Source organism: Pteropus medius, unplaced genomic scaffold (genome assembly GCF_902729225.1).
Source record: "Pteropus medius unplaced genomic scaffold, Ma_sr-lr_union100, whole genome shotgun sequence".
NCBI lineage: Eukaryota > Metazoa > Chordata > Mammalia > Chiroptera > Pteropodidae > Pteropus > Pteropus medius.
Window position 1 is genome coordinate 11,251,842 of NW_024347791.1, and position 72,089 is coordinate 11,323,930.

The 72,089-nt window shown below is 37.6% G+C and overlaps 1 protein-coding gene and 1 pseudogene across 4 annotated transcripts; one reads left to right on the forward strand and one right to left on the reverse strand.

Annotated features, from left to right (window-relative positions):
* Window positions 1-16,521: 16,521 nt before the first annotated feature.
* Window positions 16,522-36,520, forward strand: ASNS (asparagine synthetase (glutamine-hydrolyzing)). Of its 4 annotated transcripts, XM_039878032.1 has the most exons (14): window positions 16,550-16,678; window positions 22,047-22,132; window positions 22,300-22,570; window positions 26,054-26,291; window positions 27,635-27,705; window positions 29,876-29,990; window positions 30,247-30,348; window positions 30,772-30,899; window positions 32,039-32,165; window positions 33,441-33,547; window positions 34,028-34,128; window positions 35,320-35,401; window positions 35,490-35,645; window positions 36,163-36,520. In XM_039878032.1, the coding sequence occupies exons 3-14, from the start codon at window positions 22,322-22,324 to the stop codon at window positions 36,370-36,372; spliced, it is 1,686 nt and encodes a 561-aa protein (XP_039733966.1). In that variant the 5' UTR covers window positions 16,550-16,678; window positions 22,047-22,132; window positions 22,300-22,321; the 3' UTR covers window positions 36,373-36,520. The 4 variants fall into 4 exon arrangements, with proteins under 4 accessions (XP_039733964.1, XP_039733967.1, XP_039733966.1 ...); XM_039878030.1 differs by lacking the exon at window positions 22,047-22,132 and having other exon boundaries at window positions 16,522-16,678; XM_039878031.1 differs by lacking the exon at window positions 22,047-22,132 and having other exon boundaries at window positions 16,553-16,792.
* Window positions 28,276-28,393, reverse strand: LOC120615159 (uncharacterized; annotated as a pseudogene).
* Window positions 36,521-72,089: the final 35,569 nt, after the last annotated feature.

Consider the following 72,089-nt stretch of genomic DNA (forward strand, 5'->3'; position numbering starts at 1 on the left):
TTTATATAGCAACTATATCAACATTTGAAAAAATCTTAATGATTATAACCAGAACCCTCTGGGCCAAGATAGGATATGTTTATTTAGGCCTAGGGTATACATATACTAAACAGTAGATCTGAGACATGACTCTCCCTGGTCTTCACTAGGAAGGGGAAGATTTTATTATGAATCTTGTGTGGCTCGGTTAAAAGACTGATACAATCTTCTAGTTAACTGCAGTCTTCAGTCTGCAGATCAAAAAGAAGGCTTTGGGAAACCTGTTGAAGTAGATTCCAGCTTATATTACCCATCATTAATGCAACAAATGTATCTGGAGCAAAATGTCTCTGCCAGGTATTGTGTTTGAAACATCTGAGAAAAAAGAAATGAGTCAAACAATTTACAATTAAGGGATGGGGGGAATAAGACTGAAAATCAAATAATAACAAGAATTTGTAATTCCTCCCCAAAGAGTCATAAACAAATGCAGAAACTTCCTGCTTTATAGGGCAGTAAACCAGGCAAACTCCAAGTAGCAGGCAAGACAGGTCTTTGGAAATAAGATCCAGATCATCCCTGGATTTTTATTATTCTGATTTGCTTTGCATTTGTGTTCTAACTGTTTGGCTCAAAGGTACAACTACAGGCTTTTCTCCTCTTTCTTTATCCTTCCTCAACTCTTGCTTCCTTCCCCAGGCCCCTTTTCTTCTCATCCTATAGTTCAGGGTAGAGTTGGCCTGACAGCTGCATCAGAGTCCCCCCACCCCCTCCCATTGGGAGATCTAGTTCAGCCTTGCAGAAATGAGGTAATGTCCCCAACATCAATTAAATGTCAAGACATGTGGGAGTGGGAGGAACAGAGGGAAGGCTGAGAGCAGCTGAGGGTAGATGGAGCCCTGTTCTTTCTCCCTTTCCTCTATACTTCACAGTAACCTAGTGAACTGCCATATCTCAGAAAATTGTTATAGGTTTACACATATAACTTTGTACAAATGTGTATAAATCTATGATTGTGATGTGACAAGAACCCTTTAATGTACCTCCTCAACTCACCCAACTAACTGAGACTACTTAAACTTCTACCCTTCCATATTCTTCCCATCCACCAATCTGCTTACAATTCATTTTCTTTCCTTTCTAGCTTAAGTCTATGGTTTATTACAACATGTACAACTGTAAGTGGAAATCCTGGTCCTTGTCCTACAACTGGGTTTTGTGATATGGGGGCAAGGGGTAGAGGGAGGATTGGTGGAGGGCAGAGCTTGGGGTCTCAAGTGGACAAACTTGAAGGGGGCTATTTAAAGGGAACTATCTACAATTGAAAGAAGTTATGATATTTATCCAATAAAATACTTAAGATTTAAAAATAATTCACATTATTTGTCCAGGAGAGTAAAATGTAAACACTTTACGAAGGAGTCATAGTGTTTGTTCCTTAGCAGTAGACTAAGGAAACCTTGAGATTTTACCTTTTATGACAAGAAGTTCCGTTTATTATTGAAGCTTCTTTTCTTCCTTATCAACTTCCCTTCTTTGTTCATTGTAAGCCACTCTTGTGTGCCTGTATATTTGTGACTCTGTATAGGAGGTGATAACTAACTGTAACTTCCAGAGACACTTGACAGAAACACTTGACATTAGAAGCAGAGAATGAGGCTTCTTCCATAGAGTTATTGGCTTGGTGGTTTACTGGTACATACCCAAATCCTGATGATATTTGTCCTGAGTCTCCATGAGGAACTTAGAAGTTTCTTTGAGGTCTTCACTCGGTCTGATGGGGATGCCACAAGGTATATTGTCTCTGCCCTCCAGGCTAAAGATGCCATGTTTTTCATTTGGGGGGGGGCGCGGTGCGGGGAAGGAGAGTGGTAGAGGAAATATGGCTCTAGGAGCCATGAAAGGGAAATATTTTCTTGTATTTTCACATAATCCCCAGTATTACAACTCTACTTTTTTGGTAGCAGCATTATTGAAATATAATTCATATGTCATAAAATTCACTCAAAGTATACAATTCAATAGTTTTTAATATATTCATAGGGTTATACAACCATCACGATATTCAACTTTAGAATATTTTTATCACCTCAGGAAGAAATGCCATACCCTTTAGGCACCACCTCCTAATCATCACTTGTCCCTGTCTGCTATCCCCATCACCACCAGCCTTATGGATCCACTAATCTCCATACTGTCTCTTTTTGTAGATGTTATAGCGCCATTAAAATTCTATAGACCAACAATTCTTAAACATCTTCTTCTTTTTGTTTTGTAAATCTTAGGACTCCTTTAAAAAAAAAAATCTTTGAGGACCCCAGAGAGCTTTTGTATATGTGGGTTATATCTATCAATATTTATAAGAAATTAGAACTGAGAAAAATTTTTAAATATTTATTCATTGCTTTATTTTATCTATTTATTTTTTATTTTTTAAATACTACCCTCCACCCCCCGTTCCCACCACTGACCTATGGATGTTGCCATTTCCCCTCTCACCCAGGACCTGGGCTATGGCTCCACTGGGGCTTGAACCCAGGACCTTCTGTGTGTAAAGCAGATGTGCTAACCACTACTCTATGGAACCACTTTCATTGATTTATTTTAAAATAACAATAAACCTTTTACATATTGACATAGATAATAATTTTTTATGAGAAATAATCATGATTTTCCCTAAAAAGTTAGTGAAGAGTGATATTATTTACATGTTTTCAAGATTTCTTTCATTTCTGGCTTAGAAGATAGCTAGATTCTCATATCTGCTTCTCTTATCAATGTGTTATGATATGTTGTTTCGAATAAGCATATGAAGAGAATCCATACTCATGCAATTGGAAAAGGAAGGAGTATTTTAGTAATTGTGGATTTTCTTCTTTGATACTATACCAAACTTGACAAGCAGTAGTTTCTTAAAATTTGCTTGTAATGTGGAATCAAAAACAATATCAATGAATTTTTTTATATTCTGTACACTCATGAAAAAATGAGTGAGTCAGAAGACTTCTTAGTATTATTATGAAAATAATTTTGACCTCACAGAACTACTAAAAGAATCTCTTTGAAGACTATATTTTGAGAACTGCTGCTACAAATAGACCAAGGATAATTATGATTTAACATATACCTAGCAGGGGTGGGATACCCTTCTTAAATCTTGGACTGAGGATAACTAATAGAAAATTGAGCTAGATAAAACATCAATAAGTCATCCATTTTTAAGAGATCACATAAGAAAGATGTGAGAAGCAGGAAGCTTAACTAGACAGACAGATTCAGTTTATAATTCTCAAAAAAAGTCTTTTTGAACAGAAAACTCGAGGATAGAGCTTATCCATGACATTGCTGAGAGGCATGCAGAGGGGACTTCAGGAAGAGCCTAACGTGAAGCATCAAGGCTCACACAGTCTCGGCTCTGTACTTCACTTCTTCTCAAAATCTGTTGTTTCTCATCCCAACACAACTACACCAAACTGTTGTGTAAGATGAGGCTCAGACTCAGGATTTACGATAGGATTTTGTTGCTTATCAAAACTGCAGCACAGAAAAGGAGTTCATATCATTCAAAGGCTGAAGATCACCCTGAAGAACTGTCTCTGGTCAATTCTTGACAGATAATTGTAGTTGCTGAAAAAGCTTGAGCTCGGTTATAATGAGAGCTATCCCTCGGTCACATTCTGCCATGTGTACAAGAAGGCATAAAATTGTGTATTTAGCCTTTTAATATATTCATAGGGTTATACAACCATCACTTGATGAAACCCATGCTCTCTGTCTCTTTAAGTTCTTGGACCACCATCTTGCATGAACAGTCCACTTGACACAAAAGCAACAATATTTCAAAGGTAAGATATGATGGCCCTCAAAGAAGACATCAACCAGAAACTAAAACCAACGGATGTTAATAAGACTATTTAAAGATCAACCACAGGTGCCATTTCTAAGGGTACAGGCAAGAGGGCTCACTAAATTTACAAGTCTATTGAAATTGTTTAGTCCCCAATGAATTCCTAATTTTCTAGTCTAATGATACAATTTTAGTTTTAGTCTTCCTTATTCCCTATGTTGATGCTATGGATGAATCCCATGACTATTGAAACAGTTTCCTCCATTGCTTCTGGTTCACCAACCTGCATGGATCTTCTCTGTCCTCTTGCCTATACCTTCATGGTGTATTTGATCATTCTCTCCTTTCTCCTAAAATGTTGGCATTTCCAAGGCCTGGCCTTCAATTCTGACCTCTTTTGCTCTTTCAGTATGATTGACTCCATTCTCCAAATACTCATAACTTTCAAAATCTATCATTTTTGGAACAATTATTATGTGCTGGGAACTGTGTTTATCTCTTTACATATTTTATCTTATTTAATTTTTAAAACAATTTTGAAAGGGTATTATTAATATTCCTGTGTTCCATTAGAATCAGAAAAGTTGCATGCCCTGTCCAAAGCACAGTTTGAGAGATCTAACTGCAAAACTATTGTTTTAAACTTACCACGTGGCTACCCAAAATATTGCCAACCCCAGTTTCTGCCTTGAACCTGAGACCAGGGCTTCACATCTTTGGGACACTTTAAAAACATTAGTAAAACTTAGGTTAAATAGAGGTGCCTTTGTCCCTCTTCGTTCTTACTGAGTAAAAGTCTTCGTAGATGGTTTGGATGCATGCTATTGATACATAACAGGAAATGAGAACTTGATCCTTATATCAGCTTTCTACTGGGTCATCCCCTAGATGCTTCCCAGAAACTTTGACTTTAACATGAACAAATCTCCTACGTTCTTTCAAATCCTCCTTCTTGTATTTCTTATATTATTAATATATCACCATCCGCACAAAGATAGAGATTTGGGAGTTATTCTGCAATCCTTCTGCTCCCTTACTCTCCTTATCCTTTTGACTCCAAGTTCTATAGAATCACCCCCAGAGATGTCTGGACATCCTTACTATTACTGCCATCATCTGCCACCTCCTAACTAGTTTCCTTTCTTTTAGTCTCTCCATATTCTGATTCCATCCTACATCTTACTGATATCTTAATTTTTCTAAGAAGTGTTTTATGGGGACCATGTTAATAGTACTTCTATTGTTTTGCACAAAGGGAAATTAGGTTTAATATCTGGTCAAAATATCACAAAGCAAAACATCATGCAGTTTAATGATGTACTAGTTATTGTCGAATTTTACCTTCTGCTCTTTAACCTTTTGAACTATATTTAGGATGTGAGCAGATGCAGGTGGTACCTCTAGGAAATCATGAGAGAAGACCTATGAGGGCTGGAAAGCTAAACACGAGGATTTTTGTTTTTCTCATTCTGAATTTCAGAATGAGAGCTTGAGAAAAGAATTCCTATAAATAATGTATTAAATGAAGAGAAACAAGAAATCAGTCATCTAGGCTAAGTGTCAACCATATAAGATTTAAATAGTGGGCTCTGCCTTGAAAACATAAATATTTGAATATGCATATAAATTAATTGGTAATCTAATATGGATTCCTAGATAGTTTGGGAATTATATACAAGGAATTAGTGAATCTGGATGCCACTGTCTCACTGTCTCTAGATTGAAAATAATGTAATAATATATCTATAAAAATGATTTTCAAATGAATGTAATGATGAAATGTAAACCTAAAGTGTGACTAAAGTCATAGTAGGTGGTTTCACTATAAAATTTGCTATCAATGGATACCTAGTTACAGCTACTCTCATGTGAATGGTTTAACTATTTGATGTTAGGAAAGGCTTCCACATACTTGAAAGGGTTAGCAAGCATTGATTTAGTTGATATGTATTTCAAAAATTTATAGTTTTTAAAAGAATTTCAAGTGGAAATATTGAAACAAAGATGAATATGTTACCAAGCAAAGGTCTGCTGTCCAGTGCACATGGGAGCCAGTACTGTGGCGACTTTTGAGAAAAGAAAAAGCTTTTATTGCTAAGTCGACCCACAAAGAAACAGGAGGCAAGGCTCAAATCTGTGTCTCTGATCTGGAGTCTGGACAAGTTTTAAAGGTTAGGGAGAACAGGTTGGTATGTGGTAGTGCTGGTGGGGCGAGTTTTGATTGGAGAGTTTAGAACTTGGCCACTCATGGTACAGGGTTGAGGGACAAGAGAAGGCACAAAGAAATTCCCATCTGGGAGAGTTTGGTCAGTCCTATATTTGTCCATGTTTGGTCTAAGCACTAAATAGTCCTTATTAAAGGCCTTCTCACTTCATAAAGGGTTCAGGTGGCCATAGTTCTGTTACTTGAGTTCTGTACACTAAGATTCTTGGTTCCAGGGTCATCCTGAGGACAGGGGTGGCACATGCACAGTTCTGTCTCTGTAAGATAACTCAAGGATGGCGTTAATCACCAGTCTTCTTTAAGAGAGCAGGGTCAGTTTTAAGCTGGTCAATATATTTGTGTGTTGTTTCAGATATAGTATTCTGGAATTTCTGGAAAGAATCAGGCTTAAGATATAAAGTTGGAAGTCATCAACATGTAAAATTTTTTTAAGTTATGATATTGGATTCGATTGCTGAGTGAGTGATGAGTATAGATTTATAAAATAATAATGAAGTCTAGGGACTGAGCTGTAGGAATCTCTAATATTAAGAGATCAAGATGATGAAAAGGAACTAGCAAAGGGGATAGAGTGGCTAGCGAAAAGGAGGAAAATCGAGAGAATATGTGTCCTGAAAGCCAAGGGTTTAAAGGGAAGACAGTGATTAATTGTATAAAATGTCGCTGATAAGACAACTAAGATGAGGACTGAGAAATGACTTTTGGGTTTTGCAAGGTGAGGGTTACTGGTAATTTTTGTGGAATGTGAGACCAAAATCCTTTTGGAGTGAATTTAGGAGAGAATAAAAGAAAATTGGAAATGGAGAGTAACCATTGGAAGAGTTTTACCGTTGAAGGTAAAGAGGGATATGGAGCAGAAGATGAAAAAAGAAGTAAAGTCATAGAGTCAATAATTTGTTTTGTTAAGATGGGAGAAATAATAGCAAGATCACACACTAAGGAGACAGTTCCTAGAGAAATCTGCTTCAGCTATGTTAATGCTTTTAATTATCCCCATCCTGTTTTGAAGCTAGATTAAACTCTCTCAGAATTATATATCCACTTTTATTAATTAAACTTTCATACTAGGAAAGCTGAATGCTGTCTCTATGTGCTTCTATCCTTTCTTCAAAGTATTTTCTGTTTAGGTTGAGACATCTTCATTAACAGATCTGATGTTTAATTTTCTGCTCCATAACTGCTTAATGCATTGATTCTGATCCATCCTCTTACTTGTTACCAACTTTTTCATTGGCGTCCAGGCTACCACCCTCTCTTGATTTTTCTTTTCCCTTCTACTTTCTCATTCTGTTTTGCCCATTCCTGGTGTGCCTGCCCCTCCAGAGTTGGCATCACCAAGGTCCCACCTATAATTATCACATGCTTCCAGGGTTTATCAGCTCTAATCCTTTAGCTTCAGTTTCTACCTGTATTCATGGTTCAATTACCTGTGTAATAGTAATGGCATATAACATTTACTGAGTAATTACTATTAAGTGCTAGGCACTTTGTAACTGATATAACCATCTTGTCTTATTCAGTCCACACCAAACACTCATCTGAATTTTACTGTCCTCATTTTCAAATACATAAGTTTATGCTCAGTAAGGCTCCAAATCCTATCTAGTCCCACAGAGTTAGCAAATGGCAGAGCTTTGAATCAACCCATTGTCCACTTGACTCTAAAGCTGTTATTATTATTACTGTGTTTTATCATCTTATAAAACTCTAACTCAGGTCTCCTTAGTTTTAGATTGGTAAACCCATCCAACTGCCTAATTGTTGTGCTCAGGCATTTCTACCTTAATAGATATTAAACCAAACTCAGTATTATTTACCTCTCATTCCAACCCCTTCCCTATCCCGCAAATGTCTTTTTCAATATCTCCTCCTCTGATATTCCTTACTTCTTATCATGGTTTCTCCTTTATCCCATTCCCCAAGTCTAGAACATTCTGGATTTTTCCTCTTCCTCACCCTATGTCCATTGGTCTCTAAATCCCTGCAGAGATGCCTCTGCATCCCAGTGCTGCTGACATTCTTCTCTGCTGAGGGGCTCCCCACTGCAGCTGGTTCTCACCAACGTCAATCTGATTATTTTACTCCACTTGAAAACCTCCGTGGCTCCTGTCACTTCCACCATCATTTCCGTTCTCCTTATGATATCATTCTGTAATTGGCCTTGCCCACTTTCCCTGTGAGAGTATGTGAAGAATTATATTTCCAGATATATGTGGATGCTGTTATGCTGAAGAAAACAAAATGAGTTTCAGAATCTTTACTAGATTTTAAGTGGCTTATCAGTTATTTTTCTTAATGGGAAACTACATGTACAACTGTTGTTACATGATACTACTCATTTTTTGACATTAAAAAAAGACATTCTTATTTATAACTATGTACCAGCTAGATTATTTTCATGTGAAAGCTCTTGTTTTAATTAATATTCTCAGCCGGAGCTGTTTGCTGGCTGTGGATCCTGCAGCTAGGGCTTATTAATTTTACATAATAAACCTTGGTAACACATGAGTGACAGAGAGATAGGTAAGTGAAGATGGGGGAAGATGGGGATACTGACACCAGGGTCTTTTTTTATTAGATTTATTGGGGTGATGTTGGTTAATAAAATTATATAGGTTTCAAGTGTAAAATTCTGTAATACATCATCTGTATGTTGCATTGTGTGTTCACCGCCCAAAGTCAATTTTAATATACGTGCTGCCAAAGTGAGCACTTGCCACCCAAAGTCAAATCTCCTTCCATCACCATATATTTGACCTACTTTACCCTTTTCTGTCCCCCTCCCTCCTTTCCCTCTGGTAACCACTAAACTGTTGTCTGAGTCTATGAGTTTTTGTTTGTTTATCTTGTTCATTTGTTGTTTCAGTTTTATGTCTCACATGTGAGCGAAATCATATGGTTCTCGACTTTTTCTATTTCACTTAGCATGATATTCTCAAAATTCATCCATGTTGTCACAAATGGCAGTATTTCATCTTTTCTTATGGCTGAGTAATATTCCATGGTATATATGTACCACATCTTTTTTATACAATCATCTATAGAAGGATACTTCAGTTATTTTCATGTCTTGGCCACTGTGAATAATGCTGCAATGAACATCGGGGTGCATGTGTCTTTATAGATAAATGTTTTCAAATTTTGAGCATTGATACCCAGTAGAGGGATTGCTGGGTCATATGGTAATTGTATTCTTAATTTTTTGAGGACCCTCCATACCGTTTTCCATAATGACTGTACTAATTTACATTCCCATCAGCAGTGTATGAGGGTTCCTTTTCCTTCACAACCTCTCCAGTACTTATTATTATTTGTCTTATTGATAATAGCCATTCTAACAGGTATGAGATGGTATCTCATTGTGGTTTTGATTTCCCTAATAGCTAGTGAAGTTGAACACCTTTTCATATATCTGTTGGCTATTTGTATGTCTTCTTGGGAATAGAGTCTGTTCAGGTCCTCTGCCCATTTTTCAATTAGATCGTTTGATTTTTGTTGTTGTTGAGTTGTATGAGTTCTTTATATATTTTAGATGCTTTATATATTTTAGATATATTTCTTCTCTCATTCAGTTAGTTGCCTCTTTGCTTTATTGATGGTTTCTTTTGATGTACAGAAGTTTTTTAGTTTGATATAGTTCCATTTATTTTTTTGCTTTTACTTCCCTTGCCTTCGAGGTCAGATTCATAAAATCCTCTCTGAGACCGAGGTCCATAAGTTTAGTACCTATGTTTTCTTCTCTGCATTTTATTTTTTCAGGTCTTATATCTAGGTCTTTCATTTGTTTTGAGATAATTTTCGTGCATGGTGACAAATAGTCTAGTTTCATTCTTTTGCATGTGGCTTTCTAATTTTCCCAGCACTATTTACTAAAAAGGCTTTCTTTTCTCCATTGTATGTTTTTGGCTCCTTTGTTGAAAATTATTTGTGAATTCTCAATTTCTGCATTCTCAATTCTGTTCCATTGGTCTGTGTGTCTGTTTTTTCTGCTAATATTATGCTGTTCTGATTATTGTCACTTTGTAGTATAATTTGAAGTAAGAAATGTGATACCTCCAGCTTTACTCTTTTTGTCTCAGTATTTCTTTGGCTATTCAGGGTCTTTTGTGGTTCCATATAAATCTGATGATTTTTTGTTCTATTTTTTAAAAAAATGCCATTGGGATTTTGATGGGGATTGCATCAAATCTATATATTGCTTTGAGTAATAAGGTTATTTTAACTATGTTGATTCTTCCAATCTATGAACATGAAATATCTTTCCATGTATTTGTGTCTTCTTCAACTTCTTTTAATAGAGTCTTATAGTTTTCATCGCATAAGCCCTTCACATGCTTCATTAAGTTTATTCCTAAGTATTATATTGTTTTTATTGCAATTGCAAAAGGAATTTTTTCCTTTTTCTGAAATTTCTTTGTTAGTGTATAGGAATGCCATGGATTTTTGTATGTTGATTTTGTATCCTGCAACTTTATTTATTCATTGTTTCTAATAGTTTTTTGATGGAGTCTTTAGTATTTTCTATATAGAGTCACGTCCTCTGCAAAAAGTAACTATTGGACTTCTTCATTTTCAATTTGACTTTTATTTTTCTCTTACCTGATTGCTCTAATATTATGTTGAATAGCAATGGTAAGAGGGGTCATCTTTGTCTTGTTCCCAATCTTAGAGGAAAAGCTTTCAGTTGTTCGCCATTAAATATATTAGCTGAGGGTTTGTCATATATGGCCTTTATTATGTTGAGGTACTTTGCTTTTATATCCATTTTATTAAGTGTTATAATCATAAATGGATGCTGTATTTTGTCAGATGCTCTTTTTGCATCTATTGATATGATCTTATGATTTTTATTCTTTATTTTATGTGGCATATCACATTAATTAATTTGCATATGTTGAACCATCTTTGTGCCCCTGGAATGAACCCCACCTGATTGTGATGTATAGTTTTTTAAATGTATTGTTGTATTTGATTTCCTTGTATTTTGTTTAGGATTTTCACATCTATATTCATCAGAGATATTGGTTTATAGTTCTTATTTTTTGTGTGTTTTCCTTGCTGGGTTTTGGTATCAGGGTAATGTTGGCCTCATAAAATGAGTTAGGAAGTATTGCCTCTTCTTTAGTTTTTGGGAGAGTTTAGCTTGGAAGTGAATTCTGTTTGAGGAGGACCTTTGTTTACTTAATGCCTATTGTGTTCAGGGACCTGGGATAGATAATTTTACATTCAATGTTTTATTTAATGCTTTAAAATTATATATTCATCTCCTGTGAAAATATCCAATCTAAATACTTCTTCTATTCTCATACTTCTCTAGCCTATATCCATGCCTCTAATCCTTCAGCTCCTGTTAGTCTTTCAATAAATAAACTCATTTCTGGCTTTGTTTCTTCCTAATCCAACTTAAAATATTTAAGCTCTATTAGTCAGCTTAGATTACATTTGTAATTGTAGATATGCTACAATTACAAATGACCCCGAATCTCAGATACATGCAACCAGAAAGCTATATGTTGGTCATGGGTAGGTTGCGGCTCCTCTCCACATATATTTCATTCTGGGTCCTGGGTTGGCAGCATTGCCCCTCTCTGGAACACTGCCAGAGCCATGGCAGAAGGAAATATTGATGTGGCAAACCATACGATGGCTCTTAAAATTTCTGCTCCTAAGTAACACCTTTCACTTCCACTCACATTTCATTGGTGATACCAAGTCACAGGGCTAAGCCTGATGTCAATAGGCTAGATATAGTATAATCCTCCCCAGGGAGGGATGCTGAATATTTTTGAGCATTAATAGAGTCCACTACAAGTGCTGTCCCTGTCCAGGGACACTTGATGCATATTATTTTTGTTTTACACCTGCTCTGCCAAACCCAAAGCCTAGATCCATTTGATCTCTGTACTTTCTCCAGCTGTCCATAGGGATACACAGGACCTCCCATGTATCACTGCCTTTCTTGGAAAGGTCCCCTCTACCTGGTCTGCCTGCTGAGCAACTTCTAGGGAAGACATGGGAGCTCTCAAGTCACCATGCTGGGTTAGAGGCCCTTAGCTTAGCCACTTAATAGCCCTCTGGTGTTGGATATATTAGCTTATATTTTTGAACCACTTCTTCAACTGTCAAAAGAGAATAATTATTTTTTCCCATGTTTGCTATACAGAGTGGAAAAATTTTATACAATAGGCATTGCAGCTAGGAGGTAATTAATATTATTTATTTTGTTTATGTGGTATATCACATTAATTGATTTGCCTATGTTGAACCATCCTTGAGGTACTTTATTGTCCTAAATGTCACTCTCTGCTCAGATATCATCTGCTCTGTAGGGTCTACTCTGAATTATTGTTGTTTTCTATACTCTATTTTTACATTCTTTAAAACAATTGTTATTCTAATTCTAGTTAGTAGTCCTTCCATGTAAGTTTTTAATCTTTAGAGCAGAGACTCTGTTTTTTTCAGTGTTACCAGTGTTTTCTTATTCCTTTTTTATCCACTAGTCTCTTGTATTTGAGACTACTGGAACATTTTATTGAAAAAGTAGATGGTTCCCAGTTTTGGAAATCTGTGGTTCTATGGATTCACACAATAATGTACACAACCCATGTTAATATTTCCCTTTTTTGTCTTACCGAGACTAATTAACATCCTAGAGTGACAAATTGAATAATGTTATGATAGACTAATTTTTTGGAATTTGGAACTTTTGGAATTTTTTATATTATTGTTTAACCTACTGATTTAAATGTAGGCATTGCAGGGAATTTCTATAAAATTAAAAGAGACATAGGGTACATAGAACTAAAGATCATAAGTCCTATTTCAAATTGCATTTCAACATCTGATAAAAAAAGCATCATTAAAAATTTGATCCAACAGCAGAGAAACAGAATCATAGGCTGAGAAGGCCTGTGGCTAACATTTGCGGGACAAGCCAACAGTTCAAATGGAGGCTCCAGCTCCATTTTGTCCTGCTCTGATTCTACTCTGTAGCTTGAAAGCGCACACGTGCAGGTGGCATCCTGAATTTCACCCTGAATGGGCATATTCATGGCCACTGGAAAGGTCAAGTGTGGGGCCCAGGTCAATGGCTCTGGTTATTATAATTCGAAGGTGGCTCTATTGCTGAAAACCCACCTAGTGTTTAGGGAAATGCTAACCATGTGGCCTGCTCTAGAAGCATTTTCTACTTGGGGGAATGAGATGAGGTGGACTTATAAACTAGTCAGAACTCTAATTCAGTGTTATCTAACATGTGGTTCATGAGGTACTGGTAGCTTTGGAGTTATTGAGAGAGGTTGGCAAGTCTGAATAGTTTTATAGGATTTTCTGTAGACTTAATAAGTGTCTGACTCATCAACAAATATTAATTTTACAGAGGTATATTCGGTTGAATAAAATGCAACTTTAAGTTGTTGTTAACACCAATTTTTTTATTACGTACACTTTTTTAGTCAATGAATATCAAAGGATAGCTACTGTCATGTTGGTATGGTCGAATTACTATATATTTTTTAACTCTAGAAAGTGGATCTATCTACCAAAAAAAAAAAAAAAAAGAAAGAAGGGGAGAGGGTGCGGGGAGAGAGAGAGAGACCAATAACTGATATTCAAAGAACTTTAAAGCTATTTTATTTAACTTCATTTTAATTAATGCTCTCAGGGCTGAACAAGTGCAATCTTGTGTTGTCTATTACAAGATGGCCTAAAGGTTTTACTTGGCAGAGGAGGATTTTATTCTGACTGCTCAGTGACTCAGTTCAAAGAATTTTAAATGTTCCAAGGCTGCTTTTAGAGTGAGGTTTTAATATGAGGATAGGATAAGATGTGGGAAAATAGGCCAACATAATTTTTCTTTTGTGTCTAACAATAAAGAGAGGATGTGAATCATCTTCTACTGTAGTTAAATCCACTGCATCCACAGTTATAGTTCAGATCAATGTATCAGGTAGGGTTCTGGTAGGAAGCAGATGGCACATTCCAGTAGGAACTAATTACAGAAGAGTGGGAAGAATTTAGGAAAAGCAAGAGAATTCAGTACCCAAGGGCTAGGACTGAAGGGGAGAGGAGAGGGCTGTTCCTGGAATTTGAAGAGAAGAAGGTATGGAGAGGCCCAGGTGCCAGGAGCTATGTACTTTAGGAGAGGAATTTTGTGGTAAGGGAGTCAAGAGAAGAAATATCCTGATGACTCTCTCTCTACCCTCCGTATCTCCTTAAGTGTCTTGCTTTGGACATTTCCACTAAAAGAGGAGGGCAAGGGAGTCAAGGCACAAAGTGAAATGGAGGAGGATGGAGAGTGTTTCTGGATGGACAAGGGGAAAATACTCAGTGCAACCAACCATGGTAGGTAACATATCAAGTATCTGTTTTCCACTATATAGACAGGGTGGTAAGGGAAATGGGCTCGAGATTGATACAGATTATGATTCGATTCTTTATGATTTAATTCAAACTGTGTGTGTTGGGCTATGTCCCTCAACTTCTCTGAGTCTTATTTTTACATTTGTAAAATGTGGGTAAAAGACCTATTTTTCCAGGTTGTTCTCAGGTTTAAAAGATATTATGTGAGTGAGGATATAGCAAAGTCTGTTTGATGCTGAAAACTTTAGGGCAATAAGGAACCTTACAATGTAGTCATCTATCATCTTTGTTCTTGCCTGTCAACTACTAAGTGTCCACTGCATGCTCTCTGCTTTGGGAATTTATATTCTTGGCAATTTTTGAACTAGTTGGGAATGTATTGTATGGGGATAGCAAACCTATATATGTTACAAGCATTGACTATAGTCTGATCTTAGTATGTCTTGCACATGTTATTTTACTATTTCTTAGTTTATTTTGATGCTGATATGACTAATATATAAATTTATACAAGAGTGTTATGAAGATCACAGTACCTTTTTTTAAATCATGGCGGTATATTTCTCGATTAAAGGGACACTAAAAGCACACTATCTTCTTATGGGGTCAGATCAAGAAAACCTTTTTTTGCTATTTTATAAGGAATCTTTGTACTTACAATGTTTAGGGAGCACTGATCTATTTTGGCTTCATGCATCAACTTGATTTAGATTTTATAAAGAAAATTTAGGCCTTAAACATGTTTTTGGTAACAGATCTTTCCCTGTACTTCACGATAAATTTGAGGGCTGTACTGGTACCAGTTCAACAGTGCCATTAAAATGGAGAGTGTCCCCTTTCAAACTGTCAGTGCAGATAATAAATAGGAGAAAAGTATAATGTTATGGTACTGCCTCAATACAGGAATGGGGATGAAATCTGGAAAATATATTTAATCTTGAATAGAAATTATTCATGTTTAGTAAAATAAAGAGAAGCTATATCAGCCCCTTGCTCTTCTGTTGGTTCTCCAGTACCATTCAGCTTCCCCCTCCCCGCCACCCCATTTTATTGCATAGGCAGAATGTGATGAAAAAGGAATGGCCTGGCCTGTAGATACGGACAACCCCGATTTCACATCCTGGATCTACGAAGTCTCAGGTGTGTAAATTTAGATAATTCACTTCTAACTTAGGGCCTAGTGCAAAAATATCAAGATTGCGAGGTTATTTTGAGTTTCAATGAGATAAATTGCATTGTGAGGATGAAAAAAATTTTCCTCCTTGGATGCTCTGGCTCTACAGAACTCTCACCACTTTAGTTCTTAGAATTTCAGGGCTGGAGGAACACCTGTAGTCTCTAATTTCCTTATTTAAAAGGTGGAAACCTAAAGAGGTTATAGGACATACCTATGGTCATATAAATAGCGGTAAAATTCAGACTGGAACTCGGTCTTTTCCTGAAAATGAAATTTGTCAACAACCAAATGTAATGGGGAATCGAATTGAATACATGTTTGACAATGTATAGTGGTATCCACTGAGCTGATCCTGGAACTCAAAAGGCGATGAAGTCGATAAAACCAAGGAGGTGACCATCTGGTGATCCAACACAAAATAGAAACACACTGAGCTGTATATATACATCCAGAGGAAGGAGAAATGTAACTCTGCCTGAGGCAGAATGTAATGAAATCTTGTTTGTATTTAATAAAAAGAGGATACCCTTCCAGCTATTCCCATCTGCTTCACTATTTATTAATTTAGCAAATATTTGAGTATTCACATCTATGTATCAGACGCTCTCTTAGGAATAGGGAGGAACTACAGTACTCCTAATGGCTTTGCAATTAAGGAGATGAGGGAGATCCGATGCAGAAGGGATACTGCAATCAATTTGGTGATGATTTCACAAGGAACAAAAAAAGTACATAAGACCTGCCAATTGTCAGAACAGCAGGTAAGGTAACCCTAGATCTCAGTGGGGCACCTGGCCAAACTTCTGAGGCTATACTTCAGCAAGTCATTAACATATTAATGAGCTGGAAACAGATCAGTTCCTCTCTGCTCCTCCTTCTGCCTTGCTCCCCGCCCTATCCCGCTGGGCCACGCCCACACCCCTGCTCAAGCTGGTTGGTCCTCGCAGGCATGATGAAACTTCCCGCACACATTACAGGAGCTAGGCGGGTATAAAGTGAGAAGACATCTGCGTGCTGCCCCGCCTGTCCGCAGCCTGCAGTCCCGGTTCCGCGCCACCCACTCACCTGCACCCGACCTGCTTGTGCCCAGGTAAATCGAGCCCGAGCCCTTCTGTGTGTGCCTCGCGGCTGCCCTGGGAGGGGAAGGAGGATGCGCTGCAGCCTGGCCCCGCAGAAGGGAGGGCAGACGCGGATCCCCGCTCCGGTAGGTGCGGCGGCTCCAGCCTATAAAGGGGGCGGGGCCGATTGTTGCGCATTTGGGAGCAAGCGTGAGGCGAAAGACCTCTGTCGCGGTGCGGGAGGGAGGGATCGCAGGGACGGAAGAGGGGAGGCCAACCGCTTCTGAGAGAAGGCGGTGATGGCGGCCTACATTGGCCCCTGTAAATTTCATTATTTTTTTGTTATATTGCGTCGAGGCTTGTGGAAATTTTCGCTGTCTGGGGGCCTTGCGGCGGATGGGCCGGAGGGTGCACGTGGCTGGGGTGCAGTCGGGAGTCGCGGGGTGACTCGATAGCTTGGTCCTGGTCTAGGAGGGACGGTCTCCAGGGTTGTTGGTGTGAGTGTCGTCCTTGGGATCAGTTCTTAGCCCTTCACCTCCAGCTTCCTCACTTTAACTAGCCTCTTCCTCCCTCGCCCCCGTCTTTGTAGACTGCAAGACGAGTGACTTGTCGAGCAAACCCTGTCGAAAGAGATCTGTTGAGGGTGACAGGCAGTGTGGTACAGAAAAAGGCAAAAGAACCGGCGTACCCTTTCTCAATGGTTATCTGTTCCGTAAGGCTGGCTTCAGATTAATGTTACTATTTTGAATAAAGGACTAGATTTCTTTGCAGCCGAGGGCCCACATTATTTCGTTACTGTCTCTTGCCCTAGGTGCTTGACTAATAATTTAGAAGCACCGAGAACTCTTTTTTCATTGATTGATCGCATTGCTGTAAAAGAAATTAGAGATAACTTGTCTTGAACCTGACCAGTAGTTGGTTGCTGAGATCTTAATGCAAAAAAGTGACGTGAGGTTTAAATAGTTGGTAAGTAGAATAGAAGCTAAAAGCATTGAAACTGTTTAATTTGGTAGCGGCTTACCACATGTGACTGAGAACTTGAAATGCTGGCTAGTCCGAACTGAGATGTGCTGTAAGTGTAAAATACACCAGATGTTGACGATTTAATCGAGAAAAGCAGTGTGAAATATCTCGTCAGTAATTTTTTATACTGATTACATGCTAAAATGATAACTGTTTTGGGTACATTGTGTTAAAATATACTTAAAATTTATTTCAACTTTTTCTCTTTTTTAATAGGGCTACTCATATATATAAAATTACACATGTGGCTCACATGTCTGTTGGACAACACTGCTTTAGAAGTTTATGAGAAAATACAGGATTTTTTTAAGTTGGGGAGCTTTATTTTAAAATACATGAGCCTGGGCTCTGTCCATAAAGTCTATTTCTTAAGGTCCTGAGGACAGTGGCTGGGCAAGAGTGTGTGTGCGCACTGCAAAAAATATATATATACTATATATTTTTTAGCATTTTATTTTATTATTAGTTTCAAGTATACAGTACATTAGGTAGACATTTATATAGACATTTATAGTTTATGAAATGATCTCCCCGATTACTCTATCACCCTCTGGCTATACACAGAGCCATTACATTACTGCTGACTACATTCCCTATGCCAGGCTCCCCATCCCCGTGACTCTATCAGCTACTAATTTTTTTCTTCTTTAATCCTTCACCCCTTTCTTTCAGCCCTCTAACGCCCTCCCTTCTGGCTGTCATGAGATTGTCCTGTATATTTGTGAGTCTGTTTCCGATTAGTTTGTTCTTTTTGTTTCTTAGATTCTGCAAATAAGTGAAATCATAACGTATTTGTCTTTCTTTGTGACTTATTTCACTTAGCCAAATAACCTCTAGGTTCATCTATGTCATTGCGAATGGTATGATTTCATTTTTTTACTGGCTGAGTAATAGTCCATTGTATATATGAACCATAACTTCTTTATCCACTTGTCTATTGATGGGCATTTAGGTTGCTTCCATATCTTGACTATTGTAAATTGTGCTGCCATGAATATTGTAGCGCATAGATCTTTACGAATTATTATTTTGGTTTTCTTTGGATAAATACCCAGAAGTGCAATTGCTGGGTCAAAAGGTAGATCTGTTTTTTAATTTTTTGAGGAACCTCTAGACTATTTTCCAGAGTGGCTATAATTTGCAATCCCACCAACAGTGTATGAGAGTGCCCTTTTCTCCGCACCCTCGTCAACACTTATTGTTTTTGGTTTATCGATGATAGCCATCCTGACAGGTGTCAGGTGATATCTCACTGTGGTTTTAATTTGCATTTCTCTGATGATTAGTGACCTTGAGCATCTTTTCATGTGTCTATAGGCCATCTGTATTTCCTCTTCAGAGAAATATCTGTTTAGGTATTAACGCCCATTTTTAATTGGATTGTTTTTTTGTTGTTGAGTTTTATGAGTTCTTTATATATTTTAGATATTAACTCCTTAGATGTATCATAAGCGAATACTTTCTTCCATTCAGTAGGTTGTCTTTTTGTTTTGTTGATGTTTTCCTTTACTGTGCAAAACCTTTTTAGTTTGATGTAGTTCCATTTGTTTATTTTTTTGTTTATTTCCCTTGCCCAAGGAGACATAGCTGAAAAGAAATTACTAGTAGCAACTTCAGAGTGTTTACTGCCTATGTTTTCTTCTAGAAGTTTTATGGTTTTAGGTCTTACATTAAGTTTTTTGAGTCTATTCTTGTATGTGGTGTAAGAAGGTGGTCCAGTTTCATATTTCTGCAAGTATCTGTCCAATTTTCCCAGCACCATTTTTTTGAACAGACTGTCTTTACCCTATTGTATACTCTTGCCTCCTTTGTCATATATTAAATGAGCATATAGACATGGATTTATTTCTGGGTTCTCTATTCTGTCTCATTGATCAGAATATCTGTTTTTATGCCAGTACGATGCTGTTTTGATTGCTGTAGACTCGTCGTATAGTTTGATATCAGGTAGAGTGATGCCTCCAACTTTGTTGTTCTTTCTCAAGATTGCAGTGGCTATTCTGGATCTTTTATGATTCCATATAATTTTAGGATTATTTGTTCTAGTTCTCTGAAAAATTCCATTGATAAGGATTACATTGAATCTATAGATTGCTTTGGGTAGTATGGCCATTTTAATGACGTTGATTCTTCCTATCCAGGAGCACGATATATGCTTCAATTTATTTGTAGCTTCTTCAATTTCTTTTTTCAATGACATATAATTTTCTGAGAACAGGTCTTTTACCTCCTTAGTTAATTTGATTCCAAGGTATTTTATTGTTTTTGATGCAATTGTAAATGGGATTGTTTTCTTAATTTCTCTTTCTGTATAAAAATGCAGCTGATTTCTGAATATTAATTTTGTATCCTGAAACTTTAATGAATTCATTGATCAGTTCTAACAGTTTTGGGTGGAATCTTTAGGATTCTTTATATATAGTATCATGTCATCTGCAAATAATGACTGTTTTACTTCTTCCTTTCCAATTTGGATACCTTTTATTTCTTTCTTGTCTGATTGCTGTAGCTAGGACTTCCAATACAATGTTGAACAGAAGTGGTGAAAAGCGGGCATCCTTGTCTTGTTCCTGATCTTAAGGAAAGTACTTTTATCCTTTCCCCATTGAATATGATGGTAGCTGTAGGTTTATCATCTATGTCCTTTATTATGTTGAGGTATGTTTCCTCTATTCCCACTTTGCTGAGAGTTTTCATCATAAATGGATGCTGGATTTTGTCAAACACGTTTTCTGCATCTATTGATATGATCATCTGATTTTTATCTTTCAATTTGTTAATGTGGTGTATAACATTAATTGCTTTGTGGATATTGTACCAACCTTGTATCCGAGGAGTAAATACAACTTGATCATGGTGTGTGATATTCTTAATGTGCTGCTGAATTTGATTTGCTAATATTTTGTTGAGGATTTTTGAATCAGTGTTCATAAGGGATATCGGCTTATAGTTTTCTTTTTTTGTAATGTCTTTGTCTGGTTTTGGAATCAGGGTAATTGTGGCTTCATAAAGAGAGTTAGGGAGCTTTCTCTCCTTGAATTTTTTTGTAATAGTTTGAGAAGAATAGGTGTTAATTCTTTTTTGAATGTTCGGTAAAATTCACTCATGAAGCCATCTGATCCAGGACTTCTGTTTTTGGGGAGTTATTTGATTACTGATTCAATTTTGTTAGTGGTAATTGGTTGGTTCAGATTTTCTGCTGCTTCTTGACTCAGTTTTGGGAGATAGTATATTTCTATGAATGTATCCATTTCTTCCAGGTTGATTTGTTGGTGTACAATTGCTAGTAGTATTTTATTTTGATTTTTTTGTATTTCTGTGGAGTCTGTAGTTACTTCTCTTTTGTTTCTGATTTTATTTATTTGGGTCAGCTCTTTTTTTTCTTGATGAGTCTGGTTAAGGGTTTATCAATTTTGTTTAAACTTTCAAAGAACGAGCTCTTGGTTTCATTAATCTTTTGTGTTGTTTTTCTAGACTATTTTCTTTATTTCTGCTCTGATCTTTATTATTTCTTTCCTTCTACTCACTTTGGACTTTGTTTTGGGCTTTGTTCTTTTTCTAGTTCTTTTAAGTTTAAGGTTAGATTGTTTATTTGAGCTTTTTCTTGTTTCTTGAAGTAGGCCTATATTGCTATGAATTTCCCTCTTAGGATTGCTTTCACTGTCTGTGTTCCATAGATTTTGAGTTGTTGTGTTTTCATTTTCATTTATCTAGGTATCCTGATTTCTTCCTTGATCTTTGTTAACCCATTCAGTTTTGTAGCATGTTGTTTAACCTTCCTGTGTTTATGTATTTTCCAGTTTTTTCTTGTAGTTGATTTCTAGTTTCATACCATTATGATTGGAGAAGATGGTTGATATGATTTCAGACTTAAATTTATTGAGACTTGTTTTGTGGCCTAACATGTGATCTATACTACTTTGCTTTCTTACTGGCCAAGGGAGCTTTGAGACAAAAATACTTGAGAACACATTTTATATCTCTGTCAATGTAATTGTTTATTGTTATGAAGCTAGGATATCAGATATCAGGTAATACTGCTTTTTCTCTTCAGAATTTTTTTTTATCACAACGAAGAAATCACTTAGAGGTAAGCTAGAAATTGTGAAACGTTTAGAAGAGTTGTATATGTTAATATTATACTTTGGCAGTATGTATAATCTTTTATTATACTCACTATATTCTATGTGCATTTAGTTCCAGTAATGAGAGTATATTTAATTGTCAAGAAGACATGAGAAGAAAATATGGTAATCTGGAGAGTCTTTTGGATTTTTTGAGGGATTTTGAGATGCTGGGCTGCAGAGAGTGGGGCTCTAATCTCTGGCATGGTTGGAACCAACTACATATGTATCTGTTTCTTGGGAGTAAATTTAGGATGCGGAAGAACAGAATGTGACCTGAACACCACTAGCTGCTAGAGCTTGCTGGATGTGAAGGTCATCCATCTTTTCCAAATGCTTGTAAGTAAATTAAGTGATTCTCTGCTCTTGTGTGCCTGCCAACCTAATGGAAAACTGCTGTAGATATTTTATATTTCAGTCTTCGAAGTAGTTTGTGCAAGTTTTTAGAATCGAGATTTAATACAGACTTGGACTGGATACTGCATGTTTTATTGGTCTCTCCATAGATCGCTGGTAGCTCATTGCACCATGTGTGGCATTTGGGCTCTCTTTGGCAGCGATGACTGCCTTTCTGTTCAGTGTCTGAGTGCTATGAAGATTGCACACAGGGGTCCAGATGCATTTCGTTTTGAGAATGTCAATGGATACACCAACTGCTGCTTTGGATTTCACCGGTTGGCAGTGGTCGACCCCCTGTTTGGAATGCAGCCAATTCGACTGAAGAAATATCCTTATTTATGGCTCTGTTACAATGGTGAAATCTACAACCACCAGAAGGTAAAAAAGATGAAGCCGGAAGATAACTGATGTGATTAAACCTCACAGCTCGTTGGTTATAATAATTCTATATATTTTGTATAATACTTTTTACTTTCCAAAGCACTTTCCATGTTCATTACCTCATTGGTTCCAATTATATAGATATAGCACTGATGCTCAAAGAGGTGAAGTGAGTTGGTCCAAAAGATAAATAGGGATTACAATTCAATTCTTTAACTCAGAGTCTTTTTTTTTTTCCCTATTATGAATTTGATTATTAATTAGAGCCTGTGCTAGGCTCTGTGTTAGATGCTAGGGATACATTAGTAAATAGGAGAGGTAGGTCTGTGCTCTAAAGGAGCTTATTCTATTAGAGGGTAACCAAAAACATCACTGTACACAAAAGAAGCATTCTGAAAACACGAATATAGACCTGATGGATCTGGGAGATCCAGTTTTAAGAAAGATGGTCAGAGAAGGTCTCTTGAGAAATTGACACTTGAACTGAGATGCAATGAAGAAGGGTCAGCTAGCAAGACTGGGAAGAGCAGTTCATGTAGAGGGAATAGCATGCGTAGAAGCCCTGAGGCAGGAAGCCGACCTGGGACTGTCCTAAGAGAACAAGTTTGGGGAGGTAGGCAGGAGCAGATCAAGCAGGAGTTCATACAGTAAGGAGTTTGGAATGTCATTCTAAGAGCAGGAGGATTTGAGGATTTTAAGGCAGGGACAGAATTTAATAGTTTGGAGGTCATTTTATCTGTAGCTTTTCTATACTGCTGCCCTTAAGATATTTATTGCTATTTCATATTTCCACTTAATCAAGAGCCATAGGATAAGAAGGCGGGTAGATGCAATGGAGTGCAAGAAATAAGACTTTTAGTAGCTAAAATTGGAACAGCTTTCTATCTGGTGAAAGTTTACTTTTATATGAGAGTGGGCGAGTGGATGGAAATTCTGACCCAAGGAAGCCAAATTTGCTAAGAACCTTCCAATCCGAAATTATTTAGCTAGTGTTTCATAAGAAATTTTTTTATCTAAATTTTCAAATTGTTTTTTGTTTGTCACCCTCGTTTCCAACTTTTAATTTTGAAAAGTTTACACAAAGAGTAACAGAACAATGAGAACCTGTATTGAATAATAGTTAACATTTTGCCGTATTTGTTTTATCTCCCTCTCTGTATTTATACATTCACATTTATTTTTTGTCTGTATTTTGAGTATATTGCATATATTATGACACCTCTAAATATGTAAGTATTTATCTCTTAAAAGTCAGAACATTCTTCAACCTAACACCAATACTAAGAACCAAAAATATCATCTAATATCTCATTCATATTAAAATTCCCCAAGCGTCCTGAGAATGTATTTATAACTGGGGTTTTTATTTGTTTTGAGCTAGATTTCATTCAGGGTTTTTACCTTTGGTTGTGATGTCTCTCGATATTCTTTGAGCCTTCTTGATATATACCTATCATTTACGGATAGGGTTTTATATTCTAGCTACCCTTCGGTCACTTTTCTCCAAACGATAGCTCTTGCCATGTTTGTTGTCTGCTTATAGGAACACTCTCAATATAGGCTTTTCATTTGAAAAGTTTTTTTGTTATTCATCAAACCCAGGCACAATTTTTCTGGGTGCTTGGAGATGAAATGGTGAACAGGAAAGGTAAGAATGGAGTGTCACGTTAATGGGAGTACAGGAGGAGAGTAGTTAAAACTTCTTTCTTACTAAGCCAAATTAGTACCACATACGTGAGAATGTTAAGTTATATTATGGCAATATTAGCCTTTCACCTAAATAAGATAGGAAATTCCTTGTTTTACTTGAACAGCATTGCTGCTTTTGTGTGTTTTGTATCGAAAATATACAAATAGCCAAATATGTTGTATTTTCAAAAGCAGAGAAGTTCCAGCTATCTATGGTAATGGAATTTGAGCAGCTGAAAATCTGTCTGAAGAGTAGAATGGACATTTTAGGCTTATATAAAGTATTCTGCAACATAAACTCCAGAGCCCTCCTTTTTATTTGATCAAAATAAAATTTATTACAACTACTAAAATACAGCCAGAGGTGTATCAGGAATGGAGGGAGAACAGGTCAAGGAAAGGAGGAATCTGAGCAAAGCCTGGGGCAAAGAGGAGGTCTTCTTCCTGCAGGGAACGTCAGGGCCTTACAGGTGACAAGTCCAGCAACAATATGATTTCCGGATGGTGTCAAGATATGAGGCTTTTGTTTCAGGAGGGTAGAAAATGGTACATGTGACTCATTAACCAATAAATTACCTGCAAAGTTTAGGCCAAAGAGCAATGATGACCTGCTAGTGGTGGAGGATAGATGTGGGAAGCTATCACTTCTAATATCATCGAATGCTTTATGGTTATTTATCCTCAAATACTTAAGCCAAGAAGGGTCAGCAGAAGGCTGTTTCCAAATCCCTCCTGCTAGAGACAGATCATCTCTGAAAGTCAGAGCAGGGGGAGCAGGAGGTAGGTGGCTTTGTAGTCACAGGAGGTAGCCACAGCCCATTTTTGGACAGTTCTGTGAGTGCTTCTAGACAAAAGGTTCACAGATTTATACAGCAAATGAGATTGTAGAGCATGTTTTATAGGTCATACATATACATATACAAACACAGAGACTTTTTGAAATTTAAAAACGTATTTTAAATGTTTAAACTTATCTAGGATTTCCACCTGATATTGTTTGTCAGCCAGAAATCATGAGGAAGTGCAGAGAGAGAAACACATCGAAGACTTTCCACCGTCACAGTTTGCCAGTGGTGGTGGAGAGCCAGAGTTCGGGCATAACTTGATCAGACCCTCTTAGTGTGCAGGCTGTGATAGTGATGGTGTCTTTGCTGTTTCTCTGGGGCATGTAGACCAATAACCTTCACTATCATTTTGTCTGTCAGTAAGAAGTAGCTTTAATTCCACTGCAGTGGTGGAAGAACCAGATGCTGTAATCCTCCCTTAGGAACCAACAGCTTTGTTTTGGACCACGTGTCAGTTATAGTGATGGAATCATTTATTCTTAGGGAAAAGTGCTAAATATGTTTGTCCTTTTCCTTTCTGTTTTCATAGGTAGATATTGGGAATACTATATTCCCAAACCAAAATTTTACAGTAGTGGGAGACATATTTTTAGTGTCATGGCAACTGGGCAACCTATTTGCTTAACTTACATATATATGTACATATATTCGTATTACACAGTATGTATATAACATGCATTTCCATCCTGCACATTGATTGGTACATTGTCTTTGCATTCTCTTTATCGGAATGCAAGTAAAATTTTTACAGGTTTAGCTTTTTGTTATAAAGAATTTGTAGAATTGTGAGTTCAAACAAACTATATTTTTATAATGCCATGATTCTACTAAATCACTAAAATGCATGAAATTATTGAGCATGGAAATATTGACTCAACTTTGCAATAACAAATGTAGTGAGTGCACAAGGATGCTAACATTTTAATTTTGCTATTGCTTCCTTAAGCTGCAACGCCATTTTGAATTTGAATATCAGACCAAAGTGGATGGCGAGATAATCCTTCATCTTTATGACAAAGGAGGAATTGAACAAACGATTTGTATGTTGGATGGGGTATTTGCATTTATTTTACTGGATACAGCCAATAAGAAAGTGTTCCTGGGCAGAGACACCTATGGAGTCAGACCTTTGTTTAAAGCAATGACAGAAGATGGATTTTTGGCCGTGTGTTCAGAAGCTAAAGGTAATGATAGTATTTTTCTATAGATTTTCATTATTGTCCTGATTTTGTGTTTTCTTTTAGATCATTTTGCAAATCCTGTAAGGGACCGTCCACAGTTTTACGATTGACTAAATAAGCTATGAACCTTCTGAGCTTTGTGTTTTTTTAAACCAAGGAGTTAGACTTCTTTTAGCACTTAAATGATGTAATCTTTGAAGGATAAATCTATAGTAAAGTCATTTAATTTTTGTTGTGCTGATACGCTTTGCATCTGGTTTGATCCCCTATGTATTGGTCAGTGTTCCTATGTCATATTGTAACATTAGGGTTAGCCCTGCAATTGTTGCACTGTGGTACCATGCCAAAGCTATAGCTATTATTTAGCATTTTGAAAACACCTTTATTGCTGTATAATTTACATACCATATAATTGCCTATTTAAAGTATACAATTCAGTGTTTTTTAGTATATTCAGATATCTGCAACCAAAACTCATGTCAATTTTAGAAATTTTTAATCACCTCAGAGAGAAACCCCATACCCTTTAGCCATCACTCCCATCCCTCTATATCCATCAACCATTAAACCTCTCTATGGATTTTCCTATTTAGGACATTGCATGTAAATGTAATCATATCATATGTACGTGGTCTTTTGTGACTGGCTTATTTCACCTATCCCAATGCTGTCAAGATTTGTCTGTCTTGTGGCATGTATTAGTCATTAGTTTTTTTTCTTTTCTTTTTTATTTTTATTTTTTATGGCCAGAAGATATTCCATTACATGGATATATTATATTTTGTTTATCCATTTGTCAGTTGATGGACATTGGGTTGTTTCTGCTTTTTGGCTATTTAGAGTAGTGCTGCTATAAATATTTGTGTGCACGTTTTTGTGTGGACGTATGTTCTCATTGTTCTTGGATATATAGATAGAGATGGACTTGCTGGTTCACACGGCAACTCTCTGTTTAATTGTTTTAAGGTACTGCCAGCCTATTTTCCAAAGTAGCTGCATCATTTTATATTTCTACCAGCAGTGTATAAGGGTTTTGGTTTCTCCACATCCTCGCAAACACTTTTTAATCTGACTTTTTTTTGTTCTAGTCATGCTCGTATGTGTGAAGTAGTATTTCATTGTAGTTTTGATTTACATTTCCCTGTTGATAATGATCTCAGGCATCTTTATGTGTGTGCCATTTGTACATTCCTTGAAGAAATGTTTTTAGGTATTTCTAGTGTGGTCAAACAAGTGTGGCACTTTTTTGTGGGGAAAATAAATAGGAATTTAAAGAGTAGTGACTAATCATGAAGGCTCCTGTGAAGTGTTCTAATCTGAATAAAGTTATCTGTTTGCATTCGTAGGTCTTGTTAACTTAAAGCACTCCACAGCTCCTTTTTTAAAAGTGGAGCCGTTTCTTCCTGGGCACTATGAAGTCTTGGATTTAAAGCCAAGAATAAATATATATGTTAGGTACTATTAGAAAAACCCAGCAAAGAAAACAGAAAGGAAAAGCAGACTCCTTATTTCTACTGTGTCTCCTTTAGACCCAATAGCTCGATATAGAATTATAATCTTAACATTCAGTTGACCATTTGAAATTTCTTGACTTATTTTTTATACCCTTCATAACACTGCCCTTTTCCAGACTAAATGATTTATCTAGAGTATTGCAACAGTTTTTTTTTTTCTTAAGAAAAAATTTGAGATGTAATTCACACCATACAGTCACCCTTTTAAAGTAAACACGTCAGTGGATTTTGGTATATTCACAAAGTTGTGCAACCATCACCACTTTCCATTTTCAGAACATTTCCATCACCCCCAAAAGAAATCCCTTGCCTGTCACTCCCCATTTCAGCCCCTAGCAACTGCTAATTTCTCTTTTGTCTCTCTGGATTTTTCTATGCTGGACATTTCAAGTTTATTTTCAAGCTGATCCATATTGGAGCATGTATCAATAATTCTTTTCTTTCTTTCTTTTTTTTTTTTGTTTTGTTTTTTACGCCTACAGCACCCAGTCTTCCTAGGTGGTCTCCCATCTAAGTACTAACCAGGCCCCACCCTGCTTAGCTTCAGAGATCAGAGGGATCGGGTGTGTTCAGGGTAGCATGGCCATAGACTGTATCAACAATTCTTCATCTCTTCTTATAACTGGATAATATTATTTTATATTATATAGATATACCCTATTTTGTTTATCCTTTCATCAGTTGATGAACATTTGGGTTCTTTCCACTTTTTGGCTGTTAACATATAATGCTACTGTGAACATTCATGTGCAAGCTTTATAAGAAATATATGCTTTCAACTTTCTTACAATTATACCAGAAGTAGAATTGCTGGGTTCTATGGTTACTGTGTGACTTTTGGGGAATTCTCAAACTGCTTTCCACAGTGGCCACACCATTTTACCTTCCTACCAGCAATTTAAGAAGGTTCCAATTTCTCTATATCCTCATCAGCACTTGTTATTTTCTTACTTAAAAATTTTTTTTTTTTAATTTTGGCTATCCTAGTGGATATGAAGCGGTATCTCATTATGGTTGTGATTTGCATTTCCTGCAACAGTTTTTTTTTTATTTCTTATTGCTTTTAGAATAACTGATCAAACACTTATCTGATCATGATACGTAAAACTTTTTAATTACTCCTTATCCCCTACAGGGCTTATGTGGCTCTCTTAAGATCTGCTAGCTAGCGATGGGAACTGGGACTCATCTAGTCTTTGAATTCTGCTGTGCTACACAGTAGATCACTAGGTTGACAAACTCAAATTATAAATCACGATGAGTATTCTGTGTAGGGAGGCTATTTCTATTTACAATAAAACATTTGTATCACAGATCGTGGTGATGGCAGGTTGGCTACTCCCTGTGAGAATTTATTGAAGAAATTTAGATTATACTGTTTAACTCACACATCATGTATAATTACTAGTTAAGGGATAAATGCCTCATTTCTTAATATCTGACTTTAAAGTATCTAATAGAGATCATTTTGCTTGTTAAAGGACTAGGAACAGTGGCTGTTTCTTAAAATACCTTAGTGTGGTGACAAAGGGACAACTGCCAAGAGATCATAAAATTCACATTTCAAGTCCATCTCTTTGGTTAATAAACGTATCTTATTTTCCTTCCTTCCTTCCTTCCTTCCTTCCTTCCTTTCCTTCCTTTCCTTCCTCCCTCCCTCCCTCCTTCCTTTCTTCCTTCCTCTTACTTTATTTTAGAAAACTTTATTTTAGAAAATAATTTTCTTGATCAGAAATTCCAGCTAGGAAGAAGAATTTGAACATTGGAAATTTTCCTATTGCTTTGAATGACTAGTGTAATTTTGCTGTGTACCTGTTACCACTGTTATCTCCCTAGTAAGTAGATGGTAGGGTTTAAGTGATTAATTTTTCCCCGTTTTGTTTATATAATGCACATGTATTAAAAAGGGGAAAATAAATAGGAATTTAAAGAGTAGTGACTAATCATGAAGGCTCCTGTGAAGTGTTCTAATCTGAATGAAGTTATCTGTTTGCATTCGTAGGTCTTGTTAACTTAAAGCACTCCACAGCTCCTTTTTTAAAAGTGGAGCCGTTTCTTCCTGGGCACTATGAAGTCTTGGATTTAAAGCCAAACGGCAAAGTTGCGTCGGTGGAAATGGTTAAATACCATCACTGCAGAGATGAGCCCCTGCATGCCCTCTATGACAGTGTGGAGAAACTGTTTCCTGGTAATAAAGCACATACCTGCCCTCCCATCCCCCATCTCCAGTCTCCCAAAGGAAAGTTATACTTTCAGGTCATTGGAATGAGTTACATTTGAAAATTTATTCTTATTTAATTTGGAGGTGACACAGTGTGATCTGGCAGACTACACTGTTGGGCAATTGCCAGTGTGATAGATTTAGATGATCGTGTACCTCATTTCAATAATTAACGCAGCTCAAGCTTTTCTGGAGCTGTTTCACTTACTTTATGTGTTAATAGGTTTTGAGATAGAAACTGTGAAGAGCAACCTCCGGATCCTTTTTGACAATGCTGTTAAGAAACGTTTGATGACGGACAGAAGGATTGGCTGCCTTTTATCAGGTGAAGTCTGTTCAAAAACCTAATTCTTTTTAGTGCATATTTGTTTAAGTTAAATGATTTATAGCCAAAACCTCTGAGGTTTTGACTATAAAGGATTTACTCTGTGATTTAATCTTTTCTCCATTATTGGATGACAAAGTTTTCTGTAAGCTGCATTTAATATTTATAGTAATATAGCAATTTGAAGCTATATTATTGTTATGAGTAAGTTCGTAAACCTTCTTTAGAATTATGTGTAGAGAATTTTAACCAGTTCAAATACTGCTATCATTATCACAGGTTATATGTTAGATTTCTCAGTTTATAAAACTTGGGGATTTTAAATGGTGAAACTCTAATCTTGGCACTGAATAGGGATGTGAGTCATCTGTCCTCTCTTATGCAAGGCGCATGACCAGTACACTTAAGCTGTCTTGCTCATAGGGGGCTTGGATTCCAGTTTGGTTGCTGCCACCCTGTTGAAGCAGCTCAAAGCGGCCCAAGTACAGTACCCCCTGCAGACATTTGCGATTGGCATGGAAGACAGTCCTGATTTACTGGCTGCTAGAAAGGTGAGACACTATCTCTCCCTGTTATGTAGTTAAGACAGACTTGCTATTGCAATGAAAATCAAATCAATAATTGATGATTCTATCTTTCTGCTGCTGTGTTGACTCAGGAAATTGTTTTAAATTAAATATATTAATGTAGAATAAAAAACCTGTTGAATATCAAGTATGTTGTACACTGTATTCTGAGTATTTTTATCTACCATGGCCCCTGCAATTTTCTCAAAAACCCAGTGATAATAATTCTGTCCTTTTGTAGGTAAGGGCCTAGTATAGTGTCAAGTCTACAGGCTTTGGAGCCTCACTACTTCTTTCAAATCGTACCTCTGCCACACAATTCCTCACTTATGTAATGGGAGTAATAGTATCTACTATGAGGTAGTTTTGAGGTGAAAATTATGTAATTCATATCAGTGCATAGGGTAGAACCTATCATGTAATAAGTATTTAGTGAATGGAAGTTGTTTTTTTTTTTAAATAAAACATGTTTAGGACTGTGGACAAGGGGGCCCGGTACACATTCAGTGTGCAAGAGACCTCGTTCTTACTCCAGAAAAACTTACATAGAATGGATGAGAAAGAGCTAGAGAGCAGTCCTAAAGCAAGTTAATTGATGCTGAAAAAAAAAAACAGAAATAGCCAAAGAAAGTAGAATGAAGAGAGAGGTCATTTCATTCAGGAAGAACATCCTGGGTATAAAATTAGGCATTGCAGGAGGGCTGAAAGGAGGCCAAGGTTAGGGTGGGACCATGTTGGACTAGAGAGAGATGAGGTGGGTCGGGTGAAAGACGTGTGCGTTTAGGGGATGGGGCTGGCATGCTAATCGGAAGCCTCCTGACTGTTAGGTTGAAGTCTTGGAGTGGAAGGGCTAGATGGGATAGCTGCCTCTTGGTGATTGAATGGAGGGGAGAGACCAGGGGGTGGGGGGCAAGGGACTCTCACTATGTGGGCCTTATACGTGGTTGACTGGAGAATCATTTCCCCATATCGTGGTGGCTTTCAGAACCATTTCCCCTTATTTTGCCTCATTTGTTTTCCACAGCTGTTGATTCATAATGTTTGTGAACTACTGTCATGTTTCATTTTCAAGGGCAGTTCTTTCTTGAAATAGCAACTACGCGGGTATCTCTTTATATCATCAGGTGGCAAATCATATTGGGAGTGAACATCACGAAGTCCTCTTCAACTCAGAGGAAGGTATTCAGGTCCTGGACGAAGTCATATTTTCCTTGGAAACTTATGACATTACAACAGTGCGTGCTTCAGTCGGTAAGGTATTTTATGGCATTAAAAAGATTTTTAATACCGAAAAGGTATAAGCTTTAAAAATTATTATTTCAAGCAACTGTTTAAAAAACAATACTCAAGAGTGAATGCAAAGAAAATCCCTCTGTCAGCACTTGTTCAAGACAAGATCATTTAAGAATTCCCCAAATCTCTTGTGGAGTGAGAGGAACAATAAATACATGGTTAAACCTCCATATTTATGCTATCGTTCTTTGTATTTCGCCAAAGAGTAGGTATGTATTTTTTGCACCCCTTCCCCTGATTTATCTATTTAAAGTTTTGGGGCTATATAGGGAAATAGGTCTACATTGCAACTAATTTTCTGTAAAGAATACTCATTTTAGATATATCTTGGTAAATATTTCATTGTACATCTTATCAGTCAGTAACGATTATTGCTCAGCAAGCAATATTAGTTTTACCCTGTGGATACATACCGAGTTCAGAAGTGTACTCCAGGTCATACTGATCTAGTATTGTGGAGCCTCTGATATGCTACTGGCTTAGATATGCCTTTCGTAAGAGACCCAGAATCAGATAGGACTCTATTGCAGGAGTGATGTCGCCTCCAAGGGATCAAAAATTGGTTCTTGAGGGGCAAAAAAATCTTAGGTAGTACAGTGGTTTGCACACTTCAGAAGGGCCATAATACGTAAACAGATATATAGTATACCTGGTATTTCATTTGGAGGGCAATTATGGAAAATGTCTGAAAAGTCTCCCTAGGGAGGCAGTAATGAAAAAGCAGTTAAGAACAAATACTGGTTTGTTCCACATCTCAAGGATGTAGAATAGGAACCAATGGGCATCTTTTAATAACTTATGTAGTCTCCTTCCTTAACTATATGTGAAATTTAGTGGATGGGGAGTATTAGAAAAAAACAATTAAAACTATCAAACCCCCAACTCTCATCATTTTTGTATAGTGATACTAGTACGAAAGGTGTGATATTTTTGAGTTATTGTTCAGTTTAACAGAGTTCTAAGGTGGACATTCTTGATCTAAAAGCACTAAATTTTTTAAATGTCTATATAAAATTGTGGAATGGTTTTAGATTATTTTATTACAAAAGTATGACTTTTAGGTTAAATATACATATAAATGGCTTGTAGATAAAAGATTATTATTTGGGAAACTACTTTATATTAATAGTCTAATTTAGAGCAATATTTGCATTTGTTTCCAAAAGCCAAACAAAAGCATTTTGGGTAGAGAGTTATGTTGACCTTAACAATAATTTCTGTCCCTTTTTTAAGGTATGTACTTAATTTCTAAGTACATTCGAAAGAATACAGATAGCGTGGTCATCTTCTCTGGAGAAGGTTCAGATGAACTCACTCAGGGTTACATATATTTTCACAAGGTAGGCATTAAATGGAAAGAGATTGGTGCTAGGTTAAGAAAAGTATGAATTATTTAACTATTTTCTGTCATCTTTTCAGTACAGCAGTAACATTTTTGTGTATCTTGTGAGGTATATGAAGAAATCTGATAATATCTGCTTCGTGTTTCTTTTGGGGAGAAAGAAGTCTTAGTAGTGTTAGATTAGATCACCTCTATTCTTTAAAACTCGTTAAGCATGAGAATCACGTTTCTGATGGTCCCTGCGCTGTTATGATTATTGCCAGTGTGTCCGTTTTATTTGTTCTAACACAGTTTGGATGTGAGAGAAGGCCTGTTTTATACAGCACTTACTCCCTTCCCTAAACTGTGTTTTAGCTTTTTGTCTTTCCCACCTTTAGGGTTGGAGTATGTGTAAGACTAAGAAATAAGAACTGTTTCATGTGCCCAAAGCAAATCTGTTGGTGTATTTGTAACTTTTGGCTATTTGTTTGGAAAATAGGCCCCTTCTCCTGAAAAAGCCGAGGAGGAGAGTGAGAGGCTTCTGAAGGAACTCTATTTGTTTGATGTTCTCCGTGCAGATCGAACTACCGCTGCCCATGGGTAACTAACTCATTATTTTAAAAAGCGATCATAAAAATAACCTCAAAAAAAATAGACATTTAGGCATTAAATGGAGAGAGAAAAAAAAATCAATGGCTGATTTTTTTTTTCTTTCCAATTTGCTATGTGTTGCAAGATGTGATTTTTATAGGGAAAATGAAGCTTGTCGCTGAACTTAGTCCCAAAGGAATTAGGCTACATTCAAAGTGCTGCTGTGGGAATGGTGAGAGGGCTGGCACAGGGTGGTTCAGACCAAGTTTCCAGCTTTAAAGTGTAACAGCATCTTGCTTACATCTGAACAACCGAGAGGGAAGGCAGTTGCAGCTCTTTTTAATAAGTCTTTTTAAGAGAAGTAAAGATTATACACCTCTGTGTAGCAGGTGTTGACTGCTGGCCATGCCTTTCTGATGCTGTGTGAAGATATTGCAGTGAAAATGCAGGAGGCTTGAAGAGATTATAAAACCCTATTTCTTTGGTATCATTTCTGGTTGGCTAAAGTTTTTGTTTTTTAGCTGGCCATGTTGTAGAATTGAAGACCTTTATTGTATAAGATAAACAACCCACATATTTTTTAGTTGTTTCTACCAAATCACACTTAGATTGGGAAATAATAAAATAAGAGATTGGGAATGAACTGAATCTGTGGTTATGATCTTATCTGCTTGTCCTAATCAAAGCTACCAGGATTTGGGAAGCAGATGAAGTAGCCTTTGATGAAACACTGTGGAACATTGGTTTATGCTGATTCTTGTATGTAAATTATTAATCAGTCGAGTAAAATTTTTGGAATTTTTCTTATAGCTTTTAATAGGATGAGAGATGGTCTCACCTAAAAAAAAAAAACTTGGAGTCAGAAAGGTCAAGGCTAAAGACACCTTAATGATCAGGTCACTCATGATTCTTTTTTTGCTCCTTGAGATAGGCATTTAATTGTATAAAGAAAGGAAAGTAAAAGTAATTGTTCTCAAACAATTTGTTTCACTTCCTAGATGAGATAATACATATCATATTGAATGAAAGTTTTTGTATTCATGCATTAGTATAGGGCAATCAGGAAGATTGTAAAAATGACATTATAATCTTAACATTATTTAGAGGCTGCTTGAATTGCTAGGAAACTATATCAGAATCTAAACTGACATGCACTAAATAATCCATTTTGACTTAGATTTTCTTCTCTTCCCCTTTAAGCCTTGAATTGAGAGTCCCATTCCTGGATCATCGGTTTTGTTCCTATTACTTGTCTCTGCCACCAGATATGAGAATTCCCAAGGCAAGTGAATCAATTCAAGATCAAAACTGTCCACTGGTATTGATTATATTTGCAACTTTTACTGATACTCCTTTTGTTTTCATGTCAGAATGGGATAGAAAAACATCTCCTGAGAGAGACATTTGAAGACTCTAATCTGCTACCTAAAGAGATTCTCTGGCGACCGAAAGAAGCCTTCAGTGATGGCATAACCTCAGTCAAGAATTCCTGGTTTAGGATTTTACAGGAATATATTGAACATCAGGTATAATGTCTTTAAAAATATTTTCTGAAATAGGACAATTTGGATGCGGATGTTAGATATAATTACTATTCATTCTGTACTTAGCTTAAACGTTTTGTGTCTATAGGAGAGATTTCTTCTTTCAATTCTAAGAATTTTCTAAGAATTAAGTAGCATGCAGGGTTATCAAGTAGCATCTAGTGTTAAAAAGAGAAGAAACTTACCAGTCATCACTGACCTTCATTTAACACATTTTCGGGCACCTGCTGAGTGGTTAGCGTTATTAGGCATAAATGAATAAAACACTCAGAGCCCCCGTGGATTAGAAATGTGCATGTGAATGTTCTTTAAAAGTCATCGCAGCTATGCATATTATGGTATTTTAGCATTTTCTAAGTGATGGGTGAGTCAGAGAGTCTCTGGCACAATTTACAGTCAAGACTTTCCGTATCTTTTTTTGTTTTGTTTTGGGAAGCCAGATGAAATACAAGTGTTTCCACGCTGTTTAAAAGACCATTTTGCTCCTCTGCTCTTACAGGTCGATGATGCAACGATGGCAGCTGCAGCCCAAAAATTTCCCTTCAATACTCCTAAAACTAAAGAAGGCTATTACTACCGTCAGATCTTTGAACGCCATTACCCAGGCCGGGCTGACTGGCTGACCCATTACTGGATGCCCAGGTGGATCAATGCCACTGACCCTTCTGCCCGCACTCTGACCCATTACAAGTCAGCCGCCAAAGCTTAGGCCCTCTCTAAGCAATGGAGTGAAAGTAAATGTTTCTTCTTCTTATGAGGGGTAGGGGACTTGGGGTCAGGCAGGGGAACGAAGAACATCAATCAGGCAGGCTTGCTTGGGGGTGAAAAAAATAAAAGTCTTAAATCTGAAACACCGATATAGTTGTTTATATTCATGCAGCCCCTTCATTATAGGTAACTAAAAAACTGAGCAGCTTTTACTATGTCATAGTAAAGTAGAAATTGAGCTGGGAAAGGGGGAAATAGTCTAATTGCAAGAACTCATGAGTACTCTCCTGGCTGGGCTGCTGTAGAAGACTTGGGTCTCGTGCCAGCATGGGTTCCTTTAAGTCCTTGCATCATCAAAGTGTGGTCATCTCATGACTTCCCTCTCTCAATTCTTCCCTCTCTCAATTTCTTTCTAGACAGACTCTGGAGAAGTTAGCCCTTTGTAAGAGTTCATGACAGTTCTATTTTATAAGATAGTAACTCACATTTTGTTGAGCCAGTGTGTCTTTGGGAATGACTGTTCTAGATCAGGGTAAGCAGACTTCTTCTGACCACACAGTAAATGGCCAGTAAATTTTTTGTGACTGGACAGTGGATGGCCAGAGAATACATATTTTCGGCTTTGCAGACCTTTGTTGGAATGTCCCTCTCTGCCATTATGGTGCAAAAGCAGCCACAGACAGTATGCAAACAAATGGGCAGGGTTACATTCTATTAAAACTTTATAAAAACAGGCAATGGGCTGGATCTGGCCCATGGTCCATAGTTTGCCCAGTTCTGTTCTAGGGGAACAACCCAAGCCAAGCATTTCTGATAAAAAGAAAAAGCCTTCTGAACCTAGTTGGGGAAGGAGTAAATATACCAGGGAGACATTTGTTGGGGAGGAAGAATTATCCTCTACCCTTCATGTTCTTCTGGCTGGACTGATAATCAAATTAACACAAGACAGGTTAGCAGAAGAAAAACAAAATTTATTGAAGTTTAATAGTATGTATACCTCCTGTATATATGGAGAGTCCCAGGAAAACTGAGTAACTTGCCAAAATGATGGAAGCCATCACATTAAATACCATCCTCAGCTAAAGAAGATGTTGGGGGTGGAGAGTCAGTTTTGGTTGAGAACCAGGAGAAGCATAGCAAACCAGAGTAAGTCTGTCACGCGTATTTAAGTCCTGGCCTTCTGCAGCGATAATGAAGGCAGGCTGGCACTGTGAGGGAGACACCCCTACGGGTGGAGAGTTCCCTGACAAATGTAAATGTCCTTTTACCAGGGGTAACTTGGGTTTTCAGAGCTTTTCCCATCTGCCGTTGCTTAAAATTAATCAGCCTAAAATAATATCTCTAAAGAATCATATTTTGGGGTGGCAAACTCTGCTCCCCTTCACATCCGTCAACATAAGAAACACCCAAACCTGTAGAGAATTTTAATGAATTTATTTGAGCCAAACTGATGGCAATTGCCAGGAAGCAAAATCTCACAGATTAAGAAAATGCTCCAGAGAATGGAAGTTTTGCTATTTATTTTATACTTTAGAATTGAGGAGACCTAAGGAAGTTTATATGAAATCATTGGTGATTGATTAAGGGAGTGGGAGAAAACAAAGCAGGAAAATCTCTGGAATTGGATAAAAAATAAAACAAAAGGACACATAACTTCTTTTACATTGGTGGGTACGGAAGAGTTAACTTTTACAGCACGTAGAGATGGTATCTGGGGAACAAGATAACCATGGAGGGTTCTGTGGTCTCCTGCTCTGCTGTGGAGGGCTGTGCCCTGAGGGGTCTAGAAAAAGGATTACTCTGACATTCCCTGGGTATGTTGTCATAAGATGCAAAAAGCTAATGGACAATCTTAGGATAAAGATTGACCTTTGTCAAGAAAGCTACAGGCCCGGATGTGCCTGCCTGCCGTGACCTGCTTTAGTTAGGAATTTTTATGTTAAGACCATAATAGGTGGTTAATTTTAGTCTATGAGTTTGTAGGGTCCTCCGTGCTGGCCTCCCCGAGCTTGGCAGGTTTAGTATGTGGCCCCTTTTTTGTCCACCTTCAAAGAACAGGTAGATTTTCATTTGAATGCTCATCGGTTGTTTAGGGACAATATTTTAAAATATGTTATAAAAGATGAATTTGGATACTAGAAAGTTTTGAGGAGATAACAGCTTGATGAGAACAGTAAGTAGGCCAGTAATTTAGCAGGTAAATTGGAAAATAGGGACTGTTTGAGGTGTCAACATAAAAAATGTCCAGACCTGTAGAGAATTTTAATGAGTTTATTTGAGCCAAACTGACGACAATTGCCAGGAAGCAAAATCTCAATGGATTAAGAAAATGCACCAGAGAATAGCAGTTTTGCAGCTTATTTTCTATATTAGAATCAAAAAAGGAAGTGTAAAGAAGGTTACATGAAATCCATTGGTGTTAGATTAAGGGAATGGGAGAAAGCAAAGCCCAGACATCTCTTGAGATTGGGTAAAGAGTGAAAGGGAGGGACACATACTTCTTTTATATTGGTGGGTATACAGTAGTTAATTAACATTTATAGCACATAGAGACGGTATGCGGTATGCGGTATGCCGGTGGCGGTGTGTGGGTGGCCAGGAGCAAGATAATGGGGGCCTCCGGTCTTAGGCTCTGGTTCAGCGGATTGTGCCCTGAGGGGTCTGGAGAAAAAGGGATTTCTCTGACATTCCTAGAGTATGTTATCTCAGATGCAAAGAGACAACAGACAGGCTTACTTAAGGTAAAAATTGATCTTTGTCAAGAAAACTGCAGGCCCAGGATGTGACTGCCTGCCAAGACCTACTTTTAATTAGGAATTTTTATGTTCAGACCATTCTGTGTGATTAATTTTGGTCTCTGAGTTTGTAGGGACTACCATGCTGGCCCATCTGAACATATCAAGTTTACTGTGTGGTCCTCTTTTCATCCACAGAGGCTAGCTACAGGCCTTCACTTATTTTAAAATGTCTCTAGAAAGCTGAAGAAATGTCATTAATATTGGATGACAATGACAATCTTGTATATTTGCAGGTTCTTGAGTTGCTTAAACCTAGCATGATTTGGTTTCAGGCATATCTGTTCATGGTACAACCTCACCCAGCCAAGCTAAATGGCACCAACAATGCTTGGCAAACTTGGCTAATAGTGATTACACAGTGTACAGTTGACCCTTGAACAACGTGGGGTTTAGGGGTGCCCTGTGCAGTCAAAAAATCCTTGTATAACTTTTGACTCCCCAAAACTTAAGTATTAATACCAGAAGCCTTACTGATAACATCAACGATTAATACATATTTTGTATTTTATATGTATCATATACTCTATTCTTACAATAAAGTAGAGAAGAGAAAACATTAGGAAAACCATAAGAAAGAAAATACATGTACGGGCTTTATTGAAAAGAATCTGTAGAAGTGGACTCTCACAGTTGAAACCCGTGTTCCAGAGTCATATATTATTGCAAGATTAAGGTATGCTATAAACCACAAACTGCCAGATTTTGAGGGTGCGAGTTTGGCTCCAGATTTTTAACTTTAATGACTATGAAATCTGACATTTAGATACCACCCAAAAGTTTGATACTAGAGATACTCAGTTCAGCCAGTTTCGTAGTGGTGAACTCAGGCCTGCAGGCTAACAATAACTGCAGCAACTCACTGGACTTCAGGCTGTACGTGAGATCTACATAAAGCTTTTGGCACATGGTATAAAGTTAGCCTTTTCTTCTGCAACTAAAATAGAAGATTTAAAAAACAGTAGCCACTGGGGCATGTACAGACGACTCAACAGCTTTGTACTGGCCAAACCTGTTTTCCTGAACCATTCTGATATGGGTGGCTCGGTGCTAAAGAGGTGTGTGGTTTCTAATCCATACAACACCCCTAACAACAGATAAATCCAGTCCCCTCAACATAAACTAAAAGATTGTTAGCTAATATTGATGCAGGACAGGGCGAATCTTCCTGATTTAGGGATTCAAGCTCTGTGCCTGCCAAGAGATGGTCCTTGACTCCACGCAGGAAAGAATTCAAGCATGAGCCAAAGTTAGAGACAAAACGGAAGTTTGTTAGAGAAGGAATAATGCTCCACAGATGGAGATGTGGTCTCCTCTCAACGCCAGAGAATGAGCCTCAGTGTTACAGGAATTCAGTGTTATATCTGTTTTTCCTATCCAGGTGTGAGTATGCAGCGTTAAAGGCATAGGGGAAGTAGCTATTAGTAATCTCAACAGGAATCTTCTGGTAGGTTCCCTGTGATCTGGCCATATGCTCATCAGCCAGGTTCCCATGCCAGCAGCAAGTAAGTAGCAGGCTCTGAATACAACCTGCTGTAATATTTAGTCAGTTGGTATAGTTCTTGTGCCTCTTTTTTATATTAATATCACCCTGCCTTTTTAGTCTCGTCCCAGCACCCTAGTGAATGGTATGACCCTTAAGAGGTTTATTTCACTTTGCCTTAACAGTGACACTAAAAAAAGTACTTTATAGTTTTTGACAGAATGATATACTTCCAACAGCATAGAGATTCCTCAAAAAATAAAAACAGGTACCATATGATCCAGCAGTTCTACTTCTGGGTATTTATCTGAAGAAAACAAAAACACTAATCTGAAAAGGTATTTACACTTCTATGTTTATTGCAGCATTACTAGTAATAGCCAAGATATGGAAGCAACCTAGATGTCCATTGATAGATGAATGGATAAAGAAGATATGGTACATATATATACATATATATGCATACACATACACAAACAATATTCAGTGATAAAAAAGAATGAAATCTTACCATTTGTAAAAACATGGATAGACATAGAGGGTATTATGCTCAGTGAAATAAGACAGAAAAGACAAATGTACGATCTCACTTCTATGTAGAATCTAAAAAAACAAAGTAAACGTATTAGACTCAGATACAGAGAACAAGCTAATGGTTGTCAAAGGGGAGAGGAGTAGGGGAGTGGGAATTTTAAAAATACTCAGGGAGTTTGTTGAAAAAATAAAAAATCAAAAAAACAAAACAAAACACCTAAATCCTACCATTGCTTTAAAGAGTGAATGTTTTCTTGCAGATCTCTTACTAAGAAGGCACAAAATACAAGTGTATGATCTCAGTTAAGGCCTCAAAGCTTCTTAAACTCTTTCCTAGGAAAGTATAAAAAAGAAGCAACCCTGAGCCTCCTGGTGTGAGACCACTGCACGAGTATCTTGTTGAGGTCCGCAGTAAGAGCATGCTCCTTAAGTCCTGTCTGGTCCAGAGTCTGAGACAATAGAGCCTTGGGGTGGGTCCCCAGGGAGCCAGAGTGGAAGCCGGGCAGGGAGGCAGTTCTGTATGGTTCTAAACCTGTGCAGTGGATAAATCACTAACACCAAGCATATACCTACCAACTCTTCCAGGTACTTTGTGTTTACTCATTCAGTATGACTGTAAATGGGAAGTATGGCAGACTTTATTTTCTAAAAGTGGCCACAGCAGTATTTGTGGTCCCAAAGACTGTTCCAGAGCCTCGCTAACTCCTCTGAAGAAACAGTCTATTTCTTCTCCTCGAGCCTGGGCAGGATTTTATGATTGCCTAGACTAGTAGAACCCCATACAAGTAACACTGTGACTTCTGAGGCTAGGTCACAAAAGGTGATTGGGCCTCTGCTTTCTCTTGATGCATGTTGTAAGGAAACCCAGGCCACAGGGAGAGGCCATGTGTAAGAGTCAGGACTGACAGTCCCAGCCAAGGTCTTGGTCAACAGTCAACATCAATCACCAGGTATGTGAGTGAGTGAATCTCCAGATGACTCCAGCTCCTTGTCTGAGTCTTTAGTTGAGGCCCCAGCCATGGGGAGCACAGACAAGCCATCCCTGCTGTGCTCTGTCATAAATCCATGAGCATAATAAATGGTTGTTTGACACTACTACGTTTTGGGGTGGTTTCTTACACAGACATAGTAATTGGAACAAGGTAAGCACTGTTACCCCTAGTTTACACAAGTCACTTGCCCAGAGTCGTTCAGCTGATTACTAAGCGGTGGAGCCCCACGTCAGCTGGAGAGAATGTGGTGCCAGAACCTTTGTGTGTTCTTTCCTAACTACCCTGCTGCTGTCAGCATGAAACTGCAGCCTGGGTCTCTGCCATGAGTTAGGAGACTAAGGGAAAGGGCCTCCTCTGGGCTTGAGTTGAGGGCAGGGACAGAGAAAGCAGGGTCACCTCTCAGGAGTCACAGTGACACTAATCATTTTCTATAATAGGATAGATTAGATGATGATGAGAAAACACTTTTTAAGTTTTCAGTGCATTACCATAATGTGTTATTTCTTGCTCAAACTATATGTTCATTTGGATCTTTAAGGGGCTCTGCTCATTGTTGAGGGGTTTTAATCACTCTGGGACCCCAGGCTGATGGAAGCACAATCTCGACGTATACTTCCATGACCCACGAGGCAGGGGATGGAAAAAGTGATGAATCATGTACCAAAACTTAAAGCTTCCACCCTGAAGTGACACGTCACTTTTTCTCACATTTCATGGACCAAAGCAAGTCACATGGCCACTCCTAACTTAAAGAATGCAAGTACCAGTACTACTAACTCTCCCAATCCACCCTTCAGTCACCAGATATTTAATTCACTCTCTTTCTTACACATAAAATATACTCATCCCCTTTTCAGGAGTGACAACTGAAGAATTCCATTTTGTCATGACCATAAGCCCAAAGTTTAGGATTTCTGGGTGATGTACTAAAGTGGAAGGCTGTTTCAGGGCTGGAGGTGGCACTTTTCCATGAATCAAGAAAGAGAATTCTTCCCACCTGTTCAGGATTAGAATAATTGCAACAACAACAAAAACATGTATTTCTGTTCGCAGAATGGGCAATAGAGCAAGCCCTAGCCGGTAGCAATTCTGACATCTCGCTCGCCAATCATTTTGAGGGCCTTTATCTCGAGTCACCAGCAGAAAATTTCAAGGGCCCCCAGCAGCCAAGACTAAGTGTGTTGGGAGGAGGCAGGAGTGAAAGAGCTGGGGGAATAGGTTCCTAAGCATAGGTGACAAACAGGTACACTTTGAAGGGGGAAGTCTGATTTTAACAATAAAGCGAATTTGACACATGCTGTTATAATTTTGGTTATCCAGAACAAGAGTTTTTTATTGATCATCTTTCCTGAATGCCAAAGACTGCTTAAAAGTTATAATTGATTTTCACAACAGGCCTGTGAGATATGTACTATTGAGCTCATTCACATTTTGAGGAATGAGGAAAGTGGCACAGAGGTATTATGTTGTTTGCCCAAGTTCATGTAATTAGTAAGTAATCAGAGTAGGATATTTGATCCAAAGTTATAGGGTTTTAGTGACTTTGTACTTAACCTTTACTCTGTGTTGCCCTTCAAAGGATTAGAATATAGAATATAACTATGTACATTGAAAAAATATAATCTTATAATTTGTCTCTAATTCTATATTTTTAATGGGAATATATATCCCATGTGATGGGTAGTCCATAAATCATTTAGCACAGCTACTAATTAGGCATGGGAATTTTTTTCAATTTTTAAAATTTGTAAAAAACACACATAAGCACACATCTCTTGTACAATTTAGACCTTACTCGATTTAGAGCTTATGTGATTTAGATTTTATGGGAATTCTTACCTGATTTCAGGCCCTAACTAGCCAGTAAATTGATGCCAAGAAATTAATTCATAGTCCTCTTTGCAACTTGGAGAATTTTTAATAATGCAAGAGGAAAAAAAGCCATACTCAGACTGTTGGTGTATTTTAGAAGTTAGTTGTTGCAGTATAAGGTATTTGATTTCTGAGAGCTAATATAACCACAAGGTGGCAGCCGTGACACATGAGTTTGTCTTCAGGCAGTTTCCTGCATCTCTCAAACGTAGTGGTGTGGACAAACTATTTTATGCCGAATTGGAGAAATGACAAGTTCATTTCACAGAATAATTCTCAGCACAGAAGCGCTGTAGTTTGCTAGAGGTAATTAGCAGTTTTTACTTGCTAACAACATATGGCTGTTGTACATGCCAGTATGAGCATAAATACTGAAACTTTTATCTCTCCCCTCTTTGATCCACCGTTCTAAACATACTTGTACAAAGTACGTCCTTAAAAGGTAAGATTTCTGAAAGGTAAGAAGGAAGTAGACAACCCAAAATCTCTTTATTTGCACTTCAAATGCAATAAAATCTAGATATAAAGTGTCATTTTTATAATCACCCACTCTAGTTACCCCTGACTCATCTCGGTTTATTCTAATCCAGCTAAAAGACAAAATTTTGTACTGACACGTTGTTTACACATAAAGCCAGCTAACATGCACCGATAACTTAGTATGAGTCCAACACTGGTCTAAGACCACACTAGGTCTCTAAAGCAATCCTGAGAGGTACCCACTATTGTTGCCATCCCATTTTATGGATGCAGGAACAGTGTACAAACAGCCTAGGTTGTATTCAGAGCCTAGATATTGAAAGAGAAGATGTTCAACTTGTGGCCAATGGAATTGTCTATTGATTATAATGGATACCACTAGAAATCAATTACAGAAAGGAAACTGAAAAATTCACAAATATTTGGAAGTTAAGCAGCTTGCTACTGAACAACCAGGGAGTCAAAGAAGAAACCAAAAGGAAATTCAAAAATACATTGACCCAAATGAAAATGGAAATACAATATACCAAACTTATTGGATTCACTGAAAGTAATCCTAAGACAGGAGTTCAGAGCAATAAATGCCTACATTAAGAAAAAAGAGAACTCAAATTTTATACTACAAAGAACTAACAAAAGAACAAACTAAGCCTAAGGTAGTAGAAGGAAGGAAATAATGAAAATGAGAGAAGAAATAAACGAAACAGAGATTTAAAAAAAATAGAAAAGACCAATGGACACTTGGGTTGTTTCCATATCTTGACTATTGAAATTATGCTGCAGTGAATATGGAGGTGCAGATATCTATTCTATAGAATAAATGACTAAAGCAAAAGGAATAGTCAATCTTATTCTCCTATCCATTCTTATTTGCAATTGGAATTAAAACCTTATCAAATGGTGTGACTTATAATGTGATGATGCTAAAAACCTCATGCCTCAGACTCCTATCTAACTTCCTGTTGGGTATCTCTCCATGTCCTCTGCTGTCAAGACAGACTTTGTTGCCCAAAGCAGAACTCACTTTCCCTCATCCCACTGTCTCTTTTGTTCCCTATTTCAGTTGAGGATCTCCACCAGCCAAGGTGAGTCCCAGAATTAGGAAGGAGTATTAGGCATGATGTTCATGATGATAGAAGAGAGCTGGCTTTCTAATGTAGCCCAGGATGTGAGAAAGACACAAACAGTACTGCCTTAGACCATGTTGACTTCCAGTCAGGTGCACACAAGTCACCCAGTTTTTTAATTTTGATATTATGATGGAAAAGCTAAGCAAAGACAAAATTTCTGCTAATATCCATTCTCAGCTTGTTCCCGTGGAGAGGGTGAATGGCATCACAACATTATCGAACCTTTAGGCAATGGGGCCAGGCTTTCGTCTGCCTGTATCAGTCTTTGTCTACGGATGACCTTGAAGCAAGGCAAAACCTTCCAGGCACTTGCAGGAAGCTCCCACCAGAGGGCAGTTCTCTAGAGAAGGCTGCAGCTCTTAGTGGAGCTCTTAGTGGCTAGCTTTTACAGCAGCTGGGGAATTTCGTGTGCCAATCTGGTTAAGAAGCTTTAACAGCATTGCTACATTCTGCCACATTGATATCTACAAATCTCTAATGACCTTTACAGAAACGATAATCATATGAGAAAACTGCCGTTTTATTCTCCGTCAGCACACTAATTGTAAACTTGGTAACTTGTAGTCTCGTAGTATTTTTTTTTTATCTCCTTTTAAACACAGTTCTATTTTGGATTCCTTCAGATCTTTCCACCCCCCCCCCTTTATTTTCCTAAACACTTTAGTCTCTAAGTCTTCCTTTGGACCTGGATAATTTCTTTTTACCTTCAAAACTTACCTCAGATGCCAATTTCTCTGAGAAGCCATCCCTGATTCTTCTAAAGCTGGAATGCTTTCCTACTACTCAGTTCTCATAAAACCTCACCTATTCCTGTATCATTATGCTATGGCGATGTCGTAGGATTCTCTGTGTCCGAATCAGTCAAGGCTTGGTAGAAAAACAGAAGCCACTTCATGTTTTTCTGCCATACAGGGTTTGCTACAGGAATTAGGGACTTACTTGACAATTGGAAGAGCTGAGGGAGTAATGAAGGCAAAAAAGCTGTTGTGGAGGTGAGGGACGCTGATACTGAAGAAAATCTGGTGTGAAATACATGAAACAGTACAGGCGGGTCTCAGAAACTCACCAGGGAGCTGCTACGATTCTTAAAGATCTACCAGAAGCATTCTTGGAGTCTCAGGGTGCATCAGTGACACCGGTGGTCCCCAAGAGCTCACCAGGGAGCCACTGCGAATCTCTCATCTGTTCATGAGTCTGGCTGCAGCTTCTTATAGAGAATATAGCTTCTCTTTCTCTTCAGCCTTTCAAATCTTAAGCATCTTTCTCCTATGGGCAGCTCCAAATCCCAGGGAAGGGGATTCTGGGAGGAAACCTTAAAAGAATGCTGGTGATGCCCAGTTGATAACAGATCATCCAGCTTAACATCACATGAGATCAGGAGCACCTCCCTTCTGGAAAAGATATTTTATCCATCTTTATGTTCTTAGTGCCCAGTGCAGTTCCTGGAAATTAGAGGTGCTCAGTAAATGTTCATTAAATAATTGAATAAATGAATGAGAAGAGGACCATAGCTCCCTGACACCAGATGATTTTTGTCGTTTTATAAACGATGCTATGAGAAATCAAAGGTTTATCTCCAGATGAGCCTCATATTTGGTAATAGATGGTAGAGATAATAGCATTTCAGGATGCTATCTTTCCCAGGCTGACCAGAGCCCTCACATTTCTGAAATCGAAAATCCTAAGTAGGAAGGAGGCCTTGAAATTCAGTGCATTGAAGCTGGTAAGGCATGTTAGGTCAGAGAGCCCATCTCGCTGGACAGTATTACTTCTCTTCTACAAAACCATGTGCATATTAAATGAGCTGCCACTGGGTGGCGCTCTGGCTTTTTTTTTTTATCGTAGCAAGTCATGGCCTTTTCTAGACAAGGGAATTGACCGCAACGGAGGGGGAAATGTTAAAACTTTTTAAAGCAACTAAGCTGTCCCTCAGACTATAATTATAACGCTGAAGTTAGTTTACATAAGATACACATCACTTCAAAGCAAACAGAAAATCAAATAGCCTAATATCTAGTCTATAATGCTTTCATCTTTTCAGAATTACAGTGCAACTGGTACGAGAATTTTATTCTCTTAAATGTTCTCAGGGATTTTTCTCCCCAGTTACCTTTGTCTCTTCTTCCCACGTAAGGTGGGATGATTCAGAAGCTTATGTCTTACTTCTGGATGGGGGAAGGGGCACTCCTCAACCCCAGCAGACGAGCAGCCACTTAAATTAGTTCAAATTATGGCTAAGAAACAACCGATCATGACAAATAGAGGCAAAGCTACTACAGCATGTGCAAAAACCTTTCCCTTTAGCGTCTGCAAACTTCTTTCTAACTAAAGTAAGGCTTTCTCTATGACTTATTCTTTTTTAAAGTACAAAAGTAATACATATGGATTGAATAAAACCCAGAAAATAAAGAGAAAAAAGAGAAAAAAAATCATTCGTCTTAGACTCCGAACCAATACACATGTTTTTATAGTCCTTTATTCATCATTCATTTAGGTATGTGATTGACTTGATGCACTCCTAATATACACTCTACATTCCAGACACCATGCTGGGTTTGGAGTCTGTAAAGAAAAAGAAGAAAGTCTCTACAAGAGAGACATAGCACCCCTCTCTCTTTTTTTCTCCCTCTCTCTCTCATACACACTCACACACATTCATATATGTATTACAAAAAGGGTATTATGCCAATCGTTTTGTAGGTTTTTTAAAATGATCTACTAAGAATATTTTCCATGTTATTAAATATTTTTCAACAGCATTATTTTTAGTTCATAATAGTTTTCTAGATATGCCCTAGTTTATTAATCTAATTTTTCTATTCTTAAAAATGTAAGTTGTATCTACTTTGTTACTATAAAAAATAATGATTCATTGAACAATGTTGTAGCCAAATCTTTGCTCACAACCACAATTATACTCCTAGTCTAAATTCCCAAAGGTAGGATTGATGGATTAAATGACTTGCATAATTTTAAGGCTTTGACAGCTATGGCTAAATTTTCTCCATAAGGGCTACATCATTTTTGTTTCTATTTACTCACTTCTTTGAATTCTCACCAATACTGAGTTTTTTACTTTAAATTAAGTTTCAGTTCTATAGGTAAAACAATATTACTTCTTTGTCATTTTAATTTATTGATTTATGCTTGTTGGATTATAAATGAGGTTGAATGTGTTTTCTCATGTTTATTAACCATTTTTCTTATTTTTAATTGCTTGCTGATTTCCTCGATCCAGTGTTCTATTGGATATTAGTTTTTTTTCCTAATGATATTTGGGGATTTTTGATATATTAAAGTTATTAAACTCTGCAAACATGTTCCTAGGTTATCATTTATTATTGGAGATTTTTTTGGTCATAGAGAATTTAACAATTTTAAGTTTCTAACTTTAGACCACTTTTTAGGCGTAATTTAGCAAAAGGTAGAAGGAGATGAATATTTTTCTGGTTCTGTACAAAATATCTTCTAGATTCAGCTCTCCTTTGTATCTTTGGCTTAGACTTTCTCTAAAGAGTCATGGACCATACAATAGGGAAATTACTTATTAAATCCTTCAATTTCTCTGAGAAATCTTACAAAAAGATCCTTTATTGGGAGAGAGGGAAGGATTTTTGCCCTAGGGACCATTTTGAAGTATATGGGAGCATTTTTGATTGTCATAAGACTGGCAGATTCTACTGACAGTAAGTGGGGCCCAGGAATGCTAAACATCTTGCAATGCACAGAATAAGAAGGAATTGTCCCTTCTGAATGCCAATAATAGCTGCCATTGAGAAACAACTGAGTTAGATTATTATCCAAGGACAACTTTTAACAAATACTATTTAAATTTTTTTGATTGAAGTGTAGTTGGTATACAATATTATATTAGTTTCAGGTGTACGAAATAGTGACTTGATATTTATATACCTATGATGTCATGATAAGTCTGGTACCCACCTCTCACCATGCATAGTTACTATGATATTATTGACTATATTCCCTGTGCTACACTCTACATCTCCATGGCTTATTTATTTTATATTTATTTAGTTTGTACCTCTTATTCCCCATCACCTTTTTACCCATCCCTCCCTGACCCTCTCCTCTTCAGCAACCATCAGTTTGTCCTCTGTATCTATGAGTCTGTTTCTTTTCTTTTCTTTTTTTTTTTGCTTGTTTGTTTGTTTTTTAGATTCTACATGTAAGTGAAACTGCAAACATTATACCAAAACATGTTTCCCATTGATATATGGTAGTATTTTCTCCGCACTGTATTTACATATACAAGCTTAATGAATTGGAACACAACAGTTTCCTGCTCTAGTAATAGATAACTTAAGTTTGAGTTAAGTATGGGTACCAGACAGATATTTACCATGTGACTGGTTAATGATTTGGCTTATTATGTAAGTTATATTACTGATTTGCTCAGAAAGGGTTACAGAGGGAGCTGAAATAAAGCAGAGTAGTGATGCTCCAGAAGTGTTCTATTGGAGGGACACATCTATTCCCCATCTAACCTCACTTTTCAATTCTATATTCTTGAGGTTGCCAGTGCAACTGTGTTTGCTCAATATTTTTTCTGTTCGCTCTGGGTGCTGTTTGTTCCAATGCAAATGTGGAGGGCAGGAAATAACCAAGTCTATTTTCATCTGTGAGTGCATTGTTCCCTGGAAACATAATTATTCTGTTCATTTGAAATTGCTTTTGATCAAACAAGTTGTTGTAAACCAACGGTTTTTGTTGTTGTTGTTGTTGTTGTTGCCTGCAGATAGCAGTGATTATTAACTTGTCATTCTAATTACAAGGTGTTGGTTTTATCCAAGAGTTCTAAAATGTTATATCAATGGCAGGGTTTATTGTGTTCTAATAAAAATTACTAAGATTCACACACTGCCTTTGAAGGAGAGAGCTAAATTTATATGCTTAACATTATGTCATTTAAAATACTAGGTAACTAGACATGGAACACAAAAGCCTCTTTAAGTTAATACTTCACTCGATTATGCAAAAAATGAAATAGTGACAAAAGAGTTTGAGAGCAGAGTTTGATTATCTGTAGCCAAATTCAAATAATGCATCTTGGAAAATTTGATTCTAAAACATACTTAAATTATGAAAACATTGTGCTCTAAGTTTTAGCTCTAAACAGGATGTAGCATGATGGTTGATTGTTCCTCAAAAGCATTGGCAAGATACATTCTAGAATGCAGACAACAATGCCGTCCAGATGGAAGGAATCATCAGAAAAGCAATGGAAATAAAATGGCAAACACTATCTTCTTCTTACATAAGCTCTTGGATGACATATGCAATTCTAAAGTCATAAGGAAGATATAATGGAGCTGCAGGAGTCTGAGAAGAGTCCACATAAATGGTCAAAGGAAATGAGGAGGAATGATGTACAGGTCGACTCAAGAGACAGATCTTCATCAAAACAATAAAGAAGGGGTAGAAATGTAATCAAGAATTAATTTTTCATGGTCATTGGGCATTGCTTTACCTTTGAAAGAGGTTTATGTAGGCATATAAAGAGAAGGACTTCTTTCAGTTGCATGCATTCATGGAGTCTGCTTGTTAAGAGTATGTGGAAGATAGAAACAAAAAAATGTTCAAGGCGATGTACCCCAATATGTTCTTTTCTAATAAGTTACAAAAAGAAGAAAATGGAAGTTTGGGGGATACACCCTGATCTTCTGAAGCTAAAGTAACTAAGTGAAGATAGCTCTGCCTTTCTATAAGCTACTCTTGATTATGGAGACAGACCACTTGAGCTGGAAGGACTTCAAGTCAAACTCAGTGCTAGTTCTTACATTTCTATTTTCATCAGAATTACAAATCAGTTTAGAAAGGTAAATCCAAAGCATTGTGCTATCATGAATCTAGAAAACTCACAGATATATTGGATAGTCTTATTGGAGGTATTGAGAGGAGACTGGACAAGATCTTATTGGAATTGCAAGGTATCTGTGTATTAGATGTGACCAGATTAGATTTGTAGTTCTATGACTTACACAGGAAATGAGAATCAAGATTGTGAGTAGCATGAACATGAACATGAAATGTTTTGATTTAGCATAGTTATCTGGACAGTGTAGCTACCAACTTCCTTCATTCCCTTTGTTTCCCTGTCTCCAAGCCAAAACTGTCTCATTTATTCAGAAGGTATTTATCAAACTTTTACTTTGAGCCAGTGTTATGGGTCAAGAGTAGTCTCTTAATGCATGATGATCTTAAGAAAACGAAACCTATTGGCCAACCAAGCAAATAACAAAACCAATAGGATATAGCTTCTCTGCCAAAGGGAAACATCTGTCTACTATGTTATACTGAATAATTCCAACCTCCTCTCGCTTCAACAGTTTCCACACAAAGTAGTCATTGATTCTGCTTTGTCTATCTAAAAGCCTTTAAACAATTTCCTCAAGTAACAATTTTCTCCCTAAAGTGCTTTCCTACTTCCTAGAAAAACTTATTTGCTTTTGTTTTTGTCCTTGCATTATTTGTATGTTTGTTTTTATTCCCTCGGGCATTTTTTTCTCCTACACCAGTGAGATATTCTAATAAGATTTCGTAACTTCAGGAAATTGTTAAAAAGTGAAAAGAAATCTGAGCTTTCAAAGAGTCACTAAGAAACAGCTGACATTCTCAACTGTGTCTGTGAGTTAGAATTGCCTGGGAAGCAGCTAAGACTTTCTCCTCAGACCACATTCCAGAATAATTAGATTAGCATGGGGAAGGGGAGGGAGCTAAAAATCAGTTTTTTTTTTTTAAATTTTTCATATTATTCCAACGTGCAACCAAGGTTGAAAGCTACAGTATTAGCTTTCTCAAGTCAAGGAGTTAACTTTTTGATGATAGTCAAATTGCAACAAGATATATGTGTTTATGAAATTAGAGAGCTAGCTGTACCTTTAGAGCCATTTCTCTTGGGAGATAGCCTACAATTCTCTTGGATTATCACTGTTTGAAGATACTGACACGGGATATGATGCATTGGTTTCTTGAAGTTAGATCGCTATTTTCTCTGAAAGCAATAACATCAACCATGGCCATCACTCAATCGTAAAATTTGTTCATTTCAAACCTGAGAATAACTCTTATTGCCAGTTGAATTTTATTCATGGGTAATTAAAGCATTTTATGATCAATATAATTTAAAGTAAATGAAATTATGCTAAATTTCCATGGCTAAGATTATTAGACCCTGGTAAAGTTTTTAGAATCAGTGATGTGAAGGAAATGCAAGAATGATTAAATAACTTTACAAATATCTTAAACCCTCTGCCCACTCAGTGTATAACTCTGTAATATTAAGAAATTAATTTCTTGGGCCCAGAATTATCTTCTTAAAAGAGTAAAAATGGTCTAAAATTCCTGAATTTCACCTTTTCCACAATTTAGTAAATGTTTATAAAGGAATTGAAGAATTTTGTGCCTATATATGTACGGGTTTGCCTTCAAGATGTCTTTCCTACCCTGCTTACTTTGAGCTCCTACTGATAAGAGACTGAGTGGCTGCCTTCCTTCCATAGATGTTCTCATTCTTACTCCATCTTTAGGGTATCGTTACATTTTAGTCATCAAAATAAATAATTTATCCCTTCAGAATATCCTTTAGATATTTTGCATCCTCTACGTTTCCACTGCTGCTTTTCATAGATCTGGACTTTGTAACTGAACTTCCTATCTGGTGTCCCAGCTTTCATCAGCCTTTGTCTAATTAATTCACCCTGCTCTTTTTGAACTTTACCTTCTTGGTCACCACCTTTAGCAAAACCATGACTTCTAAACTCCCAAGCCTGCTCCATAAGGCCTTTTATAAGCAGGCTATTCTCTGACTTTTAAATTTATTTCTTTTACTCCAACACTCCCCTCTGCTGGCAATGTATATTTCTGTAGGAAAGTCCTAAACAAAATTTAAAGTGGCAGGGGCGGGGGTGGGGGGAGGACATGTGGTGGTGCTTAAAGATAAGTATTTCTTATCTTGAAAATTGCTTTCAATGCAACATAATTCCCCAAAGACGCAGTCTAGTTGATTTACTAAAATACAATCCATTTATTTCCCCTAGAACCAACTGCTCGGTGCCTTGTGTAAATCACTTTGCCACTTGCCTCAGCCATAAAGGGATGATAGTAACTCCTGATCCCCATTCACTCCTGGTAACAATGAGCAGTCAAAGGAGATGGTAACCAAACAGATGTAGGGCTTACCACAAATTTATGAGTCAAAAAGATGTTACTGTTATTTTTGAAATTAAATTGGAACATGCAAACTGATCCAATTCAAAGATTGGCTTCTCCCACTTTGAGGAAGCCAGTACTGAAGATACTCATTAGTGTGTCTGCTCACCCCTCAGCCACCTCTAGTCTGTGAAGTGCCCTAGTCTTTGAACTCCACCCTCTCCAAAGGGCAGACCCAAGTGATCAGCTTTTCTACTTTATAACTCACTCCTCCCAGCTCTTTGGACTCAGAGTGAGCGAAGAGTAAACCCAAGGATAGATGAACCTTAGACCCAAACAGGTGGCCTACAGTTTGGCTGAGTCAATTATATTAATTCTTCAGAGAGCCTAAACCAAGTAACATCATGAGGCATCCAGTTAATGGTAAGTGATGAATGTTTTAAAAAAAGGGGGGAAGGGAGAATTTGTGTGAGTTCATCAACACTTTGCTTATTTTATTTCATTCATCTCCTATCTCCTTCTCTTATGTTTTTAAAGCAAATCCCAGACATCGCATAGTTTCACCTTGTTAAATTAATTAGATAAGAAGGCCATTAGACTTGTGGCATTAATGCCCCGGTGGCTTATGTAGGTAAGCAAGCCCAAATCTAAGCCTGTAAATGCTTCAAGCTTATGAAATTGGAACCTAAGAACAACCAGTCACAAACAGCCAACCAAGCTATAGCCAATCACTACGGTCTTTGCCTTGCTTTTCTCTATCAAAGTTTCTCCCCAAGTTCGTGTCTGTAAAGTGCTACTAACCCCTTCCGGTTTGCCGCTGCCCAATTCCAAACGATTTTGCTCAAATAAACTCTTAAAACTTAATATGCCTCAGTTATCTTTTGACCATCTCTTAATATTTTATTGTGAATTTTTAACAGATAGATGTTTAAAATACATTTTAACAGAATTAGTAGAGTAGAGAAGGAAAAATAATTTTCTCTCTACCATTCCAAGTTCTTGGCTGAGACCCTTGTAACAGAAAAACAGAAAAACAAACAAGTTTATTAATGTGTTAACAAAAAATTCCAAAAGAAATTAAAGGAGAGTTTTATTCACATATGATTTGCAAATTGGAGATCATAGCCCTTGGTATGAACTGAAGACATGCCCTGAGGTGGGGCAGGGGCAAGGGCAGAAAACAGGGTTTTTAAAAGGAGAAACATTGCTGGGGAAACAAGGTTATAAACTTACATCCTTCATTTCCTTATGATTGGTGGGGGCAACTGAACTTTCAGTGGTAAGAGCAATGGTAAGATATGATTAAGCATTAACTTTTAGTGGTAAGAGCAATGGTAAGATATGATTAAGCATTTATCAACGTCCTAGTTTGGGTTCAGGCTCACAGAACAAAGGCTTTAGGTCAAGCAGTGCCAGTACAGGGGCATTGCTTACCAATCAACTGCACAGGGGCTGCTCTGGTTATTTGTCCTGTAGGATGTCCCATATTCTGGATCTGGCTGATTGCTTCTATAAGGCATTGTTTAACATTTTCTTCTATCCATTATATAATCAGAAACTGAGAGTTAGAGGCTTGATTAGATGTTCCGATTTAATTTTTTAGGCAAGATTATTGCTACTGTTATATGATTTTTATTGCATCACATTATGAAGCAGATGTTGGGTTGTTTTAATGCATCACTTTTAGAAATGTGGTGACAGACTGAAGATGGCCACATGTTCCCTGTCATACCGCCCTTGAAGAGGTGAAAGCTCCTTCCTCTCCCTTGAATTTGGGTTGAGCCCTGTGCCTTGCTTGGCCAATAGAATGCCACTCTACCAGTTACAGGCCTAAATCCTAGGAAACCTGGCAAAACTATAAAATAAGTTCTTGCTTCTGTCTCTGGCTCCTCCATCCTCTTTTCTTCTTCCCATTGTAGAAAAGCTTTTTTTTTTTTTTAAATTAATTTTTGGTTTATTTTCCATCACTTCTTTATGAAAGTAGAAATAAACATGTATATTTGTATATATTTACATATATTTTTTACCCCAAAGGGTAACATGCCATAATTAGTATACTATACATGGCTTTTTTCACTTTACAATATAACTTGGAGATCATTCTATATCAGTATATAGAAAGTGTTCTCATTGCTTCTTATGGCTACATAGTCCATTCACTGTATGGATTATGATATTCTATTTAATCAGTCTCATTTTGAAGGAAGTTGAAAGTTGGTTGTTTTCAGCTTTGCGCCCATACTGTGATGCTGCAATGAATAGACCTATGTAGATATAATTTTGTGTTCTTACCAGCATGCCGTCGGGATAGATTTCTATGAGTGCAGTTGATGAGTGTAAGAGTGATGCATATTTAATTTTGTTAGATGTGAAAAGTGGAAATTGAGAGTAACAAAGGAAGTCTGTCTGTAGAGAGTTGAGAAGGCAGAAGAAGCACTAAGGAATGTGGAGACTCAGAGAGAGCGTTAGGTGGACAATCAGAAGGCCACAGTGAGAGCTGGCAGTTTCTTAGAGTGACTTGAGTGCCCATGAGTATTGGATTTCAACTTTGGGTCCGGTCCATTGTATCCTTACAAAATATTCTCTTGGGACAACTTAAGTGGGTCTCTGATCCTTGGAACCAAAAGTGTCTCATTAGAACAGTAAGAGAGGGAAAGTATATCAGCAAAGTACCATCATGATTAGTTTTATAAATTTCATCCAATCTCTAACATTTCATTAAAAGTTTTTCAAATGGAAAAGTTGAAAGAATAGTAGTATGAACATCTCTATAGCCACCACTCAAATTCAACAATTATTAGTATTTTTTATATACATTTTTTTCTGTAGAATAATTTGGAATTAAACTTTAGATACCATGACACATCACTCCCTAAATATTTAAGTATGTATTTCCTAAGAATAAAGACATTCTCTTAGGTAACCACAACACTGTTATCAGAATTGGGACAATTCACAATAATTTCCTAATGGGATCTAATATCTCATCCATATTTAAATTTTTCCATTATTTGTAGAATGATTTTATATTTCTTTTTTTTTTCAAGGTATATCCAACCAGGGTACATGAACTGCATTTGGTATATATAGATAAAACATGAATTCATGTTAATAAAGTATGCTTCACTGTATAGTATATTGTTTTATTAGAAAAAGTTTTAGATTTTTGCTGAGCAAATTTAGCATCTTTGGAGAAGGTCAAGTGACTTTTCTCTTTAATCTTTTAATAATTTTTTAATTAATAGATTTTCCAATATTAAATTTTTCTAAATTTCTTTAATAAGCTCCACTTAAGAAATCATGATGTATTTTTTAAAAGGTTGCTGTTGGATGTTGTTTGCTAATATCCTATTTAAGATTTTTCCATTGGTATGGTGAGAGTGGTCTGTGGTTTTCATGCACGTGTGCGTGCAATCTTCATCAGGTTTTGGCATCAATATTGTGCCCATTTCACTAAAAAAACTAGGAGTTTTCCTTTTTTTTCTTTATCTATGATTTAGAGCATTTTAAATAAATTGACATTATCTATCGATCTTATTTGGTTCTGGTGCTTTCATGGGGGCATGAAAGCTCTTTAATTATTTTTGCTATTTCTTCTAGTAAAGTGACATGGTTAAATATATTTTCAAAAAAAATCTTTGCTGGGGTTAGTTTTGGTAAATTAAGGTTTGTAAGAGAATCCAAAATAGGTGGGGAGATGCACGTGCAGAGAACCCCTTTGTCTGCTCCTCTTGTTAGAGAGGATGAAGGGTTTTGAGACAGGATGGAGGAAATCATCTAAGAAGAAAACCAGAGACACAAAGACCCCTGGCATGTGTGGGAAGATCAAGCTCCAGTAAAAACTGCGGATGGAAAGTCAGGGTGCAGCCAGCAGGGACGAGAGGGCATGTCTGGAGTCACGATAGGCCAAGGCTCTGCCTGGGGTGGACGAAGCTCTGAGAGAGGCTCTTCTTCCTGGGATGGCTCAGAGCAGGCTGAACGCTGCTGGAAAAGAACAAGGCTTCAATTAAAAGATGATGGAAAGCTGGCAAGCGCTTCTGTGAATTTCGTGAGGCTTAGGAAGATTACAATGAATAAGAGAGTCACAGACAAGTACGTTAAATAGAAATATGAGGAGATAGGTGAAAAGATACTAGGAAAAATTATGAAATTGATACTTTGGAGTCATGTTCACTATCAGGTACCAGTAGACATATAAAAATTGTGCAGATGCCTAGTAAGTCTTAGGAGAAACACAACAAAATAAATTCAGAACAAAATCCCAGATTATATTCATATACATGTTCACCCATTCAATCATTCAATGAATCTTTGTTGAGTGCTTATTACGTACCAGGTCCTGTTTTAGTTATGGGGAATAAAAAGGTGAGAAGGATGAAGACTCTCCCTTCAAGGAGCTTGTGGTTTAGTCCAATGCTTACAAGAGTGGAGGGGGCAAGTGCCAGGAAACTCAGGAGACAGAGAATGAAACCAAATGTATCCCAAAATTATGTCCACCTGGGCTTTAGGAAAAGGAAATGTTAATTTTTTTAATTGATAACGAGTTATCTATAGAGGTGTTTTTCTAGAAGTAAAATATACTTTTTAAAACTATAAAAATATAACTTAAATGTCAATGAGGAGCTTCCCTATTTTTCCAGACATAGGTGACATGGATATAGAACTTCAGTTTTCTGTCAATTCCCGAAGGCAGGAGAGGGGATGGGGCTACTGAGTAACCTTAAGGTCACTTTATCTATGGAGTTGTGGATCCTCACCATGTCAGCTCTCACATGAAACTCCACCATCTCTTCACTTTCCACCTCAGCATTCTACACATAAAATGGTCTGAGCTCCTGAACGATCGTCATGATTGACTTAGTCCAGAATTTCCCAAGCCTGGCCCTGTAGACGTTTTGGGTTGGATAATACTTTGGTGTCCTCTGCATTTTTTGGATGTTTAGCAACATCACTGACCTCTACTGGTGAGATCCTAGTAGCAACTCCCTCTTCTGCCCAGCTGTGACAACTAAATGTCTTCTGGATGTCAAATGGCTCCCGGTTGGAAACTACTGACTTAGATCAATCACTCTTCAGCTTGGAGCAGGGATTTGCACAATGGGAGGGTGGGGGAGCAGTGGAGTAGTGTGGAATGGATGTGGAGGAGTGTGACAAACATTGTCAGCTCAGGGCGACCCTGTCACACAACTCTAGAGGGCACTCTTCGCATTATGTTGTATTTAATGGCACCCCTAACATCTCCCCTGTGCACAGCACTCCTTGAGTCATTCAACACCGAAACACCATCATGGTTACCTATCCAATATACGGTCTTCTCTTTCATCCCCAGTCACACACTCATGCCACAATCAGTCAGGAGGGGCAGCCTGGATGCACCTGTTAATTAGGTGAAGTTCATATTTAGCGCTTACTTCTCTGTCTATACCTCTTGCTTTCTTCCACTTTTTCCACCCATTTCCACCCTCAGGTTTCTTTGAGTTCATTGCCCTCCCATTAAGGATCAAGTTCTCTGGCTGTCACCAAGAGTCTACTGTGCATTCGTGTAATAGGTCTGAGGAGGGGCTGATAAAGAACTGAATGCCTAGTAGTGGAGGCAAAGGTCCCTATGACACCTGGTCACAGCAATGATTGTAGCATTAGTTAATGCACTGACCACTCACTATGAGCCAGTTACTATGCTAGGCACAGTATTTGTATATCTCATTTAATTTCAACTATCATCTTCTGAGGTAAGTATTATGATCATTCCCATAAAACAAAGCTTGGAGAGGCTAAGGAAGTTTCCCAGTGTTAAACAGCTAATAGGTAATGGATGCGGAATTTGAACCCAAGTGGTCGAAATCCAGAGTTTGGGCTCCTAACCACTTTTCTGTAAAATGGTCCCTAATTATACCACATACATAATCACTGTGCTGGTAACTATTTTCCGCATGCACATCTAAGCTGCCTCTGCTCATCCTGACCTCTAAAACAGAGACAGAAACGGGAGCTAAAATTTATATTCTTGCTCAGGAAGGCCAATGGGAAGCACCAGCCAGACAGGCTAACATTGGGGTAGTTTCAGGGTCAGGCTTGAATCAGGTGGGATGGGCCCCTGGGGCAGTGAGATATGGTGTATGTGGGCGAGGCTGAACCAGGCTTGAGATGGACAGCAGAGCACCAGACGTAAAGTGCTAAAGTCTCAAACACAAAGCCAAGCAAGAAGTGCAGAGCTGGTGGACTGCAAGGGCGGACCTGGTAGTGAGTGCGGTGTGGCCGCTGATGAGGTCTCAGAGTCCAGGACACCTGAGTGCCTGCGGCTGTCTGTCCTGGGTCTGACTACGTTAAAAGTGAAATGCTGAGACAAACTCCATCTGTTTGTCTCATCTTGTCCTGTAGGAGTGTAGCACAATCAAGGTGCCATGGAATTTCGTGGAGTGACAACCACACATCAAAATAAAAAAGACAAAGAAATAGGGCTTTGCCTACCCCTGCAAGGCCAACTCACTACATAGCTTCAGGGGCAGATGGAGTTATTAGTTACTCAGGAGTTGTAATTCAGGGTAACTGAAAAAGCGTCATCGCCCCTCCGCCCCAATGTCTCTCTTAGCTGCTTTTTGTTTGGATTAGAGCTCACATAAATGTCTAAGGAAGGTACAATGGGGAGCCATCACTTCTATTAGCACCTTAAGAGAAGATGAGTTTCTACTTGAAAAAGAGCCCTTGTGGATGAGACGTGAGCAGGTGGAGTCTGATGGTGGCGTGGGAAGGAAGGACAGATTTTGGGTATTAACTGCTCAGTAAGAGCTGGGCCAGATGGGCACAGCCGTGGTGATTCATTTCAGCAGGAGGCAGAAGGAGGACACAGGGACACAGGACTTACCTGGATGTGAGAAGAGGAACAGAAGAGGGAGGTGAGTGTGTAGTTAGAGTGAAGGGTTGGTGACATACTAAAACCTGGCTGCTTAGTTACCTTAAGCCTTTGAGGTTCCCAACCCTCTGACTAGGTTCTTCTCAGTTATTGAGCTTCGTTTTGATTTATTTTTTTCCACTAATTTTTTTTAAAAAAATTTCAAATTCTTTTTTTTTTTTTTGTAGTTTTGGGTTACCGCAACGTTTTCTGTGCACACTGGGTGTGACAACATCACTTAGTTTGAGTAACTTGGACTAAAAATTTTCTTTTAAAATGTCCTTGCCAATTTTCAGGAAATTCATACTTTTTCAAAAGCCTAAACATCCTTTGGCAATAATGGAAGAGTGTTTGGCAACAAAAAACTTCATAAAGATAATATATTGTGGCGTCATTTCACCAAACACTACTTCGGCTTTGGGTATTTGTGTACAGAGAGTATGGGGAAATAGTTCCAATGGTGGCAATAAAACTCGAAGCATTTTTACGCTTAACTATTAAACATAGAGTTGTAGATATTCAGGCAAAATATCAAATGGGAAAGCCAGCTGTGTACATGAACAAGGACTATTTCAAGAAAACCAGCCACTCTGCAGACATCATTTGAGGTTTAGTAAATGAGAACATGCAGTACACTCGTGCTGGAAGAAATGTTTCATTAATGCCAAGTCACTGGTCATTTCAAAAATGCCTTTAAAAATGGTTTCTTGAAGCATTCCATGAAATTGAGATGTGCCAAAGAAAAGAGGAAATAGATAGAGCAGATTGTTTGGGGCCTCTTTTGTCAGGAATCAGGCTGGATGAGATGCTGTGGGGTGGGAGTGGCTGAGTAGGGGCTGGGGGCATGGCACACTGGGAGGGGTATATCCTCAGGGCAAATGCAAGGAAGGAGGAGCAGGACTCTAGGCCAAGAGGCCAAGGCTGCAATGGAAGGCAGGGGCATGGTTGCACCTGATGAGTTCGGTACTGGGTGTGAACTGTGCACTGGGAATGGGGTGGGGACCTGATCTAGGTCTTCAAAAAAAGTCTTTTCATCGGAAGACCTGCTTTTTTTTTTTAACACATAGATTCTTAACCTTTAATTAAATTAATTAGGAAATATTTTAAACATACAAAAAAGAATTAAGAGGCTAATGACCACCTATGTACACATCGCTCAGCTTAAGAAATAACACAATACAGTTGGCCCTTGAACAAGGCGGGGGTTGGGGCACCGACCTTTTGTGCAGTAGAAAATCTGAGTATAACTTCTGCCTACGGTAGGCCCTCCAAATCCTCTGCTGTTGAGAATCTGCAGTTGGGAAACCACGGTTTGAGAAGCGAAAAGACTGTTTTGGATCCGCAGTTGGGAATCTGCGGTTGGCAATGAGAAATACTGTTTTCCATTGGCTGTTGGTTGAATCTGCGGATAGGGAACCTGCAGCTGGGAGGGCAAACTATTTATTGAGAGAAAAAAAAAACAAAATCTACGTATTAGTGGACCTGCAGTTCAAACTCTTGCTGTTCACAGGGCAACTGTACACCTACTGTGGAGGCCCAACGGCAGAGGTGAGGACTCTTCTGACTTTCGTGTTTATCACTTCCACTAAGTTCTTTTTCTATGACATATGTAGGTATTTATGCACAATATATGTTATTGTTTTGTATATTTTAAAATTTTAATTAAAGGGTATGTACTTTATCAACTTTGTTTTTATTTTCAACATTTTCTCAACATTTCTTTTTGAGTTTTAGCCAGTTTATCTGTATAATATTCTGTTGAATAAAATATCCCACAATTCTTTATCCGTCCTCCTGCTGATGTATATGCGTGAGTTTTTCTAGGGTAAACGCTGAAGAATGGAAATTCTAGACCATAGAATTTGTGCATCAAAACTTCCCTAGTTAATTGCTGGGGTTGGGGTGGTCATTCTTACTAACTTGTAGTACGAGTTATTTATTTATTCTAGACACTAACTCTTTGTAAGTTATATGCATACCAATCAGTGGTTTGTCTTTTATTTTCTAATGTCTGTCAATAAACAGACATTTTAAATGTAGTTGAATTTATCTATCTTTCCTTTTAAATTGTTTTCTTTGTTCTTTCTTTTTTTTAAACTTGTTGAATATATCCTCTTCCTCAAGGTCATAAAGGTATTCTTTTGAATTATCTTCTGAAGTTTTAAAGTTTTGACTTCCAAATGTTATATTTGCACCTTAATCCATTTAGAATTTATTGCTGTGTATAACGTTAAGTATCAATTAATATTTTTTATAAGGATGACCAATTGTTCCAATACAATTGTTAAAGAATCCATTCTTTCCCCACTAATCTGCAAAGGCAACCTGTTTCTATACATGAGTAGGTATAACCCCAGGATCTGAATTCTGTGCTATTTGTATACTAGTCTATCCAATGCCAATGTTACAATATATTAATGACTATAGCTTTACAATAAATCTTGATATAAGGGGTATTTTTGACATATGATTAGATTAAGCTGGGTTGAATAGCATTTAAACAAACATAAGTAAAGAAGGCACCAAATGTTTACAGCGACATTGTTTGTAATTAAAAAAAAAAACTGGAAGAATCTAAGTCTTCATAACACTAAGATGGATAAACAAATATGGAACAGTTAAACAAAAAATACTACGCTGCAGCAAAAATGAATCAACTCCAGTACATACATCAACATGGATGAGCTCCAAGGCATAAACTTGAACGAAAGAAATAATTTATAGAAAAAGAGACACAATATTATTCCATCACAGATGTTTAAAAATAGGGACACAGATTGTAAAGACTGAAAGAAAAACTAGAGAATGAATACAATTTTAGAACAGTGGTTATCACTGAGAAGGGGTAAGTGAGGGGATTCAATCAGGGAGGGCACAGAGTGACTTCTGGGGATGATAATCTATATCTTGGCCTGGGCAGTGGGCATATGATTGTTTATTATTTCTCTTTAAACTGTAAGATACATTCTATACACACTTGTATTGTTATATTTTATAATTTTAACAAAAGTCACCTATAGGTGGGGCAGTAACTTCCTTTAGATTTTAGGTCAACTTAATCTTGAAGCCATTAATTTCGTTCTTTAATTCCAGACCTCCCCTTTCAAGTGTGCAGGCTTCTGCTTCTTTGTGCCTTTTCAGTTTTCTGTACTATGTTGTCTTCTCTACTTTTGAATACTCTGCTCACATGCCACCAACCTGTAAACCTATCCCAACAGTGTCCAATGTGGGTCCTGAAGAGCAGTACAATGCAGAAAAGAAATGGTTCATACCTAGGCAAGGACAGAATTATGTAACTTAATAATTAATTACCTAAGTTCATTTTTATTGGAGACCTTTTGTGTGCCAAGCTGTCTGCTAAGTTATGGGGATATAGCCTTTATCCCAGGCAGAGGACCCACAGCCTATTTCACTCCGGCAGGCAGGTGTCCCCTGCCTTGCGGATGCTGACCAATTGGTGGTGGGTGCTTATGGCTGGACTCTTTTGAGAAGGATATCTATATTTGCTATAGGAGATGAGGTAGTATCTGTGTAATAGATTTGCTATCCTTGGTTCTAAAGTCCAAGCACATGAAAGAAAAGTGACAATGACAAAAGTCACTTCTACAAATGCTATCTGAATACATTGACATACACATACGTGTATGTTAAAAATAAAATTGACACTTTAATACCATATAGAAGAGAAAGTTTGCTCAACAAACCCTTGCAATGAGCTCTTTCTACTGTGAGCCTCTGTAGTGCCATTTTATTTCGTGTTTATTTGGCATTAGCCCTGAACCGCCACCCTTTTATCTTATTTGATATTTCTTTGCTTTGTGTGTTCAACTTAAGTATTAGCTTTGTAAGAGACAGAGAACTCGCATTTATATTCCACATGAAAATGAACAAATAATCTTGCACTTTTTTATGGCAAAGTATTTATTGACTGATCTAACACAGTTTCAGCACCAGGACTGAACCAAATGTTTAATACTATTTAGATATAACTGCTCACAGTGAACCAGATTCACTTTGCTGATTTATTTTTCTAGGAGGGGTGGCTTATATGTCTTGTAAATGAAACAGCCTCAGACTCTGAGATTCTAACTTGTAAACTAATGATAAACTTAATAGCATGTGGGAACAATGACAAATACTCAGTATTTTGATTGTTCCTTTCTTTTAAAAAACTCTTTTAAAAATTCAAAATAATATAACATTGTACATTGACCAATGTACATTGTACAAAAAGAAAAAAACATTCTTTTTGTAGCATCTCACCTACATAGTTTAATTTAAGAGAAGTGCTTTATAGCATATTTCAAATCCAGGCTGTCATCTTAAATATATATCTTTTATTTTGTTGCTAGAAGTTGTTATGTGTTTGTATACTATAGAAGAAACGCCATAATAACATCTCTTTTGTTTCAATATTTCTTTTGAACAGAAACATGTACACAGGTGATAAGAAGAACCAGCCTTAGAGAAAGCATTTGAGCATAATGTATATTATGCAATGTTTATGATTTTTGGTGGAAGATTAAGATGTTGGGAAGGTCACGCATCTTAGAATCAAAGAGGAAGTGACAACCCATAAATAAAATAACATGTTTGGAAACTTGAGCCACTGAAAATTTTAACCAAAGAAAAACATGAGTTTGTGTTTTAAGAACAAGTTTGAGTTCAAAAGGCCACGTTTATGAGGGCTAGTCTCATACGTTGCATGTGTTTTATAATTTTCATGCTTTACAGAACTTTTCCCCATCTGTTGGTTAATACTGTAAATGTCTGTGACAGTGGACAATCTATTCATTCTACCTTTGGATTTGAGGTTTAAGGTGAAGTTGCCATGGGAGAATATAACACAATGATTTAAATTCAAACTAAGGCCTCCATTACTGATACCAGCTCCTTAATTAAAACAGATTTTGTTAGATGGACAAGATCATAGTGAGCATGAGAAATCCAAACTGAAAACGTATCCGTATATCGTGATTTTGTAATAAACTTCAAATGGCAGCTACTTCTTTTCTAAAATGTCAATGTCATAAGTAAAAATTTTAGTATGTGTGTGTGCGTGTGTGTAATATATCATGCCTAAAGTACTTAGGAAAAGCAATTTTGTTTTTGACATTGGCTGTGTTCTTATTCCTGGTTTGCTCATGAATTCCCTATCATACTCCAGTGCTGAGAATCATGCTGGACAGCATGGAAGTGTTTCATAGATGCCCTTTGAAAGAGGACAGTTAGAACACAAGTCACCTCCCGTATGACAGTGCCATGGGGCAGAGGTAGAAATCAACGAGCAATTACTGTTTTTTCCCTTGGAAGTTTTGTTAGGGAGCAACTCAGTATTGGCTATGCCAATTCTATTATAATTGCGTGTGAATATAGGAATTGGTATTATATAATTTCATCACTTTAATTAACATATTTATCATGTAATTAGTATATGATATAGTATATGATAAATGACAAATGATTTGGTGTCCATTTTTAAATGGGCAGAGTTGGTATAAGAATGTTTGTTCCTTTAACACCGGTTAAATATTGAAAAATTTGAACATAAAACTTGAACTTTCTGTGGCAGACAAAATAACAACCTAAGTTTTGTCAAGCTTGTGGAAAGCCAGTTCTAGAATCCACATTCCAGACGAAATTCATTTGTTGGGTCAAGTGCAGTTTAACTGCATGTCGTGAACAGACATTTTTCTTGGTTGTTTATTGTAGGTTTTGAGAAGTTTCTCAATCATGGAAGCAATGGTTTGGCCACAGGAATAAAAGAAAATAGGATTAAATTTTTTATAGAGAGGAATTAAAGTTGGACATAAATGACATCCTGTGTATTCGGATTTGGAAAATTCGTGAGTGAAAAACATCCTGACTACCTGGTTCGCTTAGAAGTCACTACTCTGTTTTAACAAGTAAAAATCCGAACAGGCTGAAAAATCAGTAACTCTTCTTGATCAGTGGAAGGGAGGGTATAGGGCAAATCACGACCTCTGGAGACCGAAGAGACAGGCAGGAGAATACAGCGAATCACGGCTCACCTGAGCAGAGACTTGGGAGTGGACACGGTATCAGGAACCAGGGCCAGAGAAGGAAATCCTAAACTGTAATTGAATTGCTGGACGTTCAGTGTGGACAACTCTGAGAGTTAAAAACTGCAGGGGAGCCCGGTCATGGTGGGGGAGGGGTAGGGGCAATAATTTTGTGAGATTTACCTCTAGGAACTCAGCCAGGTTCTCCCAGGAAATATCAGACAAAAATCGCCTTGTGCTCCCGGCAGGAGGAGGTGAAAAGGAACTATTTTGAAATATGCCAGAGCACTCCTTTCTTTTTAACGAAGCGTGCCCTTAGGGAAAACTAGTTAACTACTCTCTAACTTGCCAGCATGTTATCTGAGCCTAACTGACTTGGGGGAAAAATCAAAAGTCAACCCATTCATTCTAACCTTTCTGTCCCATCTAAAGTGGGAGAAAACAACTGAGAAACTCTTGTGAAGTTTGCAGTCCAGAGGCACAGGCTCATGGAAAGACTGTGACTTAATTATAGGACTATAGAATGTCCCCCACCCCCACCGCCTCACCATCACATTACTAAAGGCCTATTTCCAGCAGTTCCTTTAACTCAGTACATCATGTCTGGTTAGTGAGGAAAAATTACAAGGCGTACCAATGGACCCTGGAGCACTGATGAGGGGCTAATGCCTGGTCCAGGAGAAAGAGAAGATCTGAACTAGAGCTGAAGCTGTGGAAATGGACAGATGAGACAGCTGCCAGCAGCATACCATGTATTTTGGTCTGTATAATGAATGCATTTTTTACTGAGTTAGCTCAAAAAAAGAGGCTTAAAATCATCATAGATGGAGCATTGTGTTTTCAGTATGGAAAGCCATCATTTGTCATTACTTTTATTTTCACGATGAAGGGGAGAATCAGAACACAGCTCTTTTACAGGAAGAACATAATTTTAAATAGTTGATATATATAATCTCAAACCAGACATTTAAAGTGTTCCTGTTTCCCTCAATAATCTTATATTATTTAAGTTGGGCACCTCTCTTTACATAAAGGCTGTAAGCTTCTTAAATTTTTTGTTTGAAATTTGGTGAATGAGCAAGAACGGCTGTAGCTCATTGATCTCCGTGCCCACAATCTCAGTAGCTCTGCCCTCAGAATGTGCTGAAAACATGCGCTTTCTGTTCAGCTTGATGGAGCCCACAGCTGGGCCCAGGGTAATGGCGGACTGCTGAACTGGTTGGATTCTGTGGAAGGCAGAATTCTAAGATGATCTCCAACCCATGAGTGTGGGAGAGGCCTGTAAATGTGGTGGGTTATCACTTTCCTGATCAGGTTACGTGCTACAGTTGGCTTTTTAAAAAAATTATTCTAGGTAACCTGAATATTCAAATGAGCCCTCAAAAGGAATGGAGCTCTTTCTGAAGACAGGGATTCAAAATCTGGGAAATTTGAAGCATGAGAAGAATTGAACCTGAGAAAGATTCTCCATCTCTGGTTCTGAACATGAGGGGACCACATGGCAAGGAGTGTGGGCAGCCTCTACGAGCTGAGAACATCTCTCGGCTTATAATCAGCAAGGAAATGGCAACTTCGGTGTTACAATCTCAAGGAATTGAATTCTGCCACAACCACAAGAATTTGGAAGAGACCCTGAGCTGCAGATGAGAGTGCAGCTGGCTGAGACCTTAATTTCAGCCTCGTGAGAAACTGAGCTGAGCTCCCCTCCATGCTGTGCCTGGACTTCTGACCCACAGAGCTCTGAGCTGATAAATGGGGGTTGTTTTAAGCCACTCAGTTTGTGGTTGTTTGTTATGGAGTGTGAAAAATAATATAAATGGAGCCACTTTAAAAGGGAATTGGAGCTGCCATCCCAGAGGAGCTGCCTTGCACATCTTACTCCTCAAACCTTTGGAATGTCAAAACTGGACAAAATGACATGTGGACTGGGCATAAAGCAGCATTGTATCCCACACAACTGTTTGCAGAGATAACAAGAAAGCAAGACATTATGACTACTGGACTGAGAATTAAAGACATTCTCTAGAATTAGCCTCACTGTGTGAGTTTATCTGCATCTACAGAAATTTCTTTCTTATACTCATGTATTGTTCCTCTTCTTTTTCTCATAAATACGTTTGCCTTTGTTTCCAAATCAGATCACTACTTGGGTTTCTGCCTGAATCAGTGCTTCCTGAATAGCTATTCTTTTGGCTCTCAAGTAAATACTTGTTACCTCTCACTTTGTCCTTTTATTTTTAGGTTAACAATAGCAATAGAAACTGAAGAAGATTCTAAACTTGAAATTTGCCTGGGTTTAAAAAAAGCCAATCTATCATAGTTTCACAACTACAACCAAATAATTATCTTAGAAACTAAGAGGAAGAGGGTCCCCTCCTGACTTCCTCTTTGTCACTGAGGAGCAGCATGTCTTCCCTGGATGTCATTTTCCTTAGTCACAGACGAAGCAGTTAGGTAAGATCCTACCTGGTTTCTTTAGCTTGAACATTCTGTAATTCTCTTCTGTTTACTTCAACCTATAATTGACAAAGCGAAAGTTATTGCTTAAAGAGTAATTCCATTCTCTGTTTGCAGTATTGTGGGGAGAGGAGGCCATGCAATGACTGGAAATCTTGCTGTAGTGCTTGCTGAAGAGATGGTTTTATCTTTCTATTCTTACTTCGGGCTTACTCACCTGTGCTACACTCCTGAGACGAACACAGAAAGCTATAGGTTTGGCATTCTGGACAAACATTTAAAAATCTTTACAGATGGCTTGGCTCTTGTTGAGAGATTTATTAATATATGCCTTTTAAAAGTTAAATGTGGCATGTTTCAGGTCTATCAGCTCAGGCAGAATCCTCCTTACATTATGTTATTGAAAACAAAACAAACAAGGCCAAATTGTACAAAACAAGGAAACAAAAACAGTCAATCATTCAGGGTATATTGCCTCTGCTTCATGGCAGACTAAATATACAATTTATTTTCATGGTTAAGACTTTACCACTACAATGGGCATAAACATGTGAAACACCCCTCACACAAACTCATTGCCAAGAAAGAATAACGATGCCATAATTATTATATTGCTTTGAAAGCTAGGCTTCCTGACTGTCAAAAAACTGATTTTGTATTGCAACTTAATGGGTATTAATGACTCATTGTACTCAATGATTCCAGTTTCCCTATAAATGAATGAAATTCTAAATTGTAATATCTCTATACCTACCTCACTGTGATGTGGGCTCCTAGTAACAACAATCTTGAGGAGGGTCTTAGTATTTGTGTTATTTCTCTTATATTTGAAGTCTAAGAGGAAAGTTTTTCTTTTTTAAATTATAGAATTCAGGTTCACTGTAGAGATGTTAATAATGCAGACATGCAAAAATATATATATTCCTTAGTCCTAATTGTGTATCATTGATGTGTGCTTGCACAGCCCCGAGAGTGAGCACCTCGTACATTGTGCACCCTGGGGACCTCACTTATCTCACCCCGTCCTGACTCTTCTGCAACGTATGTGCACTGCACCACAAAGAAAAACTCCTGTGCATCAAAAAAGTTTGCAAGACATTACTATAGACCAGTGGTTCTCAAACCTTGATGTGTACAAGTCATCTGTGTGTCTTGTTAAACTGCAGATTCCGATTCCTTCGGACCGGGCTCAGGCCCGAGGCTCTGCATTTCTGACCATCCCGCTGATTCCCAGAAAACTCACCGAGGAAATGAACAAGCCCTGGAGTATTCCGATATATGCGACAATTTCAGATTCACTGTAGTTCTGTCAAAACAACGGTTTCTGGGCTCAGCTCGTAGAATTACTGATTTAGTGGACTTAGGGAGGGGCTTAGGAATTTGCATTTCCGACACATTTCTAATTGATGATGATGATGCTGCTGGTCCAGGGACCACACTTTGAGAACCACCACAGTTTTCTGGCGTTTGGGCTCCAAACTTGCTTCCCAGGCTGGAATTCCCACTTTGTTACCAGCCTCACATGATTTATCTTAATTTTTCATAGCATCTTTTATTAATTTAAAAGCATATTTAAAAAATTTTTTTTTCTCTTAAAAATATTTTAAGATGGTTTGAGGCTAGATGGTTTGGGCTCTCTGGTATTCCATAATGCTAGACATTGGGAAAAAAAAAAAAAACTCATTTCTTTTGCCTGATGGCTCAGTGCAGAGTTCATTTTTATTTTTCTTGGTTAGGAAGCTAAGTTGGGATGTTTTAATTTATACGCAGACTGTCCTCTCTTTCCTTAATATCAATAGATTTTAGGGAGGGAGAAACATATTATGCATACAAACTGCCATTTTTATCAGAAGCTTATGTCTTAATTTCTGATTGGTCTTCTTAAAACCTAAAATTTTCTGTTTGGTCTTTCTGTGAAATATATAATGATTTCAGTAAATGTGTATTAAATAAAATAGGTAAGATGTTCAGTAATTTTTAAAATTGCAGTGAATTGAGTTAAGATATAGAACATTTTATAATTTGTCAATTATAGAGGTCTAACATAAAACATCAGTTTGACAATTACAGGCATCAGTATATTGATAAATAAGAGACAAAACCAAGTTCAGGGGTTCCTCATTTGTTTCTTAAATGCCAATTGCCATCACAGAACTTGAAGCCTAGCAGACATTCAATAAATATGTGACAGAAAGCATGGTGTCGGAATGAATGAACTCATGAATGACAGAGAGCAGTGTTGGCAGCTACGATAAAATATTGGTATTTCTATATCAGACATGAGGTGGAAATTTGATATTCATAATAGTTAAAATTTTAAAGTTTTAAAATTTAAAGGGAGAAAAGTTAAGGTAAAAATAGCATCACTTTTATTCAGTTGCATTTCTTTATGTTTTCTTGAGCATGCATCTTTTGAGGATAGCATTATTGGGGATTATTCCTTCTCTTCTTCCTGTTTTGCAGCTTTCCATCTAGGATTGTGTCATACAGGTTTTATGAATATCATGCATCATGGTCCCAATCTTCTTCTTTAACCTCTTTTTATTATTATTAAAAATCATTGGGGTGACACTGATCAACAAAATCCAATGTTTCGAGTGTACAATTCAACAGTATGTTGTATATATATATTGCATTGTATGTTCACCACCCATAGTTAGATTTCTTTCTGTCACCACATATTTGACCCCTTTAATCCCTATCTGCATCTCACCTCTCCCGCTCCCCTCTGGTAACCTCTAGTCTACTGTCCATGTCCATGAGTCTCTGTTTGTTGCTTTTAGATTTATATCCCACATACAAGTGATACCATATGATTTCCAGCTTTTTCTGTCCGACTTATTTTGCTTAGCATGATTATCTGAAGATCCATCCATGTTGTTGCAAATGGCAGT

Bases quoted from the DNA above. Each gene is read 5' to 3' on its own strand.
- ASNS (XM_039878030.1), top strand. From the start codon at position 22,322: ATGTGTGGCATTTGGGCTCTCTTTGGCAGCGATGACTGCCTTTCTGTT. The intron at 32,166-33,440 runs GTAAGGTATTTT...CCCTTTTTTAAG, and splicing joins AACAGTGCGTGCTTCAGTCG to GTATGTACTTAATTTCTAAG. The intron at 35,646-36,162 runs GTATAATGTCTT...CTGCTCTTACAG, and splicing joins AGGAATATATTGAACATCAG to GTCGATGATGCAACGATGGC.